This window comes from Vulpes vulpes, chromosome 12 (assembly GCF_048418805.1).
Source record: "Vulpes vulpes isolate BD-2025 chromosome 12, VulVul3, whole genome shotgun sequence".
In the NCBI taxonomy this organism is placed as follows: Eukaryota; Metazoa; Chordata; class Mammalia; order Carnivora; family Canidae; genus Vulpes; species Vulpes vulpes.
This window is the reverse complement of record NC_132791.1, coordinates 111336389-111408477: the sequence shown is the minus strand read 5'-3', so window position 1 is coordinate 111408477 and position 72089 is coordinate 111336389. Positions and strand designations below refer to the sequence as shown.

The window sequence follows — 72089 nt, the reverse complement described above, 5'->3', positions numbered from 1 at the left end:
GTTACAGACAAAAAAATTCTCTCTTCATTAGGAGTATTTTGCTCCCATAAACCAGTGGACAAGAAATACATACTATATCCAATAATGATCAGTGCTTTGGAATAAACTAAAGCAGACGAGGGTATTGGGACTGGAGGGAGGAGAGGCTTGCCCTTTCATACATGGAGGTCAGACTGAGAAATCTAATATTTACCAGAAACCTGAAGGAAGTAGGGAATCAAGCTATATGACCATGAGAAAAAAAAAGTTAAGGCAAAACGAACGTCCAATATAATCTCTGAAAGAAGAGCATGTATGGGCACTGTTAAGGAACTGTAGTTTAGAGACCATTGTTTAAGGAGGGTGAAGGGGCAGAGGCATGAGAGGTGGTATCAGGGGAATGGTAAGGGAAGGAGGCAAAATCTGCCAGGCCTTAAGGCAGGTTTGAAAGGTCTAACTATTTCTCTATGTGAAATGGGAAGGAAGCCATGGAAGGGTTTGAACAGAAGAATGACATGATCTGATTAATAGATTATTCTTATTCTTTCCATCAAATGGGCCTAGAAGCAATGAAATCCAAGTAACAAAGTTCATGCCTATTATCCTATAATAATTTGGTTTCTATCACACTCCACTGACAGAAACCAGGAATTCATGGAGAAATGGCAGATTCCATGGTGAGGGTACCTAAAATTCAGGATAAGCCCAGAATATTTTAGTATTCCACAGAATAAATAAGTTCCCTAAATTTACAAAAATGTGTCAAACGGAAAGAGCTTCTTCTAGACAAAGTTAGGACATCTTGAACATCAGAATGGGTAGTTTATGAAAATCCACAAGTCCTTACTGATACAAAAACAATAATGACAATTAAAATAAAAAGTAGTAGAAAAGGAAAAGGCCTCACAGAAATATAATTAATAAATCCAAAAGAATTTATGTAATTAGAAACTCATAAGATTGCAATGACCATACTAATGATTGAATTGGTGAGTGTCGTCGATGGAAACTCTTATGTAGTCTTGGTTATTCCTGTATTAGTAAAGAATTGAAGGAATTCTTATAAAGTAATTTTCTTCACTTAGACTATATGAAAATAAAGGACATGAGGTTTTCTAGGCCTACTCTATGCCTAAGCACCTTAGAATTTCCTACCTAGTATATTAAATAAGCTGGATATTGTCAAAATACAGAAAGTCCCAGAAAAATAATGCAGATCTCTAATGGTCATGAGGCATATCTAATCCAATTTACCACTTTCTTAGTGATAAAATTTAAAACTCAGAAAGGTTCTTCTTTCCCTCTCCATTTTCTCTTCTCCTAAGTTTTATTTCTATTGTGTTTTCCCAACTCTGCATATTCACTCTCTCATAGAACTCCTCATCCCTTCTCACCCCAACAAGTTATCTAGTGTCCATTTACATACTACTGAAAGAAAGAAACAAGAATGTGAACCTGATTTACCAGTAAGGATGACAAATAAACACAAATTACAGAATTACTGATCTAAGTACAAAAAAGAAAATACAATAAATGTATAAAATAAAACAAAAAAATTTAATCCAAGAAATTAACATCAAAATATGGTAGTGATAAAAATTTGTATTTACAAAATTGTGGGAATTCTTACTAATGCCATCATTTTAGAGGTAAACAGACTGAGGCTGAGGACAAATCTATATTCCCCTTCCTTTTATGACTGAGACTACAAATCACCATTAGGAAGATATTAGAAATGTGGAAGAGATTAAGAAGAGATATTACATACAACCAGTGCTGACTCTCTAGAATGTAAACGTTCCTAATCCCCTTTTTTGGATCAGAGATCATTGAGGTGGTCAGATGAAGAATTAGATTCTTTCTTAGAATAATGTTTCTAACTGCATAAAATGCATATGACTAAACATTATAATAAACTATTGAAATCAAAATAGTTAAAATTAATTTGTGATTTATTAGTGAATTAAGTCACAGGATCTAGTAGCAGATCTAACAATTACTATAATTTGAAGTAGTGATGGTTATAAATGTTCATGATGAGTACTCCGTTACACCCTAAGAACCTTTTTGACATATGTACAACATTATATGTTAGGAAAATATATGTGATTCTTTCATAAGAAAGTCATAGATTATTACATATTTCAACATGATCAGTTACTAAGATTCTGACTTGAAGGTAATGTTAAATTTTAATTTAGAGATTAGTGACAATAAACTTTCTATCCAAGTTTCCAGACCCATAAACTCCAATTTAAGAAGTGCTTTTCTAATAGAAGCAAAGTCTCCAGAGCTCCATACTCAATTCTAGCAGCGAGCTGAATTCTAAGACTACCCAAATGGGCATAACTTCCTCTCTTGAGTAGGTGGAGTGAATTTTGACTCAACACATAAAACAAAATCCCAGGAAAAAGCACAAGACCCTGTTCATCAAATATGAGGTACACACAAAATTCTCTCCTCCATCTGCCCCACACTCCCAAGTTAAAGAAAAGTGGTTAAAAACATAACAAGTCCTTAAATTATACCTCAAAGAAGAGAATGAACAGCTCTCATATGATCTGGAAGAGGATTCCATGTGAATTCACACACTATATATACCAGAGATATACAGAACTGACTACATTGGGAATGAGCAACTGAAAAGATACCACATAGCACCTTCAGCCATTGCAAAGAAAATAAAGGAAGGAAGGAAAATAAGAAAAGTGAACAAAATAAATGAAACCATTATTTTTTTGTCAAGGACTACTGTACATATTCATGAACACCTCTTCTTTTTTTTTTCAAAGATTTTATTTATTTATTCATGAGAGACACTGAGAGAGGCAGAGACAAAGGCAGAGGGAGAAGCAGGTTCCCTGTGGGGAGCCCAATGAGGGACTTGATCCCAGGACCACAACCTGAGCCCAAGGCAGACGCTCAAATGCCCCACCTCCTCTCTTTCTAAGGAGACAGCAGGTACCTTGTTCAGCAGAGACATGAAACTCCCATAACACCACAGATACAATATCATATAGGTTATAATAATCAAAAGCTAAGCAATTTCTTCCATTTAAAATTAGGTTATTCTGGGTTGCCTGGATGGCTCAGTGGGTTAAGCATCTGCCTTTGGCTCAGGTCATGATTTCAGGGTCCTGGGATCAAGGACCTGGTTCAGGCTTCCTGCTCAGTGAGGAGTCTGCTTAACTAACTGAGCTACCCTGGTGCCCCCATCCTATGATTTTTCTTTTTCTGGTTTCATATTCCCTACTTCCTGAAGCAAATGACCAGGTGCAATTATTCCAGCATAACTGAGTTTGTCTTTGAAGGATTAATAGATCAAGCAGAACCCAAGTGGCTTCTCCTCCTCTCATTTCTAGGGATATATGGGGTCACTGTAGTGTGAAACTTTAATATATGATCCTATAGTCTCTTTCAGTTCCAAGCTCCAATCTCCCATGTATTTTTTTCTCTGGAATTTGTCATTCCTAGATCTTTTTCACCACTAAGTTGTGACCTCCAAACTCCTGGGAAATTTTGTATGGGAGCAAAAGGATATATCTCCTATTCTGGTTGTATGATATAGCTTTCTTTTTCTTTGTATTTTTGCTCTTGCCAAGCAAAAAAATCTCCTCACAGTATCTCTAGGTGAATTCAATCTGTTGACAATGGCTAACATCATCATCTCTTACACCTTCCTGTTCTCCAACATTCTTCTTAAAAAAAAAAAATAGACGACTTTTATTATTTATTTGAGAGAGACAGAGCAAAAGAGAGAGAGAGAGAGAGAGAGCAAATCGTGGGAGGAGCAAAGGGAGAGGGACAAGCAGACTCCATGCTCAGTGCAGAACCTCACAAGGGGCTTGATCCCATGACCCTGAGAAGCTACCTCTTCCCTCATTTAATCCTCTTCTCCCTTGCAAGTGTTGCTTCTCTAAGATTACATCTTGTATACTATGCGTACTTTTTATATTTCTTTCCTCTAGTCAGTGTTCTGGTCTACTAGGTCTACTTTTTCAGTATTTTTTGTATGTAAGATAGACTTAATTCTCAGGGACCAATACCTTTGCTCGTTTCTAGTGTCATTTTTTTCTACTTACAGATAATTTGAAGTTGGTAGTGCTCTCTATCACCTAGCTGTGCTGAAGGAGAGGTGTTTATGTGGTTTTACTTGTTCCACTAGTTGATCTATATAGCTTTGAGGAAGGCAAACGGAGAGATTCAAATATAAGCAGGTATCATTACCTCAGCTACCCCCAAGTTCTGGACAAAATACTTTACAATGAAAAAGGTATAGCCAAGTAGCCAAGTAATATATGGTGACATTTTCAACATAATTGGACATTAGGGAACTGCATATAATGAGATACTATGACATGTTCACCAAAAAGATTACAAGTGAAAAAAACTCACAGTACTATATGTTTACAAGGATCCAGAGTAGTGGGAACTCACATACATTGCTGATGGCACTCTGGCATTATCAACCACCTTGGGAAACAGTTTGGACCTGTTTTCTAAATGTAAATATTTTCTAAAGCTAAATAACCTATTATACAGCTCAGTAGATATATGCCCAGGAGTGGCTATATACCCAAGAGGAATGAGGATATATAGCAACCAAAAGACAAGTAAAAGTATATTGATAGAAGCATTAATCATAATAGCTCCAAAGGGAACATATTTCTGAATGTCCCTCACATAGGAGAATGGATAAAATATATTTTATTCATACAAATGGAGACTACAGAAACATACCACAACATGGATGTCTTTTTTTTTTAATTTATAAATTTATTTTTATTGGTGTTCAATTTGCCAACATATAGAATAACACCCAGTGCTCATCCCATCAAATGTCCCCCTCAGTGCCCATCACCCAGTCACCCCCACCCTCCGCCCACCTCTCCTTCCACCACCCCTAGTTCGTTTCCCAGAGTTAGGAGTCTCTCATGTTCTGTTTCCCTTTCTGATATTTCCCACTCATTTTTTCTAACATGGATAAGTCTTCTAGAAAAATTCTTGAGTAATATAAGCTAGATACAGAAGAACATACATGGTATGATTCTTCATACAAAGTTCAAAATAAGGCAAAACTACTTAGTTGTGCTAGTGCTGCCTCTTGGAAGGAAGTGGATATGACTGGGACAAAGTATGAGGAAGCCGTTAGGTGTGAGGCTAATAGTATATTCATATCTTTATCTGGATAGTCACTAAATAAGTATAAACATAATTAAAAATTCAAGGATTTGTATTCTTAGTGCATTTTGTGTATATACACATATAAAAATTCATGAGATACAGTGGAAGAATGTCCAAAAATGCTTGGAGGAGAAGAGAGACTCCTCCAGTACACCTGCACTCAGAACAGACACACCAAAATGACTTTGGAATCATCCCTAAAATATTATCCTTATTCATTTGTATGCTATATGATTATTGTAGTTGGAAAAGGAAAAGAAAGATTGTTAATGCGTTAGAAAATTTTTTATCCCAGTGAGTCATGTATGTGCATGCCATTTGCCATGCATGTCTTTTTAAATTTCAATATGCATTGGATATGATCCCAAGTATTATTTTTGACTGCTTTTTTCTATTGTATATTTATACTATGTTTTATTTCAGCTTATATCTGAGCGTCATTTAATTCATTTTTACAATTATCAATAGCACAGCAGTAAATATCATTGTAGCTCTGTCTTTGCCAATATGACTTTTATTTTTTAAGCATACATGCCTAAAAATTCAATAATGTGGTAAAAGCTCACAAAGAATTTACAATTCAATATATTTAATATATACTATCAACTATCTGATATAAAGTAATATAGATATTTAAATATGCATATTATTCTTGTTTTATTTGAACTTTTATTACTACTAATAGAGTTGGACAAATTTAATGTTCTAATTTGGATTCATCAATTACAGGTGGAGAAGAAACAGTGGTTAAACGCCTGTCTCCAGCCCAGGGTGTGGTCCTGGAGTCCTGGGTAGAGTCCCACATCAGGGTCCCTGCATGGAGCCTGCTTCTCTCTCTTCCTATGTCTATGCCTCTCTCTCTGTCTCTCATGAATAAATAAATAAAATCTTTTAAAATAAATAAATAAATCTATGCGGTAGAAAATAATTTGAAGGCCAAGAGCCTGAATCCAGGAAACTATTCACTGCAATATCAAAACTACTAAAAAGCAGTAAATAGCACATGTTTGCTTTAAAGACAGAAAGATCTTAAGGGGTTGGCAATGTCTGAGTAGACACAGACATTACCTGGATCCTGAGAAATCATGAAAGAAATATATGGAGCAAGGCATAGGGAAGAGAAGACATATTAAGGAACAGGTGGCTAAGACCATGGTAAAGTTCAGGACCTCATTAAACAAACCAGTGGGAAGATGTATTCTTGGCGGGGATTGTCAAGAGGAGGAAGCTGAAGATAAATAAGCTTTGTTAGAATTTGGCAGTGAGATTTGGGCAGATCTAGACCTACTGATTTCATATTTCTCAGGTAGAATGATTTCCCAAGATAAAATCTAGAGAATAATGTAAAAACTACATTTGGCAAAGGCAAAAAAAAAAAAAAAAAGTAAAGGGAGAAAGGCAGATAATTTCAACTGCTGGTTAAACACGTAACAGTGAGTGAGGAGAAGCAACGTGAGATGGAAGTTAAAATTCTAGAAATTCCACAGAACATTCCTTAGAGGTAGAGGAAAGCAAGTGAGGACTGCAAAGCATCAGAGGCATGTTTCATTATAGCCTCCCCTCCAAACAACAAACAAACAGAACACATGAGACCTAAAATGTATGGAAATCCAGGAAAGACATCATATAGAGTGTGTGGTACTTACTTGTGCAGTGAGGGCACAAGCTCAGAAACATCACAGTTCAGTTCAGGAATCCACTGAGAACAATCTCCAACTGAAACAAATGTGGGGGTTACCCTCTCTGTGGGGCACGTTTCACAAACTTTATTGCAACAGGTAGTGGAACCCCCACACAGCCCTGAAACTATCTGCCCAGAGGTCCCTTAGTACAGAACCATTGTATCATGAGAGAAAAAGACAGAGAGAGAGAGAGAGAGAGAACAAAGAAATGGAACAGAAATGAAGAGATTCTGAATATGCTGAATTAAAAAAAAGTAAGAGTATTTTGAGTGAGACTTACTGACTAGAATTGCCATTCTTGTTCCATAACTGTTTTTACAAACTTCTTTCTTTCTTTCTTTCTCTTGCCTATTTGTCTCATTCCCTCAAGAATTAATGGAGCTCTGGGATCAAGTTACATATCTATTAGCATTCTTGTCAGGGAACAACTGAGCACCACCTACACAGCAGGTATTCTATAAAGCAAACACAGGATGTTGGGACGGGGGTGGGGGGGGGTGGGGGGGTGGGGGGGTGGGGGGGGTGGAGACTAACACTGGAAAAAATAAGAATTCTCATTCCTTTTCTACCACAGTAAGTTAGGAAAAAATAAAACTGTCTAAACCTCAGTTTTCCTGCCCCAAAATAAGAACACTAAAACTTGCTTTACCAAACGCCTTTTCATTTCATTGAGAAAATGGAATCAATTACAGATGGAGAAGTATTTTAAAAGTCCAGATAGTATGCATATCATGACAGGCTAACAAGGAAAAATGAACAAAAAAGGACATACTTTGTTGAAACCTTCATTTCTCCCACCTATAAATCTCCAAAAGCAAGACTCATTGCTTCACCAAAACCTTCCTCAATGCTTTCTTTACATCCTTGTTTCTCAGACTGTATATTAAAGGGTTCAGCATGGGGATCACTGTGGTATAGAACACTGAGGACACCTTCTCTTGTTCCAGGGAATTACTGGAAGGCGGCTTGAAATACATGAATGTGATAGACCCAAAGAAGATCCCCACAGCCATGAGATGAGAGCTGCAAGTACCAAATGCCTTGGACCGGCCCTCTGAGGATCGGATGCGAAGGATGCTGTAGAAGATGAAGGCATAGGAAATGCAGACGGCCAGGGTGGGTACCAAGGTATTAAATCCCGCAATGATAAAAAGCAGAAGCTCATTGAGGTGTGTATCGGAGCAGGAGAGATTGAGGAGAGGAAGAACATCACAGAAGTAATGGTTGATGATGTGGGATCTGCAGAAAGACAGTTGCATCATGGCACTTGTATGGGCCACAGCGGAGAGAAAGCCCAGGCTGAAGGCAACCAGCACCAGCAGTAAGCACACTCGGGGGGACATGACCACACTGTAAAGTAGGGGGCTACAGATGGCAACGTAGCGATCGTATGCCATCACGGTCAGGAGGTAACCCTCAGCCACTACAAAGACCACGAAGAAAAAGAGTTGTGCCATGCACTCAGAATAAAGGATCATATTCTTCCTCCCTAAGAAGTTCACCAGCATTTTGGGGGTAATGACAGAGGAATAGCAGAGATCGATGAATGATAACCTGCTGAGGAAGTAGTACATGGGGGTGTGAAGGGAAGGGCTCAGGGCAATCAGGAGAATCAAGCCCAAGTTCCCCACCACCGTCAGGATATAGATTCCCAGGAACAGGAGGAAGAGAGGCTGCTGGAGCTCTGGCTGCTGTGTTAAACCCACTAACACAAACTCGGATGCTGTAGAATGATTTCCTGCAACCATTCTTCTTTAGAGATCTCTGTGGAATTGGAAAAGAAGAAGTTTATTAAAGTGGATCTTTACTCTCTGTCTAAACAAAACCAGACCTGCAAAAGGAAAGCCCAGAAACAGACACTGAATCACAGCTTTCATTATCTCTGGTCCTGTCTCCCTAAAGCACCCTGTCCTGTGTTTATATTCGTATGTACTTTTTGTTTTCCTTTTGTTTCCTATGTTTATATTAGTATGTACTTTTTATTTTCCCTTGTTTCCCCCTTCCATTCATAGAGCCTTTAATTAACTTCTTTCCGGTTAACTTGCTATGCTCGTATATAATATTACACATGCACACACATACACATTTTGTAATTTGCTTAGAATGTAGAATACTATTATTAACACAATTTATTTTTGCATCTTCTCTTCTCAATTAAAAAAAAAACTCTTACAACATTCCTTCAAAACAACTGATGAACATAAACAGTGGTATAATATTCGGTGGTGTAGATATACCACTAAATATTACATCTTCTTATTGATAAGTTAACCTTTTCCTGGATTAAAAAATGCTACTATCAAATACATTGTAATTTAAAAATGTACATACACATACCAGTGTTTTATTCCCGTGAAGTAATGTCCCAAGAGAGATATTTATGGGTCAAAGAGATTATAAATCTTTACTTCATATAAATAGTACAACGTTGCTTTCCAGAAAACTATAGTAATATACACTTTCTGTAGCAATACATGAGTGTCCTTTTTCCTGCATCCCCACTAGCAATATGCATTAGCCATTTTTGCCAATGTGTTGAGTGTTGTTACATTATGAATCATTATTTATTGATTTGTCTTTTTTTATCTTCTAATGAAAATAAACAGATTTTCATAGGACACTGGCCATTTGAATTTGATGTATAAATTGCTTATTGTGTTATTACTTTCTTCTTAAATTGTCTATTACAGAAGTTAAACTGTCTGTCCTCTGAATCCTTTTTTTCAGATTTATTGCTTAGAAATTGATTTCACTTGTGGTATCATTGCTGTATACATTTTAAAATCTTTAAATAGCCACATATATTTGATATTTTTAATTTATAGATTCCAGATTTTCAGTCTTGATTGAAAATATTTCTATAAGTGAAATTTAAAGAACGTTGATGAGAAAATGAAGTTCTAACAGTAGCATGAGAATGTACAGATGTTCAGGAGATTTACATGAGGTACAGGATGATCAGAGCCTAATTATATGCACAGAATCATCATATATCTTTTAGTCCTCTTGGTAAAACCACCAGTATCACAGTGCTAAGTTATTTTCTTGAGGAGTATGAAAAATAAATCCACCAACTTAAGAAATATTACCATGCTAATATTGTCCCTGGAACATAGTAGGTACTTCACTAAATGCATTTGTTCTTCATAAAAAAAATCTGGTCAGAATATTACTCAATTAACTTCTCTCGCCAACATGTGGCCCACAAATTCCTTTGGGGGTCAGAAAAAGAGTAGAGTCTTAGGTGATGTGAGAACAAGCCAAAGTCATCTGAGAGCCAAAGAATGTGAATGTTTCAATAAGGAAAGTAGGGAAAGAGCCCAGGCTTGGGGTCAAAGGATTATTGGTGGGAAATTTCCAAAAGGAACTCTTGAAATGGGCCCAGAATGATGTCTAATAGTCATTACTGAACAGCAAAACAGATTGTGTTTGCTTAGAAAGCAAGACAGAAAATGATTCTCCTGAAATGCTCTGCTGCCACTTCTTCAAGGGGAATGAAATAGATTTCCTATTGACAACTACTGAGGATACATGTTTGAATTTTGTGAGGGCATTTATAATACCTAGAGGAGGTAGTTTTCCTACAGAAAAGGAGACCAGAATTAATAATGATTCTTCTTCCTCTTCCTCGTTGATTGTATATTGCTTCTAAGTGCTTTACATATATTATCCTACTTAAGTTTTCAAGAACCCTTGAAATAGCAGGTACTATTTTTAATCCCTATTTTAAAGATAAAAAAAACTGTGGTGCAGAGAATTTAGGAGTAAAGTCAGGAATTAAACCTAGGGAATCTTGCGCCAGATTCCATGTTCTTTTCCACCAAGCTCTTCTGCTTTTCCTTAAAGGATGGACTAAATCTATTATTAACATCCCTTGCTTTCTAACTTTTTACAAAGCCCTAAGAAACAGACAGACAAGGAGATTTGGACATTATGAGATGTTATAGATGTTATGGATGTTATAGATGGTTCAGATTTCAAAACTTCCAGGAAAGGACAAATCTTGATGATGTGAGAGAACAGGAGCATAGGGTTCATGTGTTGTGAAGAACATGGGGACACCATACACCCTGAAGTAGTTTAAAACAAGCCTAATAGAAATCCAATGCAAACTTCTGGATCTCATAATTTTACCTAACACTGACTGTGGCTTGAAGGAAATACATAAAAGAAAAATATTTATTTTTGGCATTTGAAGAACCTGCTATCTAATAGAATACTGAGTGTACTCAAAATTATTTAAAGGACATTTTCCATAGCACCCTTAATGGGGCACATTGTGGCACTCTGTTCATAGCCTAGGGCAACATTTCCCAGGCAATGCTCACAATGCCTTGTGAAGAAAAAGAACAAAAGAAACCCAATAGATGTGCCTCCATTTTCAGATATTTCCATCTGCCTCTCTTGGAGGTCTACTATAAACATATGTTCATTAAAGGCTCTGAATAGTGCAGTAGAAAGAAATCTGTTCAACTATGTTAACTCAGTATTTATATTTATTTGATAATGAAAATGTTTTAAGCTCCTTTAGGAGCTTAACAAGAGAGAACTTAGATCCTGTTCAGCAAGCCAGTGAAAAAGCTTTGATATCAAAGGAGGCTTATATTAAGGGCTGACCTCACTGTAGATCACTTTCCAACATGAGGCAAGTCATTTAACATAAACCTCAGTGTTTCAATCTGTGAAGTGGAAATGATAATACCCACTTCAAAAAAATATTGTGATAACTAAAGTAATGAATTGAAAGGTTCATTATCTAAAAACACTACGGGCGTCTGGTGGTGCAGTTGGTTGAGTGACCAACTCTTGGTTTTGGTTCAGGTCATGATCTCAGGGTTGTGAAATTGAGTCCTGTGTTGGGCTGCTTTCTTAGCCCGGAGTCTGCTTCTCCCCCCTTCCTCTCCCCTTCCTGCTTGTGCTTTCTCTGTCTTTTAAATAAATAAATCTTTAAAATAAAATAAAAAGGCTAATTAAAATGTAATTTTTTAAAAAAGAAATATATTCACTATAGAAAGGAATACAATACGAAAAGACAGAAATATACTGCCTTGGTATGAAGAAAGGCATGTGTTTCTTCTTCATCCTAGATTTTTCACCTTGGTCTGAATAGTGAAAATATTTTAAGCATTTGGAGTGGTTAGGTTTTAAAACATTTGTACCTCTAGATTTGGAAATTTTGAGAGGGATTGGAAGTGTTAAGCCATTCTGGGAGGGAGCTGGAGTATAGAAGGCTCTTTATCTCAAAAGGTGTAAAGCACTTTGGCAAGTGATTCCAAAGCCAGCAGGAAACAGAGCATTAACTAAACAGGCTGAATGAGCTCTTAATCTATCTTATACTGGCATGAGAATACTCCTTCAAGATACATGAGGGGTAGCGAGAGATGTTTAATATTCTGTCCAATAATTAATACTCTACCTGCAATTGTATCTGCCTTTGTGTCTATAACTCTAAGAGACTTGTTGTGTGGGCTGGTGTATAAGAAGACAAGGAAAATGAATAAATACATAGATAGGAAGCACTTCAGGAAAGGAAAACCTTCAGAGTCCCATGGAAAGTCCAGTGACATTCTCCACACCAGAGCTGGATGAACTTAGACTGGGAATCATTTCTGCAGTAGGTTGTGATCCAATTTTTTTTTAATTTTTTTATTATTATTTATTTATGATAGTCACACACACAGAGAGAGAGAGGCAGAGACACAGGCAGAGGGAGAAGCAGGCTCCATACACTGGGAGCCCGACGTGGGACTCAATCCCGGGTCTCCAGGATCGCGCCCTGGGCCAAAGGCAGGCGCCAAACCGCTGCTCCACCCAGGGATCCCCTGTGATCCAATTTATAAAGAAGAAGTGACAAGGCAACATGAATGGAAGACATAACCAAGTAGAAAGAATAGTGGGGCAAGTACTCCTGGTAAAACCAAAACATTGCATATGGTTAGCATTGCTCCTAATCACTAACTACCCTTCTATTAGATGGAGTACAACTGCCACAAATGAAACTGGCCACTTACCTGGTTCCGAACAAAGATTGAAGTTCTTAGGCATTGTTTATTTTGCTCATAACACAGATTTGTGCTATAGCCAAGAAAGAGAATAGCCTCTTCTGTTGTCTAGCATACACATTTATATGTCAATGACTGAATTATTTGATTGGCTAAAAGTTAAAGTCGAAATTCAACTGGTAGTACTAACTCTCTGGATCTTGAAGCAAATCCTACTTAGCTTCTCCAGTCCTAAAAGCGAGAGGGTAAAGTGAGATGCAAATTTTATTTGAGGTTTATTAAGCACACAGATATCAGTAGAAATACTTAACTCTCCTGCACACGCAGGTCCCTAAAGACCTATTGAGCCTAGAGATTACTGCTGTGCTCACTATTTAATAACCCTTTGCAAAAATGATATTATCTTCTCACCCTCCTCCCATTGCTATATTTCCCAAGAGTAGTAAATGTGCTTTCTTGTTTTATGTTTTCAAGTTACCAATGGGGATTCTGAAACACAGAGAAATTGCATCGATGATTCTCAAAAGTCTGCAGGCAGTTACTGGTTCTTCACTACTATTTCATCAGTCAGTTTTTTTAAAAAAGGAGAAAATAATGAAATGTAATTTTTCCCTAATGCTAAATTGATTCAACTTATTGTCCTTTATTTTATTTATTTATTTTTTTACTGTAGTACATCTATCTATCTGACACAAAATTTACCATTTTAAGTGTACGGTTCTATGGCATTAAGTACATTCACACTGTTATGTGATCATCATCCCCATCCATCTCTAGGAGTTTCTTATCACCCTCATCTGAAACTCTGTGTTCATTAGGAAATAATACCCCATCCTCCCTCTCCCCAGCCTCTACCAACCACTTTTCTACTTTCCGACTCTATGGATTCGATTACCCGAAGTACTTGCATATGAGTGGATATCATACAATATTTCTTTTCTTGTGTTTGGCCTATTTCACTTAGCATAGTGTCTTCAGGATTCATCCAGGTTGTAGCAAGTGTTAGAATTCTTTTAAGGCTGAATAATTTTTCATTGTATGTACATACCATATTTTGCTTATCCATTTATTCATTGATAGAACTTGGGTTGTTCCCACTTTTTGGCTCTTCTAGATAATGTTCCTTTGAGCATGGGTGTATATAATGTTCTTTTGAGAAAAGTACTCTGTGTTACTCTGAGGAAGTCAGTGAGGCTTTCTGACACTCAGTTTCTCATCAATAAAGTAACAGGACTTAAGCAAAATATTTTTTCAAATTTCTTAGTGTTATAATATTAAAATAAGGAAGACCTATTCCAAAAGCAGAAGGTCATTTTTTGTGATTCAGCTAGCCTTTTATTCAGAAGTCATGTCAAATTTTTTTAAAGTTTTTATTCAAATTCTAGGTAGTTAACACACAGTGTGATATTAGTTTCAGGAGTATAATATAGTAATGCAACGCTTCCATACAATACCCAGTGCTCATCACAACAACTGCACTCCTTAATCTCCATTACTTATTTAACCCATTCCCCCACCCAATTTCATTCCAATAATTGTTCATCATGAGGATGTAGAAAAAGCCCTGGGTTGACATTCAAGAGACTCCAACTCCAGTCGTGGCCTGTGATCTGTGTTTAATTTTCTCATCTGTAAAATAACCCTATCTGTTTCACAGGGAAGTCATAAAATGAGATATGACACAAAATTAAAATTTTGTAAATTATGAAGCACCATAAGTAGGAATTAATAAATTCTACAATGCAACTCAAAGATAGCCCAGGACATATCAATAATTAATCTTCTGCCATTTGTATATATTCTCTCTTCTCATCCATGCAGATATCTTCCTGAACAAAATTATTCTGCATGAAAGCAACGGTGGAGATGAGTTGCTGGCTAAGTATGTCACATAAGACCTACTCCTGCTGTCTTAGAAACTACCCAACTAAAATCAAGAAGGTCAAATAAGGGGCACCTGGGTGGCTCAGTGGTTGAGCATCTATCTGCCTTTGGCTCAGGGCATGATCCTGGGGTCCTGAGATCAAGTCCGGCATCAGGCTCCCTGCAGGGAGCCTGCTTCACCCTCTGCCTATGTCTCTGCCTTTCTGTGTCTCTCATAAATAAATAAATAAATAAATAAATAAATAAATAAATAAATCTTATTTAGAAATAAAAGGTCAAATAAAATGGAAGAGACTCTACTTTTAATCAATCCAAGGAATCAAACAATTCTATGAGCAAAAAGAAGTAAGATCATTATGACTGGTTCCAGTACTGGTACTAATTACTAAGAACCCATCAATGCCCCTAATGAACCTTTAGGATATAGAATATGAAACAAAGATATCATTTTTATATATTGACAAATTTTGATAATAGGTTAGACTCAATAAATAACCTTTCTCTGGGCATTTAGACATGTATCCAGAAAGAATTACAGTAACATTTTGTGGTTTTATGACTAAGAGAATCTGAGCCATTTTTTCTATGCTATTGCTTCAGCCAGACCTCTAAGAATTCCAGACAGAATATATAATTTTAAACTAATCTCATAGATCCTTGTTTCCTGAAGAGCCTGTGGTAGACTGAAAAATGACTCCCAAGGATATTTACCTTCTAAGCCCTGAATACTGGGAATGCTACCTTATATGTCAAAAAGGACTCGGCAGATGTGACTTAATTAAGGATCTTGAGATGAGGAAGTATCCTGGATTATCCAGGTAGGCCCTAAATGTAATCAAATTTGTGCTTATGAAGTAAAAGCAGAGGGAGATTTTTCACAGCAGAAGAAGAGGCAATATGACCACAGAGGTAGAGATTAATGTGATGCAACCACCATCTAAAGCAAATGGTGGCACCGGAAGATGGAGGGGGCAAAGAACAGATTCCCTCTAGAGGTTTCAGAAGGAACTAGGCTCTGCCAACACCTGATTTTGGTCCAGTAACACTAATTTGGATGTCTGATCTCCAGAACTAGGAGAGAATATATTTCTGTTGTAATGTGTCATGAAACGCATACAGGGCCCAACACATTCCCACGCATTTCATATTCCTAGGTATAAGCTGTGTATGGACCAAAAAATTAGCAAACTGAGACTGGAGACAGTATAGGATCTCATCCCACATACAAATGGTGGGGGTATGGAAATGTGAAATGTGAGAAAAAGTCACTTAATTTGAGAAAAAGTGTGCCTCTGTGTAACTTTCTCCCATTTAACCTAGTTATGCCCTATGGCAAAAACAAGTTCCACAGCTAAAAACCTCAGCCCTTCTATCTGTAAGCTAACTATACCCCCATGTATGTTTTTAAATCTCTATCCTCTTATTGTGATTTTTTTTAGAAAGCATTCCAGGATATTGCATTTTTGTCTCCTTGTTTATCGTCTTTCTATGAAATGAAATCTAAATCTAATGAAGGAAAGGACTTTGTGTTTTCTGTTCATTCTTTTGTCACCTGTAAGACAATATTGTCAGACATGTACTGGGCTTAGAAATATTTGTTAAATGAATGATGGAGAGAATGAATACATTAATGAATGTAAGATTTCAAGTCTTTCATCATGGCCATCCTCCTGAGAATACACAAGGGGTCAGTGGCCCTTGAAAACTGGTAGCCACTGAATAAATTGCATTTAAACGCAAGTTATCTGATCACTTTAGTACAAATAATGACTAGAATTTTTCTCATTCTAAAGACCAAAGTGCACCTAATATAAACAAGATAACATTAACTTTTTTTACTTATATTGATTTTATTGGCATCAAAACCCCTTAATTTTCTGCAGTTAACCACTTTCTCCCTTACTTTCTTCATCTGTGTTGAAAGAACTATTGAATCTTATATTACCCATGTGCATTTTAATCTTCTTAAATAAATCCATCACTCCAGTTTCCAGAGGTCTTTGTGAATCATGACTTTGTTATCCATTAAATTAACTGTTCTCACAGCTTCACAGATCTGCAAGACTGATTAAAAATTTCTTTGATATTCTCAGGGCACTGAGTGGCTCAGTCAGTTAAATGTTTGACTTCTGCTCAGGTCATGATCTCAGGGTCCTGAGATCAAGCCCCGCATCAAGCCCAGTATCAGGCTCTGGCACTCAGTCGGGGGTCTGCTTGTCCCTCTCCCTTTCCTTATGCTCCTCCTGCTGCTCGTGTTCTCTCTCTCAAATAAATATATAAAATATTTTTAAAACCTTCTTTGATGTTCTCATTTAAGTCATAGACAAAAACCCCAAATGCTAAATCTTATGCTTGATTCTCAGCTGCTTTATGCACATACCTCCCAAGGGAGAGTTCTATATTCCAGAGTAGAATGATCTGGAGGTTTCTAATGCCTGGAAGGCTCCCAATGCAAGAAATCACCAGGGAGACTGTGTTTCTGTTCTCTGAGAAGGTTGAGTCCCTGAACCAAACGGAAATGTTGGACATAGCCAAAATCACAGGATCAAAATCTAGGACTCATACAGAGGGTAGGAAAAAGCTATAGAATTTAGGGAGAAATAAATACCATTGTCACTATAATTATTATCCTAATACAGTGCTAAAAATTAGTTCAACTCTCCAAATTAGAGCCATACTCTCCTAGACTGTGTGCCAGATAGTCATAGTCTAAGGAATGGCCTTCAAGAAATGCCTTCAAGAGAGGCAATGTGGGACTTCAAGATAGTTACTATTGATCTGTACTGAATGTATATATGTTGTTAAGACTAAGATAATGACATCTCTTCCCCTAATCTTCACCCTAAACTAGTCTCCTCTTTCTTTCTCTCCCTCCCCACCACCCCACCATCCTCTACACACACCACAATCCAGCTACAAGTTGTTCTTCACCCTGAGTACTACAGCCCTCACAGCTCTGTCTTGATATTTTCAACATCTCACTATAAAGCCCTATGGGCTGGAAACAATCCCTTCTCTGAGTAAATTTAAATACAACCTTCTCTCTTTTTAGAATATTTTATTTCAATTAAATTTAATTAACATATACTGTATTATTAGTTTCCGAGGTAGAATTTAGTGATTCATCAGTTGCATACAACACTCAGTGCTCATTCCTTCAAGTGCCCTCCCTATGCCCATCAGCCAGTTCCCCCCATCCCTCCATCCCCCTCCAGCAACCCTCAGTTTGTTTCCTCTAGTTAAGAGTCTCTCATAAGGATTGTGTCCCTCTCTGTTTTCATCTTATTTTATTTTCTTTCCTTTCCCCTATGTTCATCTGGAAGAAAAAAAGAAAGAGAGAGAGAAAGAAAGAAAGGAAGAGGGAAAGAAAGAAAGACACTTCTCCTCCTGCTCTCCAGTAATTTTTAATCAATTAACATCACACTTTTCAAATACAACCCTTAACTCACTCTATTGTTATTATGCACTTTCAAAATTAATATTTAAAATAATATTAATAATTACTACCTTCAAGATACTTTCTTTTATTTTGATTTGTTCTCCCTCTTCTGTCAAATTCTGTTCCTCTAATACACACAAAATCTCCAAGGATTAAATTGACTACAAAAAATTGTATTGTTTAGTCATCTCTAAAAATGCTTCAATTATTCTCAAATATAAAATGTTTGTTTTGTAAATAATGGTAAATTTTACCACTGAAAGAGAGAAATTAGATGGAGCCCATGACCACTTTTCATCTGGTTCATTTTTCTCTTGCTCCCTCTGAGAATGCCCTTTGTCAGCATGACTACCTTCCCCCAACCACCTTTCTCAGTGCATTCTTCACATCTTTATTCCTCAGGCTGTAGATCATGGGATTCAGCATGGGGATCACAGTGGTGTAGAACACTGAAGACACCTTCTCCTCTTCCATAGTATTGCTAGAAGGGGGCTTGAAATACATGAATGTGATAGACCCAAAAAAGATCCCCACAGCCATGATATGGGAGCTACAAGTGCCAAAGGCTTTGGACCGTCCCTCAGCAGAGTGAATACGGAGGATGCTCGAAAGAATGAAAGCATAAGAGATGAGTACAGCCAGTGTAGGTGCTAAGGTATTAACTCCTCCAATAATAAACAACAATGTCTCATTGATGTGGGTGCTGGAACAAGAGAGAGTCAATAAGGGGAGAATGTCACAAAAATAATGACTGACAACATGAGACCCACAGAAGGACAACACTGACATGTGGGTAGTATGGACAGTAGCCCCAAACAAACCCAGTGAATATACCACAGCCATAATTATGGAGCAGACCCTGTGGGACATGATAACATTGTAAAGCAGTGGGCTACAGATGGCTACATAACGGTCATACGCCATGGCGGTCAGAAGGTAGCCTTCTGCAATTACAAAAATAAGGAAGAAGTAAAGCTGAGTCATGCACGCCAGAAAGGAGATAATGTTCTTCTCTGACACAAAGTTCACCAGCATTTTTGGCGTAATGACAGAGGAGTAACAGAGATCAATGAATGACAAATGACCAAGAAAATAATACATTGGAGAGTGAAGTTGAGAACTGATAGCAATTAAGAGGATCATGCCCAGGTTCCCCACCACTGTGACTACATACACTCCAAGGAATAGTAGGAAAAGTGGAAATTGAAGCTCTGGGCGTTTTGTTAACCCCTCAAGGATAAATTCAGTCACAGAGGAATGATTGGAAGTAGCCATTTCTTAGAAGATATTATCTGTAGAAAGAAATAAGAGAAAATAGGTGCATTAGAGGGGTTTTTTTTTTTCTGATTCCCAAATCCAAATGATATACTATGTCTTGAACGGTTCCATCCCTCATCTGCCTCAAGACTTGATCCTTTCCAAGGATTTAAAAGGTCAAGGACAAAGACCGTAAGTGTAACCCAGAGTCTTGTTTCCACCCACCATTCTCAAATGCTCCTAAGTCAGAAACTTTTCATTTTGCACCCAGGCTTAAGTCCCTAACAGCCTCAATTTCAAAGAAAGCACAAACTTTCAAAACCTAATTACTTTTTCATTAATATCATTAAAAGAAGATTGTTCATCCTCTTTCTCTGAGCATATATTAACAGAAACTCCAGTCTTGGTTGCAACATGGCTTTGAGGCAAGCTCTGATGATGAAAAAGTAGTCTGTTTCAATTTTTCAACCCACCTATATGTATCAACATGAATATTCTCTAAAACTGAGAACATAGAAATGTAAAAAGCTGTTATAGAGATGATGTAGACAAAAGGCAAAATTGTAGAAATAGCTCTAATCAGTTCAGAACCTGGTTCTCCCACTCCGTGCAATGGATGGAAAACTTCAGTGAGCCAGTAAATTCCTTTCAATGTAGATGAAGTTGACAGAAACATGGGGCCAAAGGCTATTCTTTTTTTTTTTAAGATTTTATTTATTTATTCATGAGAGACACAAAGAGAGAGGCTGAGATATAGGCAGAGGGAGAAGCAGATTCCCCGAGGGGAACCAGATGTGGGACTCGGGACCATGACCTGAGCCAAAAGCAGATGCTCAACCGCTAAGCCATCCAGGTGGCCCCCAAAAGCTATTGTTAGACTATATTTTAAGCCTTTCATGTTCAAGAAACAGCAAAGAAAATTGGCTTTCACATGTAGTTCCTAAATGATCAATGAAATGCTGCCTCCCTCCCTCCTCTTTCTTGTTGTCCATAATTAAAAGCCAAACTCTCACTGGCCTTTCTCTAAAAGCTACAGCTCAGAACTGGAAGATCTCTCATTCCTTGACTTAGTTTTCTCTAAAGTGAAAGCAGAGGATTCAGGGAAAAGGATTTCCTGCTTTCATGTGATATGTTCTTATTATCTGAGGAATCAAGTTTGATCATTTTTCACTGAGGCATGTTGAAGGGTATAAAATGTTTCCTTAATTCATGATACTCAAGAGAGATTATATGCAGTATCTAGACCTTGATATGACTTTAAATTCCAATTTCTAAAGTGAGAAAAAATATCAATAGAACAGGGCCGCTGGGTGGCTCAGTTAATTAAGCCTCTGACTTCAGCTCAGGTCATGGTTTCAGGGTCCTGGGATTGGGCCCTGCATCGGGCTGGCTCTCAGCCGGGCGTCTGCTTTTCCCTCTCCTTCTGTCCCTCTCCCTCTCATACTCTCTCTCTCTTTTTCAAATAAATTATTAAAATCTTAAAAATATATATATCAATAGAGAAAAACTCCAAAGTGATATATAGTTTGCTTTTTATTTTGCGTGAAAAATATGCAACATTTGGTCATCTTCCATGATCACAAACAAAAATTTATGAAACTTTGCTGCAGTCTATTTTTCTATGACTTCCACAACATAAGAAGGCTATTCAATATGTGTGGATTTAAAGACTTAATTCTTTAGAGTGTTATTAGCTCTAAGAACATATGAGAAGAGAGCTATGTTTCTGAATTCAGGAAATTAGATAATAACCTAACAGAAACCGAGTGGGAGTTGTCAGGATACATCTCTATGCAGCCCAATTAGCAATTAGCAATGGTGATGGTCACAACCATCACCAGATAAATGCTCTGAACTTCTCCAAGGATCCATGAGAATAAGACCAATATCTTAGGTTGTCATTATTCATATAGAAGACAATACTCCATGAAAGTGAGCCAGGAGAAAGGTGGGGGATTTGGGGTTGAGATTCACTTAGTAGATACCATAGTTTTTTTAATAAGTTCACACATAAACTACTAAAATTCCTTCTATAATCCCAAATAATATGGAAATTATGACCATCAGGGTGGGTTTTCCAGAGGTCAGAACCAGGATAGACCTATCTCTCTGTGACTGTAGAGGTGTTCCTGCTGATTTGGAGACTAAAATTGCTGATGTGTCAGAGCACACAAAGCCCTTTAGGTTAGGTTTTGAGGAAGCTCAATAGATGGAGGAAAGCAACAAATGTGAAGTAATATTTCACCTTTATGGAGATATTTATGTAGTGACTTAAATTTTTCAATATTGCCAAAAAACTACATGCAAGCAAAAACACCTTGCAGACATCAATATAAATGTCATAATAGCCATTTATTACAGTTTGCTTGTTCTCAGCTGACACTGGTCCTCTCAGTGCCCTATTATTTTTAAGAAATAATTTTTTAAAGATTTTATTTATTTATTTATTCGTGAAAGACACACAGAGAAAGAGAGAGAGAGAGAGAGAGGCAGAGACACAGGTAGAAGGAGAAGCAGGCTCCATGCAGGGACTCCAGGATCACATCCTGGGCTGAAGGTGGCTCCAAACCGCTGAGCCACCCAGGCTGCCCAAGAAATAATTTTAACAAACATGGATGAGATCAAAATGAAGGCAGCAAGTTTAAAAGAAGGGAGACATGAGAAAACTGTTTTTAAAAACCTGAGGATTGGGATCTCTGGGTGGCGCAGCGGTTTGGCGCCTGCCTTTGACCCAGGGCGCGATCCTGGAGACCCGGGATCGAATCCCACATCGGGCTCCTGGTGCATGGAGCCTGCTTCTCCCTCTGCCTGTGTCTCTGCCTCTCTCTCTCTGTGTGTGTGACTATCATAAGTAAATTAATTTAAAAAAAGATTTAAAAAAAAAAAAAACCTGAGGATACCAAGAAGAACAGTTAAACAGTAAGAAAAGAGGTCTCCAGAAAACCATCTTAAAAAAAAAAGTAAAAAATATTCCTCACACTGCATAGTTACCTAGGAATCAGGAAAATGTGAAGACATTAAAACATAGATACATGGGGTGCCTGGGTAGCTTAGTACTTTAAGCGTCTGACTCTTGGTTTTGGCTTAGGTCATGGTCTCAGGCTCATGAGATGGACCCCTGGCATCAGGCTCCACGCTCAGCATGGTGTCTACTTGTCTCTCTCCTTCTGCTCTTCCCCTTGTTACCTTTCCCTCTCTCTCTGTCTGTCTCTCTCTCTCTCTCATAAATAAATAATAAATAATCTTTAAAAAAACGACACACACAGGCACATACACAAAATAGTTCTTGTGCATAAAAATGATTGCTCTGAATAACCAAAGAACATTTATTTATTTTCAGTTTCATCAACTGAAAAAGGCAAGGGAGCATGAAATGAAATATTTAAATTTCCTATCAAAGTAATTCAGTACATGAAGCACTTTAAAGTTTGGCAAGGATAATAAGGTATTTACATATGTGAGATATCACTGAAAATGAGAGGTTATTACACCAAATGAAGGAAAAGAAAGACACTATTTTGTTTACCTCCCAATTTTACTCCCCTGTGGTTAGTGGCATATAATGCTATTGTTATTGAGGTTTTCGAGTGTGGAGGTAGTGTAGTGGGGACAGAAAGGTGTCAGCTCCCATCCTTGAGAAGCATAAATGGATATCTAAGGAAAGTACCTGGTGTTTTAAGGATATAAGATTACTCAACAGATCCTTTATCAAATTACCAATAAAACATCCAGGATTAAAATATAAATATATATTAAGTATGTATAATATATAATGTATAATAATTATAAATACAAATGTGTGCCTAGATTAAATTTAAAAATAAAATTTTATTTCTTTTATTTAACAGAGATATGTAAATCTCAGACAGTTCTTCCTGCATACTCTTAGTTTTTAGATATAGTTATCTATATGAATCTGAGATGACATCTACTGAAATAATTTGTTGTAGGATCCAGAATGAAATGTTATAGTTATTGGAGAAATCCCACTGTTAGGTTCCTCTCTACAATGTAACTTTATTCAAGAAACAATAATAAAATTTACTAGATACCAAATATTATTTACTAGAGTCTTGAATTTATTATTATCCATTTATTATTGGGAATGTAGCAGTCTTTTGGGCTCCAATAAAGTAGATATTTTTGTTAAGAAAATAGAATTCATAAGGTTCAATCTTCTGGATTTAGAGAATAAAGTTTAATTTTTCATAGAATTCAAACACTGAGGAAAGGACATATTCCTGTGTTTATTAATTTATCCAAAGTAAATGTTAGAGAACATCTGTATGACTTTCATCAGAATAAAATCTTTGTTAATTTCAAATCAATTACCCTATGATCCTATGGTGACATAAGTAGAAAAGCATCTTATTGGAGGTAGAATGGGCTAAAAGCACTCAGTTTAGAGTCTGTGTGACTAGATTTATCCTCTCTGAATCTTCTTTCTCTCTTCTCCAAAAAAAGTAGTTGCAAAAAACAAGTAGTTATGAAGATAAAAAGATCTGTACTGAGCTTTGAAAAACTTTAAGCCACTATGTAATTATCAGTTACTATTGTTTTTATTTTTTATTGTTATCTCTCACATTTATAAAGTACTTTCCAAGTTTACTTTGTATCATTCCAAAGATCCCCAAAGCAGTAAGCACCCTTACCCAGGGAGCATAAATGGGAGCTTGGGAGAATGTATTCAAGGAGAAAAACAGTGTTTGTTCTGGGTCTCATAGAGAAGAGCTCTGTACTGAAAAGCAAAAAAACTTTAAAAGTCATAATTCAAGAAGCAAATGGGTCTGGAGAGTCCCAGGGTTCCTACAGCAACTTTGGAAGAATTGTCCAGAATTGGTGCTTATTAGTGGCTATGAATAACAGGATATTATGATTTAGATTTAAGAAGGAGCTGTATTGGCAATTATGCCAACTCTGTTTTCGCTCTCTTTAGGAAGAGCTATGGCATTAAATTGCCCAGACCAGCCGTGGGAGCAACATGAGGATGAGGTCATTAAATGCTGTCAATATAACTGAACACATAGACCTTTCCACATCTAAATATCTTTACCAATTTCTTAAACTCTAACAACCAGGGGCTAACAGCCTAACAACTTAAGTTTGACAAGTGAGTACTACATTTGCAGATTATGCTTTTGATTGGACACCATTTAACTAGCAAAATCCATCTACATAAGAAAGATCTTGCAGTTAAGCCAACACAACAGATTTCAGGACAAAAGGGCATTCAAATATTGGGCTGGGTGGAAATTGTTTGGCTCACTGCTAGGAAACATTGAAACCCAATGCAGATAACGGGAAATCAAATTAAGAAAATTAAGTCATCCAGTGTAGATATGGATGTAAATGTAAATAAATAATGTAAATAAATAAGTACATGTAAAATTCAAGATTACCTTCTCCAGGCAAACTTTTCAAAGCAAACTACCCATCTTGCAATGGAATTTTTTTTGCAGTTGTTTAAAAAAGCAAATGAATAGGGGTGCCTGGGTGACTCGGTTAAGTGTCTGCATTCTGCTCAGGCCAGGATCTTGGGGTTCTGGGATTGAGCCCTGAGGCTGGCTCCCTGCTCAGCGGGGAGTCTGTTTCTCCCTTTCCCTCTGTCCTCCTCCCCGCCACCTGCTCTTGCTCTCTCTCAAATAAATACATAAAATCTTTTTTTTTAAAAAAGTAAATGAATGCACCCTCAAAAAAAAATGAATACAACAGCATAGTGATTAGAACCTTAATACCATTCTAGAGCCAGTTTACCTCAGATCAAATCTTGGCCTTGTCATTTGGAGTTGTTGGACTTTGAGCAATTTATATAACCTATGTCTCCATGTCCTCATCTGTAAAACCCATCTTACAGAAATGTTTTTTCAGTTAATGGAGATTATTAAAAAAAAAAACAACTAGTACATATTTAGTGCCATATAACTGATATTGTTAATCTACTATTTGGAAGAAGAATGATTAGAGGATTTAAACAGAGCCAATCCAAATATGTAGAGCCTTTTTCTCTAATCTACCAAGAAGATGATATCCACTTACCTTGAAACATTCAAAAACTGGACCCTAATACTATCTGCAAACGTTGAAGTGGGGCTTAAAAACATACAACTAATTCCCAAAGGTTGACAAATCTCTCAAGATTTGGCTCTGTGTACATTACACAATTAATGAACATGAAACAAAACAAATTAGAGGTCTGTACAATCTCAAAAATATCTCATTATGCAAGGGATTGGTCCCTGTTAGTAAAAATCAATAGTAAAAATATACTTTGTTCTCTACAAGAGCTTAGAACTTGCAAAGGTTTTTGTCAAATATTATTCTTCTTAGCAAATATTTTTGTCTGAACTCTTGATGTTCTCAAATAGCCCCCAAAGAATTTGTTGTCTGGGAAAGCCCCTGAATTTTTTTTTTCTATTAAATAGTCCATCTCTTTGCTGTCATAAAATCAATAAGGGAACGTAGGGCCTTAAATACAGCTGGTTCTGGAACAGATCTAATTAAAATACCCTTTTGATGACTTGAGTATTTTAATTAGCTTATGCCACCTGTTCAAATCCCAACTTCATACTTTGTGACAAAAATGCCAGAGAGCTTGAATAGTTCTGTAAAATGAGAGTAAATTTCTAACCCTTCCAAACATGTGAGGTCTCCCTTTAATATTCCTTTCTCATACTATTCTCTTATCGTTGAGATATGAATGGTATTTTAACAGTTTGAGAGAGCTAGTCCTCTATTTTTGCTCCACAAAGATGTTCCCATAAGTTAGAGATAATCTATTTTTGTATTTATGTGAGAACTTAAATGTAAAACTAGTTAAGCATTTTTGGAAAGAGAGATTTCAAACTACTGATCTGATTTCTTTACTGTTTAGGTGCTCGCTTTGGCAGCACGTATATAAAATTGATTTCTTTACTGCTTATAGGTTTATTCAGACCTCTTTAAATGAGTTTTTGATAAGTTGTGTTTTTACACAAAAGTACCCACTGCATCTGTTTTCAAATTTTTATGTAAAATGCATGGTATCCTCAATATGTTTTTACTGTATCTGACATTTTAAGTTATTTCTCCATTTTTGATGCTTAATATTTATTTGCATCTTATTATTAAAAGCTATTGATTTTTGGACCTTGCTAGAAATTTTTTTCTTATTTTATTTGTTGTTTAAATAGTCAGCTTTTGTTTTTGCTGTTCCTCTTCACTCTCATTTCTTACTATATTGCTCTGCTTTCTAATATGTATTATTAACGTATTATATTACTATATTGTTAATGTTATCTTATTATTATAGTGTTTTTCTTTGGATTTATGTTAATTTACACATTGTAACCTAAGCACCTTGATTTCAAAATGGCTTCTTAAACAAGATTAATTTAAGGCTTTAATGTCTGTATACTCTAGAATTACTTCACATGTCTTGGTATATGTGTTTTAATTATCACTCAGTTCCAAATAATTTTTATTTTTTAATCTTGTGCTCTACGAAATATTCGGAAATGTTTCATAAAATTCCAAAGGCAGGAGGGGTGAGTATATTTTCCTTTATATTTCTATCTGCACTAAACTTTAATCAGAGTATTTTCATACTTGAGACTCAATCTGAGGACTAGTCCTTAAGCGAATTTTGAAGCATATTCTGCATTTGCTTAAAAAGATAATATATGTTTTATTGACAAATGCAAGGTCCTATGCATAATATCTACAGGTCCAGGTTGTTACTTTTCTTGCTGAAATTGGCTATTTCCTTTTTAGATTCTGCTTGATGCATCAATACTTGAGAGAAGTGCGTTAAAATCTGACACTATGAGGGGATCCCTGGGTGGCTTGGCGGTTTGGCTCCTGTCTTTGGCCCTGGGTGTGGTCCTGGGGTCCTGGGGTCCCGGGATCGAGTCGAGCTCCCTGCATGGGGAGGGAGCTTCTCCCTCTTCCAGTGTCTCTGCCTCTCTCTCTATGTCTATCATAAATAAATGAATAAATCTTAAAAAATTTTTTTAAATCTCACGCTATGATTCTGGATTTGTTGATTTCTTTTTGAAAGTGTGGTATATTTTGTATGATATATTTTGAAGCTTTGTTGGTAAGTTTATACAAGTTTAAAACTGTTATATCCTGGTATTTGTGTCATTATGTAATGGCTTTTTAAAATCTCTAACGATCATACTTAAAGTTTACTTTGCTTTGTATTAACTTAGTTAAGCTGGGTGTTAGATGTTTGCCTTGTGTGTTTCATGTCTAGTCTTTTATTTTCATTTTTCTTTGTCTTTTGATTTTATAGTTGTCCCTTCTAAATAGTACATGGCTGGATTGGGGTAAGGGTTGGGAGTTGTGTAAGTTCCGCCCCCCCTCCCCCCAGTCTGAAAGTCTTACTGTGGAAGGTGTGTACTGATTATTTGAGACTTTGTTAATTTAAGTTCACATGATAAAATCTGAGGAGAACCTCTAAATAAGTAGAGGTAAAATCCATAATTTGCAATGAAGAGAGGAGAAGAATAAAGAAAACATGATTAATGCAATAAAAGGAAGGAAAGGAAAAAAGGCAGCAGAACAAAAGCATAGAAAAATAGAAAGCAAATAAATAAATAAATAAAATAGAAAGCAAAAAGTAAGAGTAAAAATCAATTTAAATATGTAAGGGTCAATAATAAATGCAAATTAAATAAGCCTGTTATTTAAAACAGTAATAAATTCCAATTAGGGGGCATCTGGGTGGCTCAGTGGGTTAAGCATCTGCCTTCAGCTCAGGTCATGATCTCAGGGTCCTGGGATTAGGCCCTGGGTGGAGATCCCTGCTCAGTTGGAAATCTACTTGTCCCTCTCCCCTTGCTCATACACTCTCTCTTTCACTCCCTCTCTCCCAAATAAATGAATAAAATCTTTAAAAAAATTATTCATTTATTTCAGAGAGAGAGAGGGAGAGAGAGAGACAGAGAAAGGGAGAGCGAGGGCACAGTGGAGGAGGGGCAGAGGGAGTGGAAGAGGGAGAAGCAGACTCACTGCTGAGTAGGGAGCTCCATGTGAGGCTTGATCCCAGGACTCTGAGATCATGACCTGAGCCAACAGCAGATGCTTAATTGACTGAGACACCCAGGTGCCCCATAAATAAAATCTTTAAAAATAATAATAAACATTAGAAAAGAAAACAATAGAGTAAGAGATGAGAGCAAAGAAGAACAGCAAAATCAAAAGCTGGCTATTAAAAAAAAAGAAGTTCCAATTAGTTTTAATTCAAATTTCATCTGTTATTTTTATTTTTATTATTTTAAATGTTTTATTTATTTAAGTAATCTCTACACCAAACATGGGGCTCAAACTCACAACCCTGAGATCAAGAGTCCCATGTTCTCTGACTGAGCCAGCCAAGTGCCCCTATGTGTTATTTTTAAATAATATCTTGGTCTCTTTAGTGTTTCATTTTCTTCTTTTATGATTCTAATCATTTTTAAGAGATTTTATTTATTTATTCATGAGAGATACATAGAGAGAGGCAGGGACATAAGCAGAGGGAAAAGCAGGCTCCTCGCAGGGAGTCCCATGTGGGACTCCATCCCAGGACCCTGGGATCATGCCCTAGCCAAAAGGCAGATGCTCAACCACTGAGCCACCCAGGTATCCCTGATTTTAATCATTTTAAACCAAATGTTTTTGTATTCTCTAGTTAAAGCTCAAGAATATAATACATAACATCACTCTTTTCCACTGAGCTCTAAACTGGTAAGAAATAAAATGTATGGAGACAAAATGAGTATTTTAAAACACAAGTTTGATGTTGAAGGCAGTAACATGTCTTAAAATTAATGAATTTGTAGCAATTTCTACTAAATGATTAGTTACTGATCTGATCACCAGGTTAACTATGCCCAATAGAAGAGGGACTAATGAGCAATTTTAATTTTTTTTCCCCTGGTATCCAAGGATTATTGCCTGGAATGAAGGAACAAAAGAACTACAAGGAATGGGATGACATGAAGCAAATGTACAAAGGTAAGAGATATTGGAAATATTCGTGGGGGAGGGGAGTTTTAGAATACTAGAAGGAGGTAGTATGCCAAGAGAAAATGCTAGTGTTTGGATAGGCCAAATTATTAAAGGCAGTATTCCTAATGGCATTTACTTCTAATATGCATACACATTGGCTGCCATTTTTAATTTTTGCTATATCATCTTCTGCCAACTTATAAATTTCTACATGGTATATATTAGTTGACTTGCTTTTGGACAAATATAAGACTTAGATTTAATATAAAATATCAATATCCTGGATGATGAATTTAGAAGTGTTGGGACTTCTATGATAGGTTTTCAAAATAATTTTCTTTTACACTGTGAAATAAGCATATGTTTTAAAGCAAACAGCTACCTTTACCCTAGAGATATATCACCTGCAAACTGCTACCAGTGTTAATAAAACATCTCTTGCAGTTCTAACACTCTTTTAATTTCTTTCTGCTTTTTTTGTTTATCCTCAATAAAGTTTCTTGCTTTCTGTTCCTCTGCACAATTTCTCTTGGGAATGAGAAAAGCAATACACTGACCATGCGTTAATATTTGAAAATCAGCTTCTTATTTCAAATCGACCTCTAATACAAATACCATTTACCTAGTACGTTGCAAAGTAACTGGAGTTGTTTTTCTCAGAAATTAGCAAATACTTGCATATATTGTATTTGTGCCTTAAGATATGTAACTGAAGCAATTTTAAAATTATTTCTAATAAATTCATGCTCTCAATCCATAAAAATAAAAAATAATTATGATTTATCTTGATTTCATGAAAATTTAAAACTCATTTTTAAAATTAAAAATTTTTAATTAAAAAGAACTAAGATTAGAAGCAAGGATAGACATTTTAGGAATTTTATAAGCACTTTATTTATTTGTCATATTTTTTATTAGGCAACTTGTGTATCTTCGCCAAACTGCATTTTGCAGAGAAAACATCAACCTTTATGTTTCAGAAGTGAGAAATATTATGACTTTATTTATAGTACAGTATTAACAAAATCAAATACCTAATGGCATCAATACAAACTTTGTCAGACACCAGGGATGCAAAGGTGAAAAGATGGAGTCTGTGCTCACCAAGAATTCATGAAATTCATGATCTATTAGGGGTAGCAGAGAAATAATTATTATTCATGATGAATTGTATCAAATGGTATAATAGAGTTAACAAAAAGATACTTAGAACTATGAAGGAAGATAGATTGATGCTAGAGAACTTGAAAGCAAATTGTAAAAGGCAGTATTCATCACAAAATTTATTTTCAATACATGCATGCACTGGCTGCCATTTTATATTTTGTCCTCGCATAATTTCTAAAGGCTAACAGAAGTTGGTAAAAATTTTGCTATTATTTTTAAAAAAACAAAAAAGTATGGAAGTGGTAAACCACAAAATCCCATGTTCACTCTCACTTTTGTGGGAGAATTTGGAATTGTGTCTGTGTTATGTTTCACTACTGATACCAAAGACATACTTAGAAAAGGAGAGTCGTAAGACTACTAGACACTTTGGTGTAAAGATTGATATTTTGTGATGTTATTCAATTAATTAATTATAATACCTACAATATTTGTCCCAGAGATAGATGCCACATATAGCAAAAGACAGAGTAATAATAATTTCTTTTTCCCTAATGTTACAATTACATAATTATACTTGTAAGAGCTAAGAGGAGGGTCATCTGGATGGCTCAGTGATTGAGCATCTGCCTTCAGCTTGGGGTCCTAGGATTGAGTCTGGCTTCGAGCTCCCCATAGCGAGCCCGCTTCTCCCTCTGCCTATGTGTCTGTCTCTCTCTCTGTGTCTCTCATGAATAAATAAATAAAATCTTTAAAAAAATAAAAAAGCTAAGAGGACAAGGAGGAGAAAAAAATTGAGGAAAGAAAGAATGAATGAATTCAAGCTGTAGATATATGAGTTCGATGTGAACCCAAAATTTATATCAAAGACTGATGCCACTTTCCTGATTCATAGACACTACATTAGAAGGTTGGAGGCACATGAATGCTACTGCCCAAAGAAAAATGATACAGTCATTAATGGGAATTACAGGTTCTGAATGAAAGCTTTAGCCCTGACCTCTGTAGAGCTGATATGGAAGGTGCTGGTGATGATAAAAGCATAGGAGATAAAAGCAGTGCTGATGGGCACCAAAATGTTCATGTCTATTTGGACCAAGACCATAATCTCATTGTAGGTCCTGGTGCAGGAAAGCTGACTGAGCACAGAGAGTATGTCAAGATCGTGAGGGCAGTCTCACCATAGAGAGTGTGGGCTAGGAAACCCAGACATCCCATCACATATGCTCCAAACTCCAACAGAGAACAGGTCTGAAAGGACAATATAACACCATACAATAGTGGCTTGCAAATGACAACATAGTGATTATATGCTATGCTGTTGATACATAACATTTGGAAATGACAAAGAAACAAAAGAAATAGAGGTGCATCAGCCACCCTGGATAGGAGGTTTTCCTCTATACAATGTTCGTGAGTATTTTGAGGGCAAAGACAGAAGAGTGATAGACATCAATGACAGAGAGACTAAAGAGTAAATATCATATGAATGTATGAAAGTATGTATTTAGTGAAATTAATATAATCAAATTCAGCCTGAGAACCACAGTCACCAGATAGATCTCTAGAAACAGGAGGGGGAGCTAAAATACTCTGGCTTGTTAGTTAAATCTTGAGGATAAAGTCCGTCACCAGGGAGTAATTTTCATCTATCATTCTCCTGTAGGAGTCAATCTATGGAGATGAAGGAAGAGCCAATTAGAGGAAAACTGACCTGAGCTAGTTCTCACTCATGAAATATCACACAGGCTGGAATTCTCTAGACCTTTGAAATTCCAGGATTTGCATCAATAACTTCTACCTACAGAAGGGCTACAGTGAGAAGAATACTAAGTATATCTTCACTTTAGAAGAAAGTTTACTAATAAAGTGGAAAGTCTAAAGAGAGAAATCTTGAAGTTGGTGATTTGACCAGTAGAAACTGTCAAGAAAAACACAAGCAATATGAGGCAAGGTATGGAGGCATAAAAACATAAGGTACTTTGGAAGAGGAACAGCCACTCTATTTTAATTGGGACCAAGGGATTTGATTGCTCTTTCCTAGAACTGGCCTTTAACGTTATGAGGAGTCATTAAAGAATGTTGGATAGCAGAATTACATAATTATACCACTTTTGCAAAAGAAGAAGGAAGAACCACAACCACCACTATGGAGAGGTGCAGATTGAATCAGAGGAGAACTTGAGACAGAACGTCAGCAGAAAACCTATTTAGTGAGGTAACAAGGTCATTGTAAATTGGGAGACACAAGAAGACTTCACATAACATGGAAAATATGAGATACAGATCATGAGGAAGAAGTTCAAAATGACCATGTTTTTTGATTTTTTGGAAAGTAGGAGAATGGCATTTTCATTAACAAAAATGAGAAAAAACTAACAGCAATGAATTTGGGGGGAATGTTGGTGAATTAACTTGATGTGAAGAAAGAGGACACAACCCTCATTCTGGTATGTACCATCAGGTACATGAAAATGCACCCCTCTTCCCATCCCAACACTGTTAAGGCTGCTCCTTTCATAAGTGGGCAAGTTCTAGCAAAATATAAAAATAAATTAATGTTCTATAGACCCTGGGGAAAGACCTCTTTGATAAAAAATAGTAAAACATAAGTAGACAAATTCTTAACCTACTTTGAACTCCACATGCCTGTCATCCTCTCAGGAAGACTTCACTGTCTTCCATCACGGAGTTGGACTCCCCACCCTCAGCATCCATGTGTTCTACACCACTGGAGAAACTTTACACAATGTATTGAATTTGCCTGTGTGTTTGCTTTACTGTCTCTCCCTCTAGGCTGTAAGTTTTTTAATAGAAAAAATTGTGCTGTGTTCAAAGAATCTGATAAAGTATTTGTCATACCACAGAAACTTATTAAATGGTTATGATGGTGGTAGCTGTAGTGATAATGGGATGGTGATGGTGAGTTGGAAAGAACAGAGCCAGAAAAATAAAGAGGAAAGTTGCCTCATAGAAGTGATTGTTGGAGTTATATAAGGTGTATGAGATCATTACAAAGCATAGAGAAAGAAGAACAAATGGCAAGTGGAGATTTTAGATGACCCCTACAGTGGATGGACCTACCATAGCCAACAATACACTCTGGCTCTTTCTCCCTAATTTGTCAATCTCACAAACCCAATTTCTCTTCCTCATGCACAATCTATCAGTTGGATGGATGTTAGATCTACTACATCCTTGTTATTATATTCGAGAGACAGAAAGAGACCCATAACAGGGGAAGCAAAGAAATAATAATAACTGTTACAAATTAAACAAGTAAAATATATACTAACTGGATGTTGTTCCTAACTAGATAGTAGGACTCCTAATTAGATGCAAGGTAACAGGAGTTACTTATGAAATATGTGCTATTTGAAAAGACATACTCCATAGGCCTACTGTTTTCATAATAGAGATTACAAAAATTTGGATTCTGTAAAAACCTCTTATTTTCTGGGTACATGAAGAAGAATTTAAAATATTTCAGGGGACACAGCTTTGAAGGGTGGAGAAACACTGACTAGTTGGTAAGCTCTGAGAAGGCCAGGACCTTCTGCTTTCCTCATGTATCTTTGTACCCAGAACCTAGAACACAGGGCTAGTTACATAGTGATAAATAGTTAAGAAGTGCTGAATAATTACTATTTGAGTGAATAAATGAATGCATTTCTGTATGCTAATTTATTAGTATATATTGCTCTGAATCTTCTGTTATAAATGTAATGATTATTTAATTATCCCTTATGTCTCCCTATTTGGCCAACAAACTATCTTTTCATTTCATATAGTATAGAGATTGATAGCCATAACATTCCAGAAATAACTAATATGCAGTCTGGTTACAGGCTCACTAACCGAGGGAAAGGTCAATTAATTTTAACCATGAAATAACCATCAGGCAATAAGTAGATTTAACAAATGATGGAGAAGGAGGCAAGAAAGAGTAGTAGTCTGCTAATACCCAACCCTTGATTGTGGAACTTTCTTTTAGAATTCCCTCTCCAAATGCAGTTCATCTAATGAGTCCCTAATGTTTATTCCCAAACCCCTTGTGTACAACAGAAGATCCACTATTATTCAGCAAACAAAAACAAAAAAGAACCCTACAAGGTAAGTCTCATTTGTGTTTCGAAGGGGATGAATACTTCACGGATTTATTATAAGTTTTTGTTTCCACAGGGAATTTTTGAGGCCTCTTCTGTAAATGGTGCAAGATGCAGAGATAATTCCTTTTCCATTTCAACTTCCAAAGGGATTCCATCTCAAAGAAATTAAATTTGCAAGAAATTGCACATTCTAATGTTCAAGTGAAATGAGTGTGAGGCTACTTTTATTTTCTATTTCCTAATGAGAAATTTCTTTAGACATTATTATTTTCTTTATTAAATTCTTCCACAACATCTATCCCTTCTGCTCCCTAAAAGGAGCCTCACCTAAGATAGGGTGAATGTCAGGGAGTTAGAATAACTCTTCCTACCTTCAGGAGGCTTCACTCTAGAGAACTCTTATAATGAACAAGATTTCAAGCTCCCTCAATTTTCAGGACCCATATGTTATTTTTGTCAGTATACACCAAAACTATGAAAGATTCAGTTACCTGGATCACAAGAAACTAATGAATGAAGATAAATGTCAACTTATTAACTTCTACTGAGAAATATAACTGTCATGTTACAAAATTTTAGGCTGTGGATGATGATCATAGCATGACTCAGAGAAATAAAATGACTTGCCGATTCTGCATAGCTAACAAGGGCTGTAGCTGAGTTCTGATTGTTCAGGATTTCTTCCATTATATAAAATACCCTTTCCTCACCCCACCCTGGTTCCTGGACTCCTTTTTCTAGTTCTCCATTCTCATTGACTTGTAAAGATTCTCCTTAAAAATGAGATTCGCATGTTAAGTGTTTTTTTTTAAAGATTTTATTTATTTATTCATGAGAGACACAGAGAGAGGCAGAAACATAGGCAGAGGGAGAAGCAGGGTCCCTGCAGGGAGCCCGATGTGGGACTCGATCCTGGGACCCCAGATTCATGCCCTGAGCCCAAGCAGGTGCTCAACCGCTGAGCCTCCCAGGCGTCCCCCAAATGTTATGTTTTAGAGTAAAAATGCTTCACTGGTCAATGCTGCTCTGAAAACAAAGTGTGTGTATTGTTACACAAAAATACAGTTATAACACAATAGAGTTATACAATAAGTGCTGTAAGTAGAGTTCATGTGCATTGATGTCTGTTGTTCACTGAGCTCATTTTAGGCCCTTCAGCATAATATTTATACCTGAAACAGTTATGGAAATGTATGATAGCTGTGTTGTCCTATATTTATTGTATTTCTTTATTTTTATCATATTGTATGGCACAGTGGTTATTTGCTACTTAGCCTTTATTTTTATCATTAAGAGCAAATCTTTGATAATAATTCATCCCACAAAACAGGAAATCCCCTTGGAGTCTTAATTTCCAAGAGTGCCTTCTTAAAGAAATGCTGGGTGCCTTGTGGGGGATTTGGGGGTGGAGAATCACAGGTAATTCACTCATGGTTAAATAAAGTAAATCTTAAATTGCACAAATGGATTCATTATAAGCATTATTAGGGGCACCTGGGTGGCTCCATAGTTGAGCATCTGCCTTTGGCTCAGGTCGTGATCCCGGGGTCCTGGGATTGAGTCCTACATGGGGCTCCCCACAGAAGCCTGCTTCTCCCCCTGCCTATGCTTCTGCCTCTCTCTCTCTCTCTGTGCCTCTCATAAATAAATAAATGAATCTTAAAAAATATATAAGCACTATTAAATAGATCTATTCGTTAGGACACATTTGCTGTCCACCACTTTCACACAAACTTGTCAAATTGCATATGTTCAGTGATTTAGGAAAACTAAGCATCACTTCATGAAAAATGTACAAAATGAATTTTCATTGAGTTGCATTATTAGTATATAAATTAGTATGTGAATGCCCAAGTGGGACACAGGTACAGTCCTAGCTACAGGCTTCCTGCTTTCCTCCCTCCGAAAGCCCTTCTTTCACAGTAAATGGAGTTTCCCAGTCATTCACCGCCGGTGCTGAGCATTACAAGTCTATGCCCACAAAGCCTCTGACCTCAGCTAACCCAACCCCCTGTCACCTCAGCCCCCTTTATAGTTTATTTTAAACATTCCCCTCCCTCTCCAGAGGTCCCATCTCTTTACCACCACTAGTGGGTGGTAATCCCTTTCTCTTATTTGATGGAGAAAGACAAAGGGATGGAGGTGTTGAAAATACTACCAAAGGCGTCCACTCCCATTCAAGGATAATCCAGCTTCCTACATGATCTCCTGTGTCTGCAGGATATGTTACTCAGGCAAACGTCCCTGCTCATTCTCAAGGCTCAGCTTCTCCCTTCTCTACAGGCTACTTCCTCGCAGCTTATCAATATGCCCAACTAAGTCCCTCAATGTAGTTCATGTAGTTCTATTGCTTGTTCATCCTCTAACATCTGCCTTGTCTTTCCTTCTCCTCTTAGCACTGTCTTCTTTCATGTTTAATAGACTTCATTTTTTAGAGCACTTTTAGGTTCACAGCAAAGCTGAGTGGAAAGTGCAGCCCATCTGTGAACCCAGATATCCCTATCCATGCACATGCACACCCTCCTCCACTGTCTACATAGTGCACTGTAGTAGTGCACTTATTACAACAGGCAAGCCAACACTGACACATCCTTATCACCTCAAGCCCATACTTACATTAGGGTAATTTTGTGTTGTGATACTATGGGTCTGATAAATGTATAATGGCATGTAACTACCATCATAGTATTATGCAAAGTAGGTTCACTGCCCTAAAATTCCCCTGTGCTCCACCTATGCATCTATCCCTCCTCCCAAACCCTTGTGGCAACTACTGATATTTTTACTATCTCTGTACTTTTGCCTTTTCCAGATTGTCATACATTTGGAACCATACAGTATGGAGCTTTTTCAGATTGGCTTCTTTCACTTGGTAATATGCATTTATGGCTGTTTCATGTGTTTTGTACATGATAGCCCATGTCTTTTGGTGCTGTACCACAGTTTATTTATCCATTCACCTTTTGAAGGACATCTTGGTTGTTTCCAAGGTTTGGCAATTATGAATAAAGCTTCTGTGAACATCAGGTGAGGGTTTTTGTGTAGACATAAGTTTTCAATACTGTTAGGTAAGTACCTTGGGACACAACTGCTGAATCAAATGGTTCAAGTATAATCAGTTTTGTAAGAAACCACTAAATTGTCTTCCAAAGTAACTATACCATTTTCTATTTTTATCGGTAATGAATGAGGGTTCTTTTTGCTCCCCATTCCTGCCAGTATTTAGTGTTAGTGTTTTGGATTTTAGCCATTCTAACAGGTGTCTAATTATTGTTTAAATTTGCAACTCCATAATGACATATGATGTTAAGCACCCTTTTATACTTATTTGCCATCGTATATCTTCTCTTGAGGTTCAGGTCTTTTGCCCATTTTTTTTAAACCGAGGTGTTCATTTTCTTATTAAGTTTCAAGAATTCTTTGTATATTTTGGGTAAGTCTTTTATTGGATATGTCTCTACAAATATTTTATCCCAGTCTGTGGCTTGTCTTTTCATTCTCAAAAATGGTATATTTCAAAGAACAGAAATTTTTAATTTTAGTGAGGTCCAGTGTATCAATTCTTTTTATGTAGATTGTGCCTTTTGTGTTGTATCTAAGAAGGCATTGCCAAACCCTAGGTCATCCAGGCATTCTCCAGTTTTAAAGTTTGCTTTGTCATCTTATAGGGTTTTTGTCCCTCTCTTTCTAAAACTAATACATGACCATTGTGGAAAGTATAAAAATAATACAAAGTGCAATAGTTAATCTCAGTAAATCTGCAAATTTTCCAAGAAAAAACATGCATATATATGTAAGTACATAATATATATGTGTGTGCATACACCTATTAATACATTACACACACTCACACACATATATAATGCATTTTTTTGAAAACTGAGATAATCTTCTACATAATATTTGCAATTTGATTTCTTTACCATGCAATGTATATAGTACATACACCTTTTTTCATTCTAATGTTTTCTACAATATAAATTTCAAAATCTACAGTTTCTAATTGAGTGCTTCTTCCATGCTGTTTAATCAATTGTCTACTGTCGAACATTTATGTTTCTCATTTCACACAAACAATACTTAGATGAATGTCCATATATATTGTAATTTATTCATTTAAAAATTTTTAAGCTTCTAGAATATGCCACAGCCTAACACCTTCATCCCTATTCATACGTTTTAGACTTAATTATAATTAAGAAATAAAGGTGAAATAGTCAACGTACTTGCCTGCAAATTAATTATAGCTTACTTTTTTTGCCATTACAGCTGGAAAATCCCAGGAGGAATTGGGAAGAAAAGAGATGTAGAGATAGCTTTTAGCTATCAGATAAATATTAAGTAAAAAATGTTGCCTTCCATTTCTCCCCTTGTTTAATATATTTCCTGTGGTTTGGAATGGTTACTGTATTCTCAGACCAATAAAAAGTTGAAGAAAATTCCATAGTAAGAAAAGAAGTCTGTTTAAAATGTAAGTAGATGTTGAAATGTCTATTAATAAATGAAAATCATAAGTTGATTTCAACAGTGAATTTCATGAGTACACAATTTCATGGTGTTTTATTAATTTGGTCATGAGAAATCCTTTATAAATGTATTCTTCTTTAAAATATTTTATTTATTTTTAGGAAAAGAGTGTGTAAGCATAGGAGAGGGGCAGAGGAAGAGGAGAGAGAGAATCTCAGGTAAACTCCAGGCTCAGTGCAGAGCCCCATGTGGGACTCAATCACACAAGTCTGAGACCACGATCTGAGCCAAAATCAAAAGTCAGACACTTAACTGACTGAGGCACCCTAAATGAATTCTTTACAAATGAAGTGCCAGAATGACAGTCTGGTTTGCATACTCAGTCACATCAGGAAGGTATTCATTCAAGTTCCCCCACAACTAGTAAGGAAATCTTTGTACACATCACTCATTACATTGTTGGACTAAATTCCTAATGCTTAATTGCTGGGTCAGAGAGTGAACAAGCATAGGGTTTTTTTAATACTGTCATCCAAAATAAATCATACATTTCATTCCTATTACAAGTACACAACATGCCTTTTGTCTATAGTCCCATCCAGTACTGGATCTAGTTTTTAGATCTTTGCTAATTTGATAGAATAAAATTACATCTCACTGTTGTTTTAAATTTACATTGTTTTGTTTCTGTTAAGGCTGAATTTTTTTCTTGTATTTGTTAACCATATTTCATCATTTGCCATTTACTTATATGCTGAGAACATTGATCACTTAGTTTAACCTGACACCACAAAATCTCCTTTCCAGTAAAGTTTCTAAGTGCCCACATATTCCTTTCTCCAGAGACAATTTTAGAATCACAGAATGTTAAGAGTGGAAAGTTCTAAATCACCAGTTATCTACACAAATAATATCATAATCATTTGAAAATAATCCAAAGGTGCATGTTCCTGAATCCTGCCCACAGACATATTCTGATTGAGTAGGTCTGAGATGGAACCAAGAGATCATAATTGTAAATGTTTCCTGAATGATTCTATCACATACCCAAGTAGTAAATTATTAGTCCAGTTCAATCTTATTAGTGTGTAAGTCAATAATTGAGACACAATTAACACAAGATTTTTTAAATAAATAGAATACCTGGCATAATCCAACCAAGCCTCTTGTTTTGCAGGTTACTTAATCTGAGGTTCTGAAATGAAATGGCGTTACTATACGGTGGCAAACACTGAACTACACCCCATGTACTATAGTTTGCATCCCAAGCAAAAAGATAACAAACTTTGCAAAAACCCTTTTAAATAAACACTATTATTTTTCTCATTTTAAAGTTGAGGAAATGGATATCTTGAAATGTTAAGTAACTTTTTCAGAATCACATAATTAGCAAATGACTGAGCTGAAATTTAAACCCAGGTAGTCTGACACCAGAAACTGTGAGCTTACTCTACTTTGCTGCTAGAAGTCTGCCCAACTCCTCCCCCAGTTCCTTCCCTGCCTCCCTTCCCCCAGTTCCTGCATACATACAGCCATCTAAATAAAACCAAATCAATCTCTGTTTTCCATCACTGTGCTTTAAGAGAAGATGGAAAAAGAAAAGCAATATGAAAGCAAAGTATTAAGAAAATCACTGTAGGAGGGAGAAGTGCTAACAATTTTTTGAGTGACTCTTCTCCCCCCAAATCCCCTTTTTGACTCAAAATTTAAAATCAAATAGGCCAGCATACATTTGTCCCACCAATACTTGCTAAGCTTTCACTAAGTGCTATACACTCTGCTACCCATTACGGGTATAAGAGAGAATAAATATACATGGTGCCGTTCCTCACAGGGAAGACATATAATCAGACAATTACAAAAGCATATGAAAATTGTTCTCATTACTGTGGCAGGCCTGACTACTTCACTCTGGGTAATACAAAACAGAGCACTTAAACCTTATAAGATGGGTTAGGCGGTTGTTTTCCTTCAGGTGATACCTGAAGTATAAACAGAAAACGAAGAGGGTTAGAAACTGGTAATGAGAGTGTGCTGGAAAAATAGAAATAAAAAGATAATAGATAGATGATAGATGATAGATAGATAGAGATATATAGATAATAGATAGATGATAGATAGATAGATAGATAGATAGATAGATAGATAGATAGAAGGATAGCCAACCAACCATGGAGGGACCATGAGCAAAAATGAATTTTCAAGGAAAGATAGGGAAAGATAAGAGGAAACCCCCTATACCCTAAACATTCTCAAATGTTTTTCCTAACATTTTAAAGAGTCCAACTTGGATAAATATGTCTTTCTTACATAACCTACTCCATTGTGGTTAACTATAAATTTTCCTGCAAATGACTTTCTTAAAGTTTTCTTATAATTAAGTAGAGTCAGATTGTACATTTCAAGGGAAAAAGAATATGAGTACAAAGGGATCCATACCTCAATAGGGTCTACACAGAATGCTACCAGCATATATCTGAAGGTCATCTAACATTACCTTCTGTCCAGAAAGACTTCCCAGAGGTTCTGGATAATCTAAAACCTAAAGGATGGACAGGCTGAGTGAGGCAAAGAGGGTACATGAGGGTGTTCCAGGTTAAGAGCAGAGCTTGTAGGGAAGCATGCAAAAGAACAAGCATTTAATAAATTTGGGAAAGTTCATTGTGAGTTTAGTAGACTACTAGAATAAAGGCATGGAGGAGGAGGTGATGATGACAGAAAGTCAGGCTAGGGATGTGACCAAGATCAAGATATGATCCTTGTTAGACATAATGGGGAACTTTGTTTTACCTTGAAGACAACTGCAGTGAACAGAGTAAACTAAGGTACATGAGATCTTATGGTAAGCATAGAAAGAACACTCTGGTTGCAGTGCAGAGAACGGATTTCAAGGGATAAAGACAAGAGAGGAAGTGCCTTGTCAGGAGGCCAGTTTTCAGATGATAAATGATAGTGTCATGAGGAGAACAAGAATTGTCAGTACTTAATAAATTGGATATAGAGGACAAGCAAAGAGAGAGGAATCAAGGAAGACACCAGTTCGGAGTCTGAGCAGTTGAATAGAAGATAGTGCCATTCATGATGATAGAGATCGCAGGAAGATAAGACAGTCTGTGAATGTTCTCTCTACAGGATAAGAGGAAAACAATGGGAAGAAAGAAAGAGAGAGGTTGAATAAGTAGGAAGAGAGGAGAGAACATAGTATTCGGCCCCCAATACTATTCTACAAACATCTATTTGCATTAATTTATTCATCCCAGTAACACTATAAAGTAATATGATGCCCCCCATTTGCAGGGTTTTCAACCTGGGCCTTCAAATTCCATGTCCAACACTCTTTCTATTATACTTAATTTCTTTCAACATAAAAAAAACCTCTATAAAGGAACAAAAACAATTTTAAAAGAAAGCCACGTTCGTTCTCTTATAATAATTAATACTATTCCAGCTCAGGAAAATGTTTTTCTATTCAAGGTTTTTTTCAGAGCAACCTTAACCTCCTTATTCCTGAGGCTGTAGATCAGAGGATTGAGCATAGGCACCACAATGGTATAGAAAACCGTGGACACTTTCCCCTGGTCCATGGACAAAACAGAAGAAGGATGAAGATACATGAATGCCCCTGACCCAAAGAAAACAGAAACAACAATTATATGTGAGCTACAAGTGCTGAAGGCTTTGGACCTTCCTTCCGTGGAACGGATGCGGAGGATGCTGGCAAGGATGAAAGTGTAGGAGACAATGATAGTGAGGCTGGGCACACCAACATCAAAGCCCACAACAATGAGAACCACCAGTTCATTGAGGTGAGTGTTTGTGCAGGAGAGCTCCAGGAGGGGGAGGATGTCACACATGTAGTGATTGATGCTGTTGGCATCACAGAAGGTCAACCTCAGCATGCATCCTGTATGGGCCCAGGCACCAATAAATGCCCCCACATATACAATCATAGCCAGCAGAGAACAGACCTGCGGGGACATGGTGACTGTGTAGAGCAGGGGCTTGCAAATGGCCACATAGCGATCATAGGCCATTACTGTCAACACATAGCACTCTGCGCTAACAAAGAAGCAGTAGAAAAAGAGCTGAGTCATGCATCCTGCATAAGAGATGGTGTTCAGCTTTGACACAAAGTTTACCAACAGTTTTGGGGTGATGACGGAAGAATAACAGAGATCAATAAATGATAAATTAAAGAGGAAATAGTACATGGGGGTGTGAAGGTGAGAATTCAGTCCAATTAGAGTGACCAAGCCCAGGTTTCCTGTCACAGTGACAATGTAGATTCCTAGGAAAAGGAAGAACAGGGGCAGCTGAATCTCTGAATATTTGGTTAAACCCACAAGGATAAACTCTGTGACTAAGGAACTGTTTCCCATATCCATGCTCTTCCAGTAGGATCTGAAAGATAGGAGAGTAGAATCACATTGAGAAAGAATCCATATTTCCTATGCAATCCCATGCCCAGTCCAATCCAGAGCCAAAAAGCCAAAAGACTCTGCTGAAGTTTAGCTGTTTTACAGAAAGCTGGATCTGGCTCTGCTCATACAAGGAAGACAAGTATCTGGGAGGCATCAAAATACTTTCAAGTAACAATGGGAGAATTATTTCAAGAGAGGAAGAAGCGCAGAAATTTGTCATCTTTTCTCTGCTTTAGTTTGTCACTTGTACTTTTTATTCCTTCATTTACTCCAGTTTGTACTTTTGATCTTTAATCAGTACACACTGGTTACCTGTGCTGGCCACAGATCCAGATCGGACACTGTGTAGGAGATCATGAGTGCAGAGACTCTGGTTTCCCAAGCACACACAGTAAGAAAGTCATTAAGTCAGGAATGGAAGCTGGGTCTCCTTCATAGGAAATTCTCTAAGGGGCAGAAAGATTGGAGACAATCCTTCTGCAAACCCCATTAGCTCAGTGCTATATCTAATCTCTACTTTCTTCCTATGCAGATCCTGTGATCACCTGTGCCCAGGGCCAGAGCTGGTAATAGCAGAATAGTTTATTACTTTCCATAGCTCTGGGTTTTGAAAAACATGAAAACATAAGGGTTCAATGCTCACTCTTCTTTCTCTAGTGGCATCACAGCTGCCTTGTGGTTTTCTCTCCAGCACTGATCTCCAAAAAGAAAGTTCTGCTGCTATGGATGGTAATAGAGCCCAACCAAATACTTTGACTTCCATTTGTGTGGAGGGCTCAGAGCATTTATAATCTCAGTCTTCGACTTGCTCTGAGACTCATTCAGATAAAGATCATTATTTTTAATAATGATTTTACCCAGAGGTGATCATTAAACTACAAAAATAAATAAAAGAATATTAACAGCTCTCTTGATTTTCAACATAATAACAGGGAGCATCATGTATATGATCTTATTCTGAGCTTGGAGGTCTCAGGGGTTTGATACAGGGACTTTCCCAGGAGACTCCATAGTTTAAACCCTTTGGGAAGGGCAGGTGTATGAAACTGTACATGGATGAAGATGCTTATATCTTGGTGTCTTTGGAAGCTCATATTCTACTCAAAATTGCATATTCTTCTGGAATAAATGAGGTAGAGATCTTTTTTTCTCTCATAGTACCTCTTTAGAGACAAATGCTAACACATAGCTAATTATATTTTAAATACCTATAAAAATATTACATGTACATACATATCCTTCCACACATATATATTGTTAACATCATGGCATACTTGATCATATGATTAATGGTTTGTATCTTTTAGACACCATTGCCTTCTGTTCCTTTTTCTTGGCACTCTCTTTCCTGTTTTAGCTCCCCTTCATCCATCATGCCCAGTCATTTATGTTTACAACTTACAACATCATTCCTTATTTTCCTAAATGCTGATATAACCAAATAGATTTATAAGGGCTTTCCAATTGACTACAAACTACATATTTTTTAAAATTTATTTATGAGAGACACAGAGACAGAGAGAGAGAGAGACAGAGAGAGGCAGAGACACAGGCAAAGGGAGAAGCAGACTCCATGCAAGGAGCCTGACATGGGACTCGATCTGGAATCTCCAGGATCACGCCCTGGGATGAAGGTGGCGCTAAACCACTGAGCCACCCGAGCTGCCCAAAACTACATATTTTTTTACCTTTTGCTTTTGTCATTTAATAATATTTTACTAAAATCTCCCAAAATTCGTGTTTGGACATGTCATAACTTTAACAACAATACCACATTGATAGAATTCTATAATTTTTCCATTTTTATCACCAAAAGCAATGACAAAATAGTCATGATTGTGCATACATTTTGATATACAATACTTTTATTTCAGTGGGAAAGATTCCCATAATATTCTTTTAATTAATTTCATGTTTTTTCCCAAATACTATAATAATTCGTATCTCTGCAAGCAATGTATAAAACTACTCCCCCCCCCCCCCCCAAGAACATTAATGAACAGATCATTTAAACTGAAAGTCAACAAGGGAACAGTGACCTTAAATGGTACATTGGACCAGATGGACTTAACATACATATTGAGGATATTCCATCCTCCAACACCAGAATGCATATTCTTTTCTAGACCACACAGAACATTCTCCAGAATAGATCACATATTAGCCTACAAAACAATTCTCAATAAATTCAAGAAGATTAAAGTCATACCATGCATCCATCTTAACAACAATGCTATGAAACTAGAAGTCCACCACAAGAAAAAATCTGGAAAGACCACAAATACATGTAGGTTAAAGAACATTCTACTAAACAATGAATGGGTCAACCAGGAAATAAAAAAGGAATAAAAAATGGATGGAAATGAATGAAAATGAAAACACAATGGTCCAAAATTTTTGGGATGAAGCAAAAGTGGTCATGAGAGGGGAGTGTATAGCAATATAAGAAAAAGCAAAAAAAATCTCAAGTAAACAACCTAACCTTATACCTTAAAGGAGCTAGAAAAATAACAAATAAAACCTAAAGCCAGGGGCAGTAGTTGAGCATCTGCCTTTGGCTCAGGGTGTGATCTCAGGGTCTTGGGATCAAGTCCTGCATCAGGCTTTCTGCTCAGTGGGGAGTCTGCTTCTCCTTATCCTTCTGCTTCTCCCTCTGCTTGTGTTCTTTCTCTCTCTCACATAAGGAAATAAAATCTGAAGAAGAAAGAAGAAGAAGGAGAAGGAGAAGGAGAAGGAGAAGGAGAAGGAGAAGAAGGAGAACTCTAAAAGTTTGGTAGAATTCACCTATGAAGTCCTACAGTCCTGAACTTTTTTCATTGAGAATTTTTTGATTACTGATTCAATTTCTTTGCTGGTTTTTGGCCTACTCAAATTTTCTATTTCTTCCTGTTTCAGTTTTGGTAGTTTATATGTTTCTAGGAATTTATCTGTTTCTCCTAGGTTATCCAATTTGTTGAATAAAAGCGTGAGACGAGGCCAGACACTTAACTGACCGAGCCACCCAGGTGCTCCACTACCTATTCTTAAACTATTCCGAAATATAAAAAAAGAAGGGAAACTTCCAAATTTATTCTGAGTCCAGCATTACTTTGATACCAAAACCAGATAAAGACACGGCTTAAAAAAGAGAGAGAGAGAAAAGAGAACTACAGGCCAATATCCCTGATGAACATAGATACAAAATTCTCAGTAAAATACTAGCAACCCGAATCTAACAACACATTAACTGAAAGTTATCCGAGGGGAGGTAGGTGGGGGAGATGGATTAATAGATGATGGGGATTAGGGTGTGCACTGGTTGTGATGAGCACTGGGTGTTGTATGAAAGTGTTGAATCACTATATTGTGAACCTGAAACCAATATTACATTGTATGTTAATTAACTGGAATTTAAATAAAAACTTTTTTTAAAAGTGGGTTGCATCTCATGCTGTAGTTGTTACACAGTAATGATAAAACACAAGACCTGAAGACTGTGTGTGTGTGTATAGGAAGGCAGTATAAAGAGAAGTTGATGATGAAGATCTAAAAATTTGGGGTTCAGAAATTAAGGAAACATGGAACTCAAAACCCTCTTTACTTTTTTTTTTAAGAACCCTTAACTACAGTGCACACTGGTCATTCCAAATTTAATCCTAAACAGCAACGGCAGCTTGCTTAGAGAAAGTGTCGATTAACCAAAATCAGGACGTAATCAGGGAACTTTCTTTAACTAAGAGGACTGTGTTCTGTTAGGCATTGAAACTCGAAGTGTTCACACTGACTTAGAAACAGCTCTTAGTTCACAGGCACAGGTGAATCTCGTGGCTTACCTGTTTAATGCTCAGCTGTCCAATTTCAACACAGTCATACATACTTTCATTATTTCATTAGTGCCATTCAGATAACTCCAAAAAGCAAGAATTGTTAAGGAAAACTCTACATTTTATGTGTAAAACACCCTGACTTGATTCCCTTCCTTTGAGAGAAGTCCAAATAGACACAGGGAGCTTGATTTGCTAACTAAAAGTCATAGTTAAGTCACTTTATTTATTTATTTATTTTTTAAGATTTTATTCATTCATTTGAGAAAGACAGAGATGAGCGGGGGTGGAGGAGGGAAAAGAGAGAGGGAAAAGCAGACTCCCAGCTGAGCAGGGAGCCTGATGGAGGCTTGATCTCAGGACCCCAGGATCATGACCTGATCCGAAGGCAGACATTTAACCAACTGAGACACTCAGACGCCCCCAAGTCTCTTTCTTTTAAACTTTGCCAAAATAGATTTTACAAGTTTTATTTAAACTTTTGGTAGTTACTGTTTTCAAAAATAATCTAAGAAAATGGACACTAATTTGAAAGAAAGTTTACCTTCTCTAAATGCAACAGATTTAATTTGTATTTTCAGTCCTCTTGAATGAAAGATTAGTGACCAGGTTTAACACATTCTTGGGGCCACCTCAAATAGTGATTAAATATATAACAGAATGGATGCAACTCTGCAATATCTACAGAGGTCCCCAAAAATAGCACAAATATTATTTTCTTATGTAGATGCACTTCAGTCTCAATAAGGAAAACAATTTTATCAAAAGGGACAGTAAGGTGCTTGGGTGGCTCAGTTGGTTGCGCACGCAACTCTTGATTTCAGCTCAGGTCATGATCTCAGGATCGTGAGATTTAGCCCTTCTTGGAGTTCCATGCTGGGCTTGGTGCCCACTTAGTATTCTCTGTCTCCCTCTCTTCCTCTGCCCCTCCTCCTCCCTCTCTCTCGAAAAAAAAAAAAAAAGAGAGAGAGAGAACAATAAATAAATTTTTAAAAAAGAATGAAAGAAAACACCAACTTAGATCAACCATTTTATATAAATAAAACTTAGATGAAAAGCATATTAATAATGGAGTAAGGAGATGTGGTACGAGAAGTCATGCAAAGCATAAGTTTAGCAATGCTAAACATCTACAACAAGCAAAAATACCAGTCTTGCCAACTTTCACAACATCTACAACTTTTTTGTAAAGATTTTAATTTATTTATTCAAGAGAGACACACAGAGAGAGGCAGAGACACAGGCAGAGGGAGAAGCAGGCTCCCTGAGGGGAGCTCAATGTGGGACTTGATCCCTGGACTCCAGGATCACGGCCTGAGCCAAAGGCAGATCCTCAACCACTGAGCCACCCAGGCATCCCTCACAACATCTACATCTTAAGTGGATATTAGAAAGCAAGTAAAATTGTAAATATTATTAGTTATCTTACAAAATGTTGACATCATTGCTTAGTTAAGATCAAGGATTTTTAGAATAAAAAATTTTTGGCCTCTTTTCTCCAAAGAAAAACAACATCCTTTTACAGAAAAGGCACATAATTTAATTTATTCACCAAAAGTTTCTTTGAAATTATTGTTGCTTCCCTAATCACAGCTTGAGGGTGTTATATCTTAAATTCATAAGAAGTAGCATCTAGAAGTCAACAAAAAACAGGAGTGACTTAGTTTTTTTTATGTCCTCAAGTCCTAGGGAGGTTAACTTTTTTTTTTGTTTTTTTAATATCAAATAACTTGAGAAATCCTGTGATCCTCATATTTCTGGGGCCTTCCAGGAAGACATGGAGAATCATAAGAAGGGACTTTTATCACGTATCATTTTGCTTTCCAGATTCCTTCTTCCTAATTTGAGTTTTAATTACTACGTACTGCTTTATCTTTTGAAATGACCTCTATCTACCTGGTCCCACAAATGTGACTACCGCTTTTCCCCTTCATTCCACCAAACACTACTGCTGTATGCTCACTGTACATTATAAATTTTATGAAAGCTTTATAGACTATATTTTTACAGCACAGTATAGAGCAGGATTAAAACTGAGATTGAAATGTGGTTTCTAAATCCTCCATGACCATTCTGTACACCGAGACCTCTTATTTATTGGCCATGTGTCTTGTTGAGCCATGGCCTAATTATATGTTCTGAGATCCTTTCTCTCCTCTGTCTTGCTCTGTGAATTACAAGTATGCATGAACATTCCAAATTCATTTTATTTTTTAAAACTATTTATTTATTTATTTATTTATTTATTTATTTATTTATTTACATTCCAGTTAGTTAATATACAGTGTAATTATTAGTGTCAAGTGTACAATATAGTGATTCAACACTTCCATACATCACCTGGTGTTCATCACAAGTATATTTCTTAATTCCTATCATCAAATTCATTTTATTTTAATTTTGAAAAAGTAACATTTCATTTGAGCCAGTCCTTTCTGAACTGTACTTGCCTGCGGAGCCTCCCCTTTTCCAAGGGGAAAAAAAGAAAAACATCAGAATGTTTTCCTAAACAAATAAACAATCGAAAGCAATACCCATCCTGAGAGAAATTCATGTATCATCCTGGAACAAAGCGGAGTCAGTTTTGAAATCAGAAATGCTTTCTCGTTTTCCATGCTTATGGAAACAAAAAGTAATAGAATAAAGTAGAAGCAAAGTACACTACAGAGTAGTAGACTTGAAACCAGAAGGCTGAGAGTTTAGTCTATACTTTTTCATTCAGAAGACAGACAGCTGTAAGTCACTAGCCACTCTGAGCTTTACTTTCCAATCCATGCAATAAACATATTCCAGAAAAAAAATAAAAGTTCACTATGATAAAGAAAAAAATAGATAATAAGCTTATTTCTTAATATTATTACTAACTGAAAAAAGGGGAGAAGAAAGTGTGCAAATGGAGAAGAAAGAGAAGCCTACTCTACAAAAAGTAAAAATATGATGTTGTTGGGCAAAAAAAAAAAAAAAGTAAAAATAAATTATAGAGAGAAGATTCTCCTTTCCTTCAACATGATAAGAAAGAAATAGGATAAGAAGGTTGCCAATGAAATTACTATAATTAAAAACAGAAGCTCCCTGTCTTGTGACTAACTAGAGACGCTGTTTATGATCAAAACTGCCTCCTACTCAGAGTTTTTCTCACAGAACATTTAACATCTTTATTTCTCAAGCTGTAAATGAAAGGGTTCATCAAGGGAACCACATTGGTATAAAAGACAGAGGAGATTTTCCCCTCATCCATAGACCCAACAGAAGATGGTTTAAGATACATAAATGCACCTGATCCAAAGAACAAAGAAACAGCAATTATGTGGGAACTGCAGGTGCTGAAAGCTTTGGATCTGCCTTCAGTGGAGCTGATGCGCAGGATGCTGGAGAGGATGAAACCATAAGACACAAAGATGGTGACAGTGGGCACAATGATGTTGACGCCCACCACAATGAAAACCACCAGCTCATTCACATACGTGCTGGTGCAGGAGAGCTGGAGCAGAGGGAGGATGTCACAAAAATAATGGTTGATGGTGTTTGCATCACAGAAGGTCAGTCTCAGCATGCATCCAGTGTGGGCCATGGCACCTGAGAATGCCATCAAATATGAACCAAGCATAAGGAGGGAACACACTTTAGGGGACATGACAACATTATACAAAAGTGGGTTACAGATGGCCACATAGCGATCATAGGCCATTGATGTCAGCACGTAACATTCAGAAATGCCAAAAAAACAGAAAAAGTAAAGCTGGGTCATGCACCCTCTGTAGGAGATAATATTCTTCTTGGATATAAAGTTAGTCAGCATTTTGGGTGTAAACACAGAAGAATAACAGAAGTCTATGAAGGACAAATTGAAGAGGAAAAAGTACATGGGGGTGTGGAGGTGTGAATTCAACCCAATTAGAGTGATCAAGCCCAAATTTCCCAACACAGTGACCACATACATGAGTAGAAACAGGCAGAACAGGGGGAGCTGGAGATCTGGTAGGTCTGTGAGCCCCACCAGAATGAATTCAGTCACAAAAGAAGCATTTCCAGGAGGCATTCTTCTCTAAAGGGATCTGTCTGCACAGAAAAATAGTTACATTAAGAAACAACTCAACTCTTCTTGCAAGATCTTATACAAAAGAGAGTGTGTACATTGGGAATGCCTGAGACTAGCCCAACCTGGACCCAAAGAACCTTACCACTACCGTGATATGAAGGGACTCTAACTCTCCCTTTATTAAAGCCTTTATAAGATAAATATAGCAAAGGGCATCTCAAACTTAGCCGAGAGAGGCACGTCCAACGAACTTGACCTCTGGACACACCAATGGAGAAGAGAGAAGTTGGGACCAGGACAGAATTATCCTTCTCACATCTCACCATTTTGTTCATTCACTTCACCCTCTCCTCACCCGTAAAATAAGAGGCAGAAACCGTAGCAACCCTGTGCTGGCCTCAAGTGCAAATTATACTTGATGGAGTGAGAATTAAGAACACAGCTTCTGGGGCAGCCTGGGTGGCTCAGCGGTTTGGCGCCTGCCTTCAGCCCAGGGCATGATCCTGGAGACCCAGGGTCGAGTCCCATGTCGGACTCCCTGCATGGAGCCTGCTTCTCCCTCTGCCTGTGTCTCTGCATCTCTCTCTATCTGTGTCTCTCATGAATAAATAAATAAAATCTTTAAAAAAAAAAAAAGAACACTGCTTCTGACCTAAATAAGAGACCGGGGTCCAGGGGAGGCTGAGTTACTGCCCCATGTCACAGAGTAAAAGCCATGAATCCAGGAGAGAGAGTTCCATCCCTGAAGAGGGCACTTACTGGTGGAGATACTGAACCCTCTAATCTCTGAATATCCTCTTATCTTCCTCGAACACATTCTCCTGCCAACTTCACTTGAATGTCAATACTGCACAAAATAGGAAAGAAAGTGGCATATCTCAGACCTCTGAACTTTCATTTCAAAACAAAGAATGCGTTATTATAAATGGAATTCAGATACTCACGCTCCTTAGGTAAGAAAAGCTCCATGTTCTCTTATCCCTGGTATTTACCCCTGTGGTCCTGGAAAGGTAATTTCAGGCTCTGAGGCTTTGGTTCTAATAGGATTCAGCCTGACTTAAATTTGGATATACCCCTGAAATCTTTCTGATCATAATTTCTGATTATGACTTCAAGTCTACTTGGGAAGCAGAGAAAAATAAAGATTTTATTATTACCACACTTACTACTTGATTGGACATAGTTTAAAATGTGTTTCAGGATATAATGTACTTGGTTATAAATAGGATAGAGGCTTGCTTAGTGTTTTCCTCAGGGAACAGATTTTATGTGTAAAAGAATAAGGAGACGTGTACCGTGGGCCATGACACGTCTTTAGTTCCTAAGGGACTCAATATTTCACTCATTTTCACTTCTCTCTAGGGATTGTACATCCTTAGATTCAAAGTAAAGTCCCATCTCCCCTCTAGTTTCATCTCTGAAGGGAAATCTACTGTGTTGTTCCATCCCTTCTTTGTCCTCATATCCTAAATGGAATTTTTTTCTGAAAGGGTTCTGCCTCCAGGTTTCTTTATTTCTTGACCTCAAATTTTTCAAATATTGGTATAACTCACCTGTTCTCTCTCCTGAAATATCTCTAAAATAATTTGCAAAACATTTTTAACTAAAAAATCATAAATAATAATAATAAAATAATTTGCAATACTATTTGTTCCTTCTCAAGTTTACACTTTAATAACCTACTGAAAATTTTTACCTGATCTGCTTACTATCATTTTATGCAACATTTCAGCAACTGGGGTTATCAATTTCTTTTCATCACAGAAAAGAATAGGGTCAATGGAGTTAGAGGGTATGTGTATGAATTCTATCTGCCTACTTCCACTCTTACAGTAATACCTCGGGCAGGTTACTTAATTTCTCTTTCTCTGGTTCATTTTTGTAAAATAAGGATGATAGAAATAGCATTTCTTTCATTGGGTTGGTGTGATAATTAAATTTTTATTTTATATTTTTAAAGTTTTTATTTATTTTTTTGAGAATATATTTCATTTTATTATGTTATCTTATAAAGAGCTACTTGTTAATCTTAACATTTATTTTGGACCTCTTCTATCCTTCTTATATCAATTACACTTAGTTAACATAATACTAGTTTCAGGTGTGCAATATAGTGATTCAACACTTCCATACAACACCCAGTGCTCATCACGGCAGGTGCACTCCTTAATCCCCATCACCTATTTCACTCCTCCCCTCTGAGAATCAGCAGTTTGTTCTCTCTCTCTCTCTCCCTTTAGTAATATGGTTAGAACAGTGCCTGGCATATAATAGTCAATAAATGTCAGTGGTTATTATTTATGTCCTCATGAATACATCATAATATTCATCAGACATTTTTTCCCCTTAATTCCTATGTTCCCCTATAAACTATATAAGTTCTATAAGGACGAACATCTCCTCTGTCTTGCTTAGTACTTTGCTTCTGGGGTTAAGATCAGTGTAGAGCATGTTGAAGAAGTTCAATAATATTTCTGAAAATCATGTTGTTCTTTGGCTGTGAACCTTCAGAAAACATTCCACATGTCTCACATGCTAAGCAATGTGTCAACAACCACAATGACCTCCATCCTTGTCCCTCAGCCACCACATATCCTCTTAGATTTTAACTGAATCAGACTGCTCAGCTGTAGTACCTCCTATTATTCTAGCATTTTCCTCTTATTCTGTCATGATCCTCTTACACTGCTGCTAGAATAAGCTTCAAAAGCTAAGCTCTGTCTCTCCTTAGTTTAAGAGCCTTCACTCGTTTTCCATTACCCATTGGGCAGTTGAAATTTTGTAATAAAAGTATGAGTCTCAAAATTAAGAATAAGTCTTGGATAAAATTAAAGAAGAAACCGAGTCAGAGTTATATTTAGGAAGCCTTGAAAGAACTATTTTGATTGATTTAATAAGTATTTTGCTCACATTAGGTGTTTTCTTTTTAAAGAGTTATTTATTTATTTGAAAGAGAGAGAGAACATGAGCAGGGAGGAGAGGCAGAGGGAACGGGAGAAGCAGGCTCCCTGCTGAGCAGGGAGCCCAAAGCAGGGCTCGATCCCAGGACCCCAGGATCATGACCTGTGCCAAAGGCAGACTCCCAACTGACTGAGCCATCCAGGTGCCCCCACATTAAGTGTTGCACAAACATTTAGCCTTCTTACAAATATAAGAAAAAATATTGGAGAATGTTTCTATTTCAAAGACCATAGGGTATAGTGAACAATGATCACAGTCCAGGTGAACCAAAGATAATGGTTAAAATTTACATGTAAATCTGCACAAACTCACCTTCTCATCATGATAAATTACAGTTTCTCTCTTCAGTGTTTCCCAAAAAGGAATAAGAATCTCACAAAAATGTTCATTAGTTTAAGTAACATATTTTTTATTTAATATCCTGGGAATGCAACCTTCAATCTAGTTAGAAAGTTTCTAGCTTCAAGTTACGGAATGCCCAATTAAAACCCCATTTTAAACAGGAGCTTATTTCTCTCACCTAGCAATAAGTTTAAAACTAGATTATCCTAGGTTTGTTCCAGCAACAAATCACTCTTATCAAGAATTCAGTCTCTTCCATTTTCCTGTCCTCAGTTTGTTGGCCTTCATTGTCAGGCTTGTCATCTCATGGTCACAAAAAGGTTGCCATAGCTCCAAGATCACATCTAAACACCAATATATCCAAAGAAGAAAGCAAGCAACAAGGCAAAAGAATTATTTTCATATATCTCTCTATATCATGAAGTAAATCATCTCCAAATTCCAATTAAATGTTTCTTTGCAGTCATGTGGCTATGGCACATAGCCCACCCAGCTGCAAGGAAAACTGACAGAAATGAGAATCTCCCTTTTCAGCCTCTATAAAAAAAAAGAAGTTTCTGTCATTAAGAATACTTGGATCAGGTTGCTTTGGATGGCTCAGTAAGTTAGCACCTGCCTTCAGTTCAGGTCATGATCCCAGGGTCCTGGGGTTGAGTCTCACATCAGGCTCCTTAGCCAGAGGGGAGTCTGTTTCTCCTTCTCTCTCTGGCTCTCTCCCCACTCACACACACTATGTCTCTCAGATAAATAAATAAAATCCTTTTAAAAGAAAGAATACTTGGAGAAGGAATACCTATTGCATAGACCATCCATACAATCTACTACCAACAAAGAGCTTGTAAAAGATATTTATAATAGGGATTGTGTTTTTCAATTTAAATATAGAGTATAATTGTTATTTTTTTAAGTGAATTTACAGTTTTAAGCTTTAAATCAACCCAATTGCCTTGGGATATTCAATTCATGTTATAAATATATTGGTATTTGTATGTGGAAAAAGGAACATATATAGCTACATATTTACACATATGCTACTGTATGTATGTGAGGGGAGGAGAGCATCATTTTATAAGAGAGAGTAAAAAAGCATCAGATACTGAATGTTTCAAACTGTGGAAAGTAAAGAGTGCCTCCAAACAGAAAATAACTTGTGCTACCATAATCACACACACACACACACACACACACACACACACATAATTTTTTTCCATAACAATTCCTAAAAGAGAGAGATGGAACAGATTGCTAGGCAATAAATATCTGATGGATCAAAATTAAGATTATACCTTTTGAAATTTTATTTTATTATTTTTTTGGTTTAAACTCACAGATTTTATTTTTATAATTTAAATTCAATAGCCACTGTATATTACATCATTAGTTTCAGATGGAGTATTAATTACACAGCCATCAGAAATGATGAATATCTACCATTATCATCAATGTGGATAGAACTGGAGGGTATCATGCTGAGTAAAATAAGTCAATCAGAGAAAGACAATTATATGGTTATATTTATTTGTGGAATATGAAAAACAGTGCAGAGTATCATAGGGGAAGGGAGGGAAAACTGAATGAGAAGTCATCAGAGAGGGGGAAAAGCCATGAGAGACTCTTACTATAGAGAAAAACAGGATTGTTGGAGGGGAGGTGAGTGGGGAGATGGAGTCACTGGGTATGGGCATTAAGGAGGGCAAGTGATGTGATGAGCCCTGGGTGTTACATGCAACTGATGAATTACTGAACTCTACGTCTAAAACTAATGATGTACTATACGGTGGCTAATTAAAATTTCAGTTTTAGGTTTTTTTGATGTATCTTCTTAGCTTTCTATCTTGTTTAGAATCTTCCACATATAATATTTGAAACTGATAAACTAAATTAAGTAATAAAAGGGAATTTCATTATGCAGAATTTTAGAAAAATATTGAAGGTAAACAGAAAATTATTAATTACATGAATTGAGGTTTATTTATTTTTTTAATAATAAATTTATTTTTTATTGGTGTTCAATTTGCCAACATACAGAATAACACCCAGTGCTCATCCCGTCAAGTGCCCCCCTCAGTGCCCGTGGCCCATTCACCCCCACCCCCCGCCCTCCTCCCCTTCTACCACCCCTAGTTCGTTTCCCAGAGTTAGGAGTCTTTATGTTCTGTCTCCCTTTCTGATATTTCCTACCCATTTCTTCTCCCTTCCCTTCTATTCCCTTTCACTATTATTTATATTCCCCAAATAAAAGAGAACATATAATGTTTGTCCTTCTCCGATTGACTTATTTCACTCAGCATAATACCCTCCAGTTCCATCCACGTTGAAGCAAATGGTGGGAATTGAGGTTTAAATTCTTGCTAAGAAACTCCACTTCTTATTATGTTACAAAAAAAGACTCTGGGCTCCCTTCAGGGATATCCTTGTACCAATCCTGGCTCCCATCTGAAGAAGGTCTGATTAAAAATAAGAAGGCTTCAAGTGGAAGTTATGACGTATTAAAAATAGATCAAAAAAATAGAAATCCTGTGAGTAAAAGCAATGAGCAACTGCATTTCTGGAAAATAGGAATCAGAAATGTGCCCTAGCAAATCCTACAGTGTCATGATACATGTATTGTTTAAAGAGAGATGCAGTAATCTGGAGTTCAAGGTATTTGGGTATAACTGTCCTACCAATAACCCACTTAGAGGAAAACTCTTTTAGCCTCTGATATGTGTTAGATCATAAATTCTCTAAACAGTCTAGAACATAACTCATGATAAAGGAGAGAAGGGGGACGTCTTCATGGCTCAGCGGTTGAGTGTCTGCCTTTGGCTCAGGGCATGATCCCAAAATCTGGGATCAAGTCCCACATCAGGCTTCTTGCATGAAGCCTGCTTCTCCTTCTGCCTGTGTCTCTGTCTCTCTGTCTCTCATGAATAAATAAATAAAATCTTTAAAAAAAAAAAGGAGAGAAGGAACACTAGGTCTGCTGATTTGCATTAGGCATCTTTTGAAAAATAAAAAATGATCCTGGTTGCTTGTAGGAAATAAACCGTAGGAGGCAATGGATGAAGCAAGCATTTAATTAGAGAGCTTTGTGTTAATGCTAGTAAGAGACAACAGTTTCCCAAATCAAGGTAGTGTCATAGTTGTGATATATAGGGTAGTTATGTCTATATTATATACATGTTTTATGTGTATATGGATATTATGTATTATGTTTTAATCCCTGGTACTCCTTTTCATTTAGTAAATGTCCAAGTTTCACAATTACCAACAATTTCCACCATGATCTTGTCCCATGTTGCATGTCTGTCCTTGTTTTCTTCAACTCTGTCTCTTACTGTTTTTATTCAGTACATTGGCCTATTCTGTACTCTCAATCATGACAAAAGTATCACCTTAGGAGTTTTGCACTGGCCAATAAACTGCCTTAAAAATATTTTTTTTTCCAGGGGCACCTGGGTGGCTCAGTTGGTCTAGTGTCTGCATTTGGCTCAGGTCATAATCCCAAAGTCCTGGAACTGAGCTCCATGGTAGGCTCCCCGCACAGAGGGAACTCTGCTTCTCCTTCTGCCCCTCCTTCTGCTTGTGCTCACTCTTGCTCTCTCTCTCTCTCTGTGTCAAATAAATAAAACTTTTAAGAAAAGATACTTTTCCAAATACTCGCTTTAAACATAACCTTCTCAATGAATTAGGATCCATGTCCAATTTACCTTTGTATTCTTAATATTTAACACATTTCTTGACATAGGATTTCTTTTCCTCTCTTCAGATTGCTTCTTCTTAGATGCCAGGTAGCTGCAAGGTGAATACTATGAGAAAGTCTCTTAAAATGCCAGTTTACTTTTACTGACTAAAATATTCTATTTGGAGAGTCTGCTTAACAGCTACTATTTAAATAAATAATATATATTTATTTTGTTTTTTAAATATTTATTTATTTGAGAGAGAGAGAGAAAGAGGTAGCACATACAGGGAGAGGGAGAAGCAGACTCCTAATTGAGCATGGAGCTTGATGCAGGGCTCGATCCCAGGACGCTGGGATCATGACCTGAGCTGAAGGCAGATGCTTAAATGACTGAGCCATCCAGGTGCCACACCACCCCCCCTTTTTTTTAAAGAACATATTTTTATTTCAAAATGAGAGAAAATTTATGACTATAAAACTGGGTTCATGGAGGAACAAAACACATCTGCCTCTTCATTTCTTACTAAGGGAAGCTGGCTGTTCAATATTCATTCTCTTTTAATACCCTGCTCAATTTACCATTCATTTTTATGAAGTATTTAAAACCAATTGTACCTCAGGAAATTAATTTTTAACCAAAAAGTTCTAAATATAGATACAGATCTAGCCTTAGAGTTCTCAATATTTTGACAACAGGTCTAAGTCAAAATTAAGTAGAGGAAAAGATTGAAATGAAACAATGACCTGGATATGGAAACTCAGTTTATTAATAAAATGAATGTTAAATTTAATGGCATTTAAATAAAACTAAATATAAAAGCCATGTTTTTATTTTTTTCATTGCATAGCTGCTAAATGTTTACTAATGCTTATATGTTTGAATAAAGTCATATATTCTGATTAAGGAGAAAACTCCTGTTTTAAGTCTCATGAATCTCAGTACTTACTTAAAGCTACCAGTTAATTCTATGTGCAAAGAAAAAAATCTGAAATACTAAATCAGGAAGCACCACATTAAATTTCGAGTACGCTGACTCAAACGCCACCATCTTGCAACTCACAACAACCACTATACACACCATACCTATGGTTCTGCCACTAAGTAGTCAAATGAATTAGAGGAGCACCTATGAGGTACTAGAAAATGAAGAATTAACAATTAATGAAGTAACAATTACCTCTAGAGATCTTATACTTTAGTAAGGGATGGAGATATTTTCTGGGAAGAGATACCTGGGATCTTCTTCACTGGAAGCTGGGATTCTTCAATCAAACATCCAGTCACTGAAGCTCACTTGACTGAAATATAAAACTAGCTAAAGTGCTTAGATTGCGATCTATTGGTTTGAGTAGAGTCACCAATGCTATTTTGGGAATATAAGAATGTCAAGCAGTTTTTCATATATATGCATGTACATGTATATGTATTTGTATCTATGACTTGTGCATGGACATGTCAGCACATAAATGCCTGGCAAACTTCCACAAATGTCAGGACTATGTCTGGCTAGCCAATAACAATCAAAACGCAAATTAATAGATACCTAATACAACAAGATTTGTAGCTGCTGAGTCTGGCCGATAGCAGTAGGTTTCCTGAAGAAACAGACAAGACCACTTTCTTGAGACCTTCAGATCTCAAGAGGTGGTAGGTCAGCTCCACCCACCATTCTCACTGGACATGTATCTACTCTTCTTAGAGGGGTGAGAAAGTGGAAAGTCTTACTCAACTCCGTTTTCTTTGTTGTGCCTGGAACATAGTTGGTATCAAGCACTAAGACATGGTTTTGTTTTATCCATGCTTCCTGAGTACATGCTCCACACAAAGATCCACTTATTTTAAGGGGGAAAAAATACACTTTATTGAGATTGACAAAGAGTATAATAAAAACATTTATAATACAATGTGATACATGGTATGGTAAAGCCAAACACCGATGGGATGCAAGCCAAAGCAGGGAAGCTTCAACTAGTCTTAAGGAATGAGAAAATGTTCCTGAGGGGAATCCCTGGGTGGCTCAGCGGTTTGGCACCTGCCTTTGGCCCAAGGCGTGATTCTGGAGTCCCGGGATCGAGTCCCGCGTCAGGCTCCCAGCATGGGGCCTGCTTCTCCCTCCTCCTGTGTCTCTGCCTCTCTCTCTCTATGTCTGTCATAAATAAATAAATAAATCTTTAAAAAAAAAAGTTCCTGAAAAAGTTAAGACCAAAGAGTAATAGGATAGGGAAAGTCAGGAGGTAGTGATTTCAGGCAGGAGAAAAAATATGGGCCAAGGGTCAAAGGTACATCAGCTACAATACCAGTTTTCCAAGATATGAAAATAATTTTTCATTCTGTACAGTTTAACTCATAATTTAATACATAGAAATTCTATTTTCATTTTTACAAGCTACAATTCCAAACTTCAGTTTCAGTAAACAAGATTCACAATTCATTGATACAAATACCTATAACTTGAGGTTTCTTTGAAGAGTAGGAAGAATTTTCAAAATTTTGGGACAAATTAAGTGCCTTATTTTGGTGAGTGAGTATTAGAAGACTCTTGCTTAACTAAATGAAAAAGCAAATGAAAAAAACACCACTGAATCACAGCCTGAGTAAACTTTTACTAGTTTGGGAAATCAATTCAGATATTCAAGACTGATTTCTGTCAAAGTAATGTTAATCTGTTCATATTTCTTAATCTCAGTATCAAGGAGGAGTGAGCGGTTGGTTTTGGCCCTTATTTTATATAATTGTCCCTTTAGTTTTAGTTTTTCATGTGTTTTTTTTTTTTATCTTTCTTAGCAGTAACTGCCAAACTGCTCATTTTACTGATCTTTTCATCATTACATTTCACCATCACTTTTATAAATTAAATAATTTATACTGAATTCATGGCCAGTCCAAAGAGTAACCTACTTTTAGAAGGATAAATCCCAATTAGAGTATATATATATACTCTATATAAAGATCAAGAGTCATTGATTTATTCACTCTCCACTTTACCTGAATATAGCAAATTTACACCATCAGACTCAGGTCTATCCTGATCTCCAAGAACAATGCTTATCTAGGCAGGTGAGGTTATAAAATGCTCTCACTCAATATGCTGAGACTCAACACAAAGTTATTGCTGATCATCTCTGAACTTGAATTACAATTGTGATACCTGATTCTGATTCAACACTATGTTTTATAATATTTCCAATGAATGATGCAGTCTTTTCTCTATGCCTAAATGTTGCCATATTTATATATTTTCAAATGGTTTTCTTACAGGTATCAAAAACAATGCTGGAAAAAATTCTTTAAAGAAAGATTTTATGAAGAAAGTAGAGAGGATTCAGAAAATGAAGCTATGTGAGATGGATGCTATGGAATGAGAGCTATATTCTCTTTGCCACATCACCAACCTAAGCATAATGACACATGACATACTACAATCCATATAATGAGACTGTATATTCACTCCTACTTCCACAGACACTGATGGAAATTCTTCATGGGTTTATAAATGGTCTCTGCCCTGGACTAGTCTGCATTATTCTGTTAAGTATTACACTACATATGGTAGTTCTTTTCGATGGCAGCCAACCTGTACTCAGAGGGCATCTCAAGACTTCACTCTCATTTTTTGCTTATGGCTTATTTGAATGTTTGGTTTAAGAGGAGTTCTAACCAAAGTTATGTAATTTTAATCTATTGTTGAATTTAGCTTAAATACATAAAAAATTCTAAAAATGACATTTCACTAATGATTATAAGATTAAAAACTTATAATCACCATGCAGACATAAGAATAGAATATCGCTAGCACATACTAGAAAGCCCTCAATTCTCCCTACTTGATAATAGCACCTATTCTTCCATTCTCCATCCTGATTTCATAACAATCATCCTCCAACTTTTCTTCACAGCTTTATCACCAAATAGGGCCTCATTGTCATCTGTACCCAGCTCACAGAAGGTTGAGGAGAATAGAGAAAAGATATATCTTGTCTCTGAGGTGGTATCCATGTCTAGAACTACGTACATGCCACTCTTTACTGCAAGATGGGGATGTAGGTCCTGGAAGAGGAGATGGACAGCTAGCAATCTCTGCCACAGTGAGCTAATCAGAGTAGCGCCTACCAAATACCACTGAGGTCAAGACCGAGTAAGATAATGAAGGTGTGAACCTACTGTTAAACCTGGGACATAGTACACACCTAATGATAATGATTATTATAGGCTCTATGTGCTTCTCATGCTTCCATTTATTGTATAGGCCTGTATTAATTAAGAATACATTCACATTTTCTCAATTAGGCAATAGAACTGTCAACTGTGAAATATGAAAGATACTTTCTGGGCACTTTTCTTATTTGAGTATTTTGTCTTTAGTTTGTGGTAGAAATGGTTTTACAGTGTTCAAGTTTCACTGATTTTTAAAACTATAATAAATTCTGTATAATACAAAGAGCACCCAAGATTTAGAATCAAAACACTCAAGTCATAAGCTCAGCTGGACCACTTATTAGTTATGATTTGGAACAAGCCATGGACATCTGTGAGCAGTAGTCTCATCATCTATGAAGTGGGAACTGGATCCTCCTGCTTACTGACATCAAGTTCTTTCCTAAGGAACACAGAGACTGACAAACACAACATGCAAAGAACACTGCAATATCACACTCTTCCTAAGAGCAACTATAAAGTCTTGCACATTTCTTTGTTTTTTAAGTGGATCTATTTGACCTAATGTTAAAGAGAGCACAGGTGATTCCACCAGCTACCCCACCCACTGAGGAAGACGGGAGTCTCTGCCTCGAAGTATAAAACTTCCCACACTGAGTGAGATTTTAGTATTTAAAGGTGCAGCAAGGCACTGTATGTAAACCAATCACTTCATCTGGCCTCAGACTGAATATATAGTGAAATGTCCCAATACGAGAGAGAAAAACCAAGAAGTGTGCCACTCTTAGAGTAAAATATCATGTCTGTCCCCAATGTGGACATTTGCTGACATAATCAAACTTCAGGAGTAATGTCATTGACCCAATGAGACAAATTTTAGACTTCATCCACATGTAAGATGTAACTCTACTATGCTGCATTACAAAAATCTACCTTTATATCAGTCTGTTACTTTGCTATTTTTGGTTGTCACATAGAGCACATTCAACAAGCCAACAAACCACCTAAGCTAAATTTCAAAATACTCAAATATTGAGTGTAGCTGAGAAAATGGTAAATAATGAATATTATTAAAGGTATCATAAAATATCTATACTGCACTTCGATATATCGTATTGATGATCTTTAAAATGACATTTTCTTGCCCTTAAAAGAAAAATTCACATTCTTTCCAGTAAAGATATTGCCACTGTTTGGTTTATTCACCAAATGTTTCCTTCAAGTTGTCATTTCTCTCCCAGCTGAAATTTGAAGTTTTGTACCTTAAAATCCATATGGGAATAGCATTCTGGAAGCCAAAAACAACAACAACAACAACAACCCAGAAGTGATTTAGCTGTCCCCAGGTCCTCAAGCCCTGTAAATTTTACATTTTTAAATATCAAATGACCCACAGTTTGATCCTAACCAGAGAAATATTGTGATCTCCATATTTCTGGGGCCTTCCAGAAAGGAAAGGAGAGTCATAGTAAAGGCTTTCCTTATCCATCATTTTACCTTGTAAATTCATTCCTCCTGAGTTCCAATTACCCTTTACTATCCTATCCTCTGAAGCTGATGCCCTCTCTCACCCTAGTGCCAAATGTGGCCACAGCTCCCTGTCTTCATTTTGCAAAATACTACTGTTGTAGTCACTGGGTGTTATAATTCTATCTTAGATATGGATAGTGGAATACATGTGTAGTACTGCCTACAAATGATACAATTTCAAAATGTAGTTTCTAATACCCAACACCATCCTCAGAGAGGGACCTCTTATTTACTGGTCAAATGTCTTGTTGAATCCTGACCTAATAAAACATTTCTGTGCTCCTTTATTTCCCATGTCCTGATCTCTGAAATACAAAAACTTGCAAATATTCCACGTTCAATTTTTAATTATTCTATACTGTATTGTGTACCAAGTATCTTATTCTATAGTACTTTGGTGCCAGATTTTGATGTAATCAAATTTAGTGGTTTAATTTTGCAGATAAGTAATATCCTTATTTGAACCAATCATCTCCACGTTATACTAGCCCAAAGGGCCTTCTCTTTCCCAACAAAAAGAAGGAACAATATGATTTTCTAAATAAAAAAAACAAAAGTGTAACACCCAGCATGAGAAAAATCCATGTGTCATCCTGGAACAAAGCAGAATCAACCTTCAAACTAGAAATGTTTTTTCACAGTCCTTGTTTTTTTAAACAAAATCTATAAAGTAGAAGCAAAGCATACCACGAAGAGTAGTAGAGTCGAAATCAGAAGACTAAGAGGATACTTTAGATCTTATCTTTCTACAGGTGTGTGACTTTGGGTGAAACATTAACTATTCTGAGCTTCATTTTCCCATCCATACAGTAAATATGTTTTGTTGATCAGTTATGTGCTACTTTGACTATATTAAAATAAAAACAAAGAAAATCAACTCTTTGCCAAAAGAAGCCTGCTGAAAAATGTTTCCAGATGCAAAACAGATTAAAATAATGGTTTTTATGGAAATTTCAGTTTCTACCATTTAAAAAAGACATATTCTTGGGGTACCTGTGTGGCACAGTTGGTGAAGGGTCCAACTCTTGGTTTCAGCTCAGGTCATGATCTCAGGGTCATGATCTCAGAATCTTGATATTGGATCCATGCTCAGCAGAGTCTGTTTGGGATTCTCTCTCCATCTCTCCCTGCCCACCCTTTCTAAAATATGTCTTTAAAAAAAAAAAGACATATCTTTGCAATCAGAGCAAAGAAACAGGAGTGTACATACACTATCTGATTTGTGTTTCTAACTGCAAATTAGAGAACAACAACCCCAATGGTACAGTGTCACTCTATTATTGCTCAATTCAATTATTTAAGGACTATTCATAGTTTTCTAGCAGAAAAAACAAGTTCAAAATGAAAAATTTTAAAAACTCAAATAATACATTCCTGTCGCTAAATAGTAAAAAAGTGAAGACATTGTTAAATAATGAAAAAATACCTAGATATAAAGACCGTAAGTAAATTATAGAGAGAATACTCAAATCTCCTTTACCATGTTCAGAAAAAAATAGGTGACGTGACTACCACTAAAAATATTTCATTAAACACCTACAAGCTCCCTGTTGTATAACTAACTGCATAGAGAGATATTGTTTGTGACTAAAACTGTCTCCTACTCAGGATTTTCCTCAAGGCAAGCTTAACATCTTTGTTTCTCAAAGTGTAAATTAAAGGGTTCATCAAGGGAACTGTGTTGGTGTAAAAGATAGAAGAGATTTTCCCCTCATCCATAGACCCAGCAGAAGATGGTTTAAGATACATAAATGCACATGATCCAAAAAACAAAGAAACAGCAATTATGTGGGAACTGCAAGTGCTGAAAGCTTTGGACCTGCCTTCAGTGGAGCTGATGCGCAGGATGCTGGAAAGGATGAAACCATAAGACACAAAGATGGTGACACAGGGCATAATGATGTCGATGCTCCCCACAATGAAAACCACCAGCTCATTCACATACGTGCTGGTGCAGGAGAGCTGGAATAGAGGGAGGATGTCACAAAAATAATGGTTGATGGTGTTTGCATCACAGAAGGTCAGTCTCACCATGTATCCCGTGTGAGCCATGGCACCTAAAAATGCCATCAAATATGAACCAAGCATAAGACTGAAACACACTTTAGAAGACATGACAACATTATACAAAAGTGGGTTACAGATGGCCACATAGCGATCATAGGCCATTGATGTCAGCACATAGCACTCAGAAATAGCAAAAAAACAAAAAAAGTAAAGTTGGGTCATGCACCCCCTGTAGGAAATAATATTCTTCTTGGATGTGAAGTTAATCAGCATTTTGGGTGTAAACACAGAAGAATAACAGAGGTCTATGCAGGACAAATTGAAGAGGAAAAAGTACATGGGGGTGTGGAGGTGTGAATTCAGCCCAATTAGAATGATCAAGCCCAAATTTCCCAACACAGTGACCACATACATGAGTAGAAACAAGCAGAACAGGGGGAGCTGAAGATCTGGTAGGTCTGTGAGGCCTGCCAGAATGAATTCAGTCACAAAAGAAGCATTTCTGGGAGCCATTCTTCTCTAATGGGATCTGTGAGCACAAAAGAAAAAAGTTACTCAGAGAAAAACCCAGCTTTTCCCACCATATCTCCTCTCCTAAGTGTGGTGTATGCACAGGAAAGGTCTGAGACTAGCCCAACCTGGACCCCATAGACTCATTTACCATTATCATGATACTGAGTGACTCAGACTTCCCTTTATTAGTTTTTGTAAGCTAAGTAACAAAGAGCTTCTAAGCTTAGCCTATAGAGCGAAGGGAAATGCTTCCAAATATAAACATACCTGTTGGAAAAACCAAAAGATAAGTGAGAAGTTTGCACCAGGACATAATTATCCTTCTTTCTTCAATCATTTTCATTTACTTGAGCCCTCTCTTCACCAATAAAACTGGAACTTGGAGCTGGCCTCTAATGCAGATTGGACTTGGTGTGATGGAAACCAAGTAGATTGTTTCTGATCCAAAACTAAAGGACCAGTATACAAGAAGTTACTGCCCCATGTCACAGAGTAAAAGCCACAAATCTGGAATAGCAAGAGTCTTGCCCACGGAGAGGGAATTTATCAACAGAATGCATTATTTGACCACCCCCTACAATATCTCTAAACATCCCTTACTCCTGGCAGGTTTTTCTGTCAATTTCACTTGGGTCTCAGTGTGAAACTGAGAAAGTGGCAAATTTAGATCCTCTGATTTCAATCTCAAAAAAGGAAGACATGAATAAAAATGAAATTCAGAAACTCACCCACTTTAGGCCAGAAAACACTGGTCTTCATTATCATTGTTATTACCCATTGTCATGGAAGGGCAATTTCAGGCTCTGAGGATTTGGTTCTTTTCATTCAAAGAGAATGCAGCCCATGCTTATTTGTTGATATGCCCTTTTAGATATCTTTTAGAACTATAGATCATAGTTTCTGATTATGACTTTTAGTACCCTCAGCAGACAAAACCAGTCTTTATTATAATCATTTTTGCCGCCTGGTAAGTCACAGGATATTTAATGTGAGTGTAATTATATAATGCACTCAGTTGTAAACAAGGCAAAAGCTTGCTCAGTGTCTTCCCCAAGGAAAATTTCTAAGTATAATCAGAAACTGTGGGTTTCTATAAACACCCTGGACCATAATCTATCTTCAGTTCCTCAGGGACTCAATAATTTTCTCAAGTTTTCTCTTCACTGTAGGGATTTTACATCCTCTCAGGGAAGAGCCAAAAATAAACTCCTTTCCCATTCTGCAAGATGGTGGAAGAGGAAGCCTTAATACCTCTTTTTCTGATTCAAAAACAATTTGTGTACAGATTCCCTTCATATGAAATCTAGAAACTAGCTAAGAAGGTCCTGCACCCCGTTCATGCATGAAACCAGATATATTGAAGCCGTTAGGGAAATTCAAGATACCCTCTTGTTATAATACCTATGTTGACATACCACATGTAATTGGGACAAATTTCCCCAGTTGTGAGCTACTACCTGGAAAAGGAAAGTGGTATACCATATATCCAAAGCCTCAAGTTTTTTAGAAGCTATTCATAAGACTAGATTTTGCACAGTAGGTCTCAGAAAGGTGAAGGGACATGGAACATGGTATAGTTTAGCTACACAAGGTGAGAGAGAACAGAGACAGTATTTTGGGTTGGAACTCACCATACCCATCTACCCACCACTCATACCCCACTGACTCAGCACAGAGTTACCAGTAGAAAACATTTTCCCTCCCATCATGTATATAATGACTCAACTTATTACAGGGCTTTGGTCTTGCTTGTTTTAGGGTGCTGATGGGACCTGACATACTCCGGAAGCCTGGAGAAAAAAAGAACAAAGAAAGTGGCATGGAATGAAAAGAAAAGTAAGAGGCTCCCACCATCTGGCCAGGCTTGTCGTGTGGGTCTTCTCTAGTACAAGGCTAATCCGTGAAGATTAGGAGAGGTGAACATTTTGTCTAATGGCCAGACACAAGCCCAGAGAGTCTAAATATTTCCCAAAAAGAACAACATAAATCACCACAAACTGTCCCTAATGAAATGGAAATATATCATTTAGGCGAAATAGAATTCATAATAGCTGCCATAATAATGCTTACTGCAGTCAGGGAACAATACATGAAAAAAGTGAGAATATCAAGCAAGAGACAGAAACCTCTAAAGGATACCAAGCAGAAATCATGTAGCTGAAGAAAAGAATACCTGAACTGAAAAATTACTGGAGGGTTAAAACAGCAGACTAGGTCACACAAAAGAAAGGATCATAGAACTTTAAAAAATGATTTGAAAGTATTGATTAAGGTAGTGAAAAGAAGAAAGAATGAAAAATAGTAAAGAAAATAAAAGAATTATTGGACAGTATCAGATGGAATATATGAAATATAGGGATCCCAAAAGAAGAGATGGAAAATGACCTGAAAGATCTCTCAAAGGAAAAAATGGCTTAAAACTCTGAAATCAGTGGAAGGAAATGAACATCCAGATCTAGGAAACAGAAATGTCCCCACCCCCAGCACAAAAAGATGACTTCAAAGAAATCCATACCAAGACACATTAAAAATAAAATTACTGAAAAGTCAAAGACAAAGACAATTTTGAAAGCAACAAGAGAAATGCAACTTATCCCATACAATGAAACCCCCATAAGAATATCAATGGCTTTTTCAGCAAATTCAGTGGATTTTAATAAAAATCATGCAGATCAGAAGGGAGTGGGATGATTTATTTAATGTACTGAAAGAAAAAAAAAGCATCAACCAAGAATAATAAAAATAGCAAAAGCATCCTTTTGAAAGGAGGAGAGAAAATATTTTTTCTCAGATGATCAAAAAGCTAGAAGAGTTCATCACAACTAAGCCTGCCTTATAAGAACAGCTGAAAAGAAAGGACACCAAATAACTTCATGTTAGCTTAAGAAAGTCTAAAACAAATTGATAAAGGTAAACACATAAAACACTACAGATTATAGTATTATAAAAGTGGTGAGTACATTTTTTTTATTTTGATACAAAAGTTAAAAGACAAAAGTATTAAAAAGTAGCTCTAACCAAAAATGTTATAGACACAAAATGCATGTATGTATTCAATAAAGCCTTTTTAAATGACAAAAGCAAGATGTCAGAAATATTTCTCTAAATCAAAACTACAGCCCCAATAATGTATATAAGTATATGACCAAATAGGAAAATACTTGACAGTGTGTGCTAAAGTTACACGTGTATATTAAGCAAATCTATTATGATGAACACATTTTAAAAAAAGAAGAGATTCTTAAATCAGTAACCTACCTTTATACTTCAAGGAGCTAGAAAGAAAACAAATTAAGCAGAAATACATCAAATAGAAAATAATAGTAAAATTGCCGAAAATAAGAAGTTTTTTAAATTTTATTTATTTGAGAGAAAGAGCACAAGTAGGGAGAACAGCAGAAGGAGAAGGAGAGGTAGGCTCCTCACTGAGCGGGGAGCCTGACATGGGGCTCGATCCCAAGACCCTGAAATCATGACCTGAGCCAAAGGCAGATGCTTAACCGACTGAGCCAACCAGGTGCCCCAAGAGCTGTTTTAAAAGATAAAATTGGCAAGCCCTTAGCAAGTCTAAATAAGAAAAAAGAGAGAAGGCTCAGACGAGTAAATCAGAAATGGAAGAGGAGACAATAAAACTGATGCCACAGAAATAAAAAGAAAAGGATCATAAGATTATATGAACATTTATACACCAAAAAGTGGATAATCTAGATGAAATGAATAAATTCCTAGAAACCTACCACCTACCAGAAGTAAATCTTGAATGCACAGAAATTCTGAACAGAACTGTAACTGGAATCGTGATGAACTCAATCATCTAAAACCTCCCAACAATGAAAATCCAAGCTTCAAGCATAAGTCTACCAAATACTTAAAGAAGAATTAACACCAGTCCTTCTCAACCATCCCATAAAACTAAATTTTCAAATCCATTCTATGAGGCCAGCTTTACTCTGATATTAAATCCAGACAGAAACACTACAAGGAGAGAAAATTAGAACATTCCTGAAGAATTCTGAATTCTTATTCATCTGAAGAATACAAAGCTTGTATTTACATACACACTTAGTAGGGAAAAAAGGGCAGAAGGGCATCATTCTTTACTTATGTTGAGGGAATTCTCTTAGTATTAAAAAAAGTAATCAGATTGAATTTCTCCAAATGTGTAAATTTGAGAAAGAAGAAATGACTCAAAATAAGAAATAGCTCCAAACATGAAACAATGACTCTTGCCTACCACAAAATGGATTTTTATTTTTATTTTTTATTTAAATTCAATTTAGTTAACATACACTATATTATCAGTTTCAGGAGTCGAATTTAGTGATTCATCAGTTGCGTGTAATATCCAGTGCTCATTACATCAAGTGCCTTCCTTAATGCCAACTCTAAAGGGAGAAGGATGGAAAAGACCATGTAGGTATGTGTTAGCCTGTTTGGGCTGCTATAACAAATCCATGGACTGGTGGCTTATAAACAAGAGAAATTTATTTTAATCTCTGATGAGTTCTCTCTTCTTGGTTCATACACTGCTTGTCTTCTTGCTCTGTCCTCACATGATCAAAGAGAAAAGTGAACTTTCTGATATCTCTTTTATAAGGGCACTGATCCCATTCATGAAGGCTCTACCTTCATGACCCAATCAACTACCAGAGTTCTCACCTCCTAATACCATCACACGAAGGGGTGAGTTTCAGCACAGGAATTTGAGGAAGCCACAAACATTCAGTCTATAACAGGCTTTACTTTAAAGGTCTTTCTTCATTCTCTATATCTATAATAAAGATCTACATTTAAAGTCCATGTTTAGGATCTTTCCAATATACCACATATGATTTTGAAACTTCTATACTCACAAAATCAGGGGATTCAAGATGCAACATTTTGGAAATGGACCAAGGTAAAGAGTAGATTATTAATTATATGAAATGAGGTTAGAAATCTTACTAGAAAACATGACTACTGTGTGTGGTATTAAAGGAGACACCTCGTTCTCTTTGTGGGCATCTTTATAAAAACCAAAACTCCCCATCTCGAAGTACAAATATAAAACTGCAAATAGAAGCTATGATTAAGAGCTGGCTAGCTTGACTTTATTTTTCCTCTTGGAACCTGAGTAAAAATGAAGAACCAGAAAAGGGACCTGCTGACCTTGTGTGACCAGTGCATTTAATGCCTATCCCTGCTCAAAGTAAGTGGCCATAACTAAAAGCTACTCTTTCCTGTACTCAAAACTTGTCATAATATGAAATTTCTGAGCAGATAAGAAGTATAAAAATCTGGGGTGTAAAGGAAATGAACAATTGGGTTTCTGGACAATAGAGCTCAAAAACATGTCCTAGCAAATCCCACAATATGACAGTATATGTATTATTCAAAGAGAAGTGCAATTGGGGCACCTGGGTGGCTGAGTGTTTGAGCATTTGCCTTTGACTCAGGTTGTGATCCTGGAGTCCTGGGATCAAGTCCCACATCAGGATCCCCACAGGGAGCCTGCTTCTCCCTCTGCCTGTGTCTCTGCCTCTCTCTCTATGTCTCTCATGAATAAATAAAATCTTTAAAAAAGAGAGA

The 72089-nt window shown here is 36.7% G+C and overlaps 5 protein-coding genes and 1 pseudogene across 5 annotated transcripts; all 6 read right to left on the bottom strand.

The window, feature by feature from the left end:
* Nucleotides 1-7666: 7666 nt before the first annotated feature.
* Nucleotides 7667-8599, bottom strand: LOC112920192 (olfactory receptor 8D1). The gene has a single exon (XM_025998844.1). The coding sequence runs from the start codon at nt 8591-8593 to the stop codon at nt 7667-7669; it is 927 nt and encodes a 308-aa protein (XP_025854629.1). The 5' UTR covers nt 8594-8599.
* A 9919-nt stretch (nt 8600-18518) lies between these two features.
* Nucleotides 18519-19445, bottom strand: OR8D2 (olfactory receptor family 8 subfamily D member 2). The gene has a single exon (XM_025998843.1). The coding sequence runs from the start codon at nt 19443-19445 to the stop codon at nt 18519-18521; it is 927 nt and encodes a 308-aa protein (XP_025854628.1).
* Nucleotides 19446-26287: 6842 nt separating this feature from the next.
* On the bottom strand, nt 26288-37526 carry LOC140594847 (olfactory receptor 8B3-like; annotated as a pseudogene).
* A 5005-nt stretch (nt 37527-42531) lies between these two features.
* On the bottom strand, nt 42532-43467 carry LOC112920190 (olfactory receptor 8B8-like). Its single transcript, XM_025998841.1, has one exon. It carries the CDS (start codon nt 43465-43467, stop codon nt 42532-42534), a length of 936 nt encoding a protein of 311 aa, XP_025854626.1.
* A 6945-nt stretch (nt 43468-50412) lies between these two features.
* Nucleotides 50413-51345, bottom strand: LOC112920189 (olfactory receptor 8B8-like). The gene has a single exon (XM_025998840.1). It carries the CDS (start codon nt 51343-51345, stop codon nt 50413-50415), a length of 933 nt encoding a protein of 310 aa, XP_025854625.1.
* A 14243-nt stretch (nt 51346-65588) lies between these two features.
* On the bottom strand, nt 65589-66521 carry LOC112920188 (olfactory receptor 8B8-like). The gene has a single exon (XM_025998839.2). The coding sequence runs from the start codon at nt 66519-66521 to the stop codon at nt 65589-65591; it is 933 nt and encodes a 310-aa protein (XP_025854624.2).
* Nucleotides 66522-72089: the final 5568 nt, after the last annotated feature.

Bases quoted from the DNA above. Each gene is read 5' to 3' on its own strand.
- LOC112920192 (XM_025998844.1), bottom strand. From the start codon at position 8,593: ATGGTTGCAGGAAATCATTCTACAGCATCCGAGTTTGTGTTAGTGGGT.
- OR8D2 (XM_025998843.1), bottom strand. From the start codon at position 19,445: ATGGCTACTTCCAATCATTCCTCTGTGACTGAATTTATCCTTGAGGGG.
- LOC112920190 (XM_025998841.1), bottom strand. From the start codon at position 43,467: ATGGATATGGGAAACAGTTCCTTAGTCACAGAGTTTATCCTTGTGGGT.
- LOC112920189 (XM_025998840.1), bottom strand. From the start codon at position 51,345: ATGCCTCCTGGAAATGCTTCTTTTGTGACTGAATTCATTCTGGTGGGG.
- LOC112920188 (XM_025998839.2), bottom strand. From the start codon at position 66,521: ATGGCTCCCAGAAATGCTTCTTTTGTGACTGAATTCATTCTGGCAGGC.